The 72,089-nt window shown below is 40.8% G+C and overlaps 1 protein-coding gene across 2 annotated transcripts; it reads left to right on the top strand.

Annotated features, from left to right (window-relative positions):
• Positions 1–19,581: 19,581 nt before the first annotated feature.
• SOX9 (SRY-box transcription factor 9) lies at positions 19,582–47,613 on the top strand. Of its 2 annotated transcripts, XM_083351392.1 has the most exons (4): positions 19,582–19,785; positions 39,920–40,323; positions 42,120–42,373; positions 43,045–47,613. In XM_083351392.1, the coding sequence occupies exons 1-4, from the start codon at positions 19,687–19,689 to the stop codon at positions 43,860–43,862; spliced, it is 1,575 nt and encodes a 524-aa protein (XP_083207518.1). In that variant the 5' UTR covers positions 19,582–19,686; the 3' UTR covers positions 43,863–47,613. The 2 variants fall into 2 exon arrangements, with proteins under 2 accessions (XP_083207518.1, XP_083207519.1); XM_083351393.1 differs by lacking the exon at positions 19,582–19,785 and having other exon boundaries at positions 39,878–40,323; positions 43,045–46,096.
• Positions 47,614–72,089: the final 24,476 nt, after the last annotated feature.

Raw genomic sequence — 72,089 nt, 5'->3', positions numbered from 1 at the left:
CAGGGCTGACAATTTCACAAGGTTCCTCCTCCCATTAGCAGGCAACACATGGAGAGGATGGCTCTTCTATCTACTACAGATCTCTGCTCAAAGGACTGAAAAGCCGGTAAAAGCACCATTAGCTTTTTTTTTTTTAGGCAAAGTCAGTGAGAGGTATAGTTGCACCTGCTCATCCCTAGACAGTAAAGCCAAAGCCAACAGAGTCAGTTTGATGGGAAGTTTGACTCAGTCTGGTAAGGCAGCTTTTCAATAGGGAGAACTGACAGGTGATCCACCACTGGAATGAGAATCCCTTATATCTAAAGGAGCTTCCTGATGAAGAATTTTGTAACTAAAACGATGTATGCAAGTCTTCCTGGGAAAGGCTGAGATGCTAAGATTACTTTGAACAGACCTCTGCAAATTGTCTATATAAGGCAAAGCCCAAACTGCTTTGACTTATGGAAAGGGGTGCAGGGAAAGGGGTTGAGGGAGCAGGCAGATTATAATTCCATAACATTATTATTTCTACAATCCCAATCCCTTCACAATCCCTTCTCTGGATTTTGAGATGATTCCCCCCCCCCAAGAACATTACTGAATAATCGATCTGCCCTGAACTGTCAAGAAACAACCATGGTCACAATCCTACCCTATACAAAAGAGAAATATACTGTTTGCACCCAGAACATTCATGTTCTTAACTCATATTATCTGAATTTGTCAAGACATATGCAATAAATGTAAAAAGGAGACCTTCAAGAACATCAAGACCTCTTTTTCCATGTGAGAACTTGTACCGTGAATGTCCTTCCTTTCTTTCATGCTATACTGAAATGAATAAAGTATTCTGAAGTCTAAATAAGAGTTAGCCATATGTTTGTTTGTTTGTTTGTTTAAGTATGTCAGCTTCATAACAGGGCAGTCTGGGATAATTTGAAGTAGGAAAGCAGCCAGTATTTAAAAGTTTTAAGCTTTGTCATTTGTCTCTTCTCAAATCATCTTCCAAGCTGCTTTGTTTACTTAGAATATTAATTACTGCATGTACTGCTATTTCACTCATCTTCAATCAGACATGATTTTAATTAAAGTCTTAATCCTACTATGTCATCTAATTCAGCATTTCTACAATTCTGAATTTGGAGTAATTTTGATATTCATAAACTCAAAATGACAGTGATTTCATATACCATATGTGGAGCTACAAAAATATACACAATCACTAGATGGCAGCAACTTTGTTAACTTTATTGCCATCTAGTAGTCAACCAGTTTCTTGCAGCCAAGATATTGCATGCCTAACATAGCATGGAATATGAAGATAGCCTGTGAAATTCCAGAATTATTTTAATTCTTGTAAAAGGTTTACCAGTACAGAATTTCCCACAATAGTAAAGAAGCTATGCAACATGTGGTTAACATTTGTTATGTTCTGCAAACTAGTGTGCAATATTTAGTTATTGATAATCTCTTGCAATATATTATATGAAGAAATTGAGTTACAGCTCAAGAAATCTTTGGAAATATTATCTTTCACAGCCAAAGAGGCCTTAGGCAGGTTTTTCTTTGCTTGTAATTGTATGTCATACTTACTCAGGATTAATTTAAATATGGATTAATGAATTAAAAAAATGTTGTAGATTCACCTGACACAGTCAGACACAAACTATCTACATGGGCTGAGTTTGAGTTTATGAGGCTAAAATGATTGTAAATAAAATTATATTAAATAATCAATGATTTTGCAACAAGGAAAATAATAAACATTGCTTACTTTGTTGTTGTAAAGGATTGCAATACATGGAGAGCTTTGTACACTTGAAAGTGCTCTATAAATGCCAATGATTATTACAAATAATTAGATACCAGACACTGAATTACTTAGTAGGTAGAGTCCTTGAGAGTTCACTGTAATTTTCATGTTTGTTGCCTCTTTTCCGTGAAAAGGTTGACCAAGGCTAAAAATGTTCTTTACTCAGAAAACATGCCCTTTGCCATATCAAGCCCAAATGTAGCAGCTCTGAAAAGCAAACAACAATCTCCAGGCTTGACACACTAGAGAGGAATCTGATCTTGATAGGAGAAAATAACCCATTACATCCTCTTTACCTATAGAATGAAAGTCATGTTTTTCTTTCTGGCCTGAAATTATGCTTTAAAGTTTATTCCCTAAAACCCAGTTCATACTAAGCTACAGCGAAACAGAGACAGCTTCCTAAAATGGATCAACTTCAGAAAGGCAGGAGAAGCAAATGGGTCACTTCATATGAAAACAAGCCCTCATGTGGAGCATTTCTCCAAGGACTAGGTGGGCTTCAAATCTGGCCTTGCCTGAGGTCAGTCTGATTGTATGATCTACACATCTTGATCATTGCAATATCTACCCTTGACCAAAACTTCCACAGCAGTGTAAGAACCACAGAGGCATGTTAGGGAGGGGACAGTATGACTGATTCAAGACAGGATTTAAATGAAGAATAAACAGCCAAGGAATGAAAAAAACAATCCAATAAGATTATGAAATCAATACTTAGAGAATTAGAACAATAGGGAATTGGAGTAGAGCAGAGTAAAAACTGGAATAGAGCAGAGGAATAAAGTAGAGTAGAGCAAATGAAAGGAAAGAGAAACGTGATCAAGTAAGTTCACAATGAGGAATGCTAAAGACATCATTCTGGGCAGCTTACAACAATTAAATACTATATAAAAACAAAGACCAATATAAAATATTTTATTTTATAAAATATGCCATTTATTTACTTTATATACCAATAAAGTGTTGGTTTACACTTGATGCACCACTACAACTCATCTGGGCAGAGATAACTAACCACTATTAATTCTTGCTTTTTTTAAAGGAATTGATAACGATTTGTAGAAAATAGCAATCCAAAGAAGAAATATATACTTATTAATCACTCCATGGATTCCCCTAATGCAGCACTCATGATGCGCCCTTTGACATCTACCGAGATCTATTGGCTATCCCAGGTTCAGCTGAAGCCCAGATCATTCAGACTGTGGAGCAACCTCTACAGTCTGGAATGTTGTGCCAAGCTGACAGAATCTTATGGAACTAGACATGCATCTGAAAGACGCCAGATCATCTACTCCTGCCATCCAGAATTAGAGAAATGTAAGATATCAATTAAACATCTTACATCCCTCCATTGACTGTTTCTGAGGTGCCGTATGAAATCAAATGTGGCTTAGAAAATGGGAATATAATACAGCAGCTATTTCTACAGAAAATGGCCTGAGGTTATGAAATGGGATTTGATGCCAGGAGATCCACATCCAACAAATTATTTACTAAAACTCAGAATTCCTAGTAGCTTCATGATTTCTGAGGCATTATCCTCCTTTTCCTTTACAGCATTTAGATGGGAAGGTAAAAAAATAAATAACAATAATAATAAAACTCAATTTCCCATTAAGGGATATAAGAAAACCAAGCTAGTAGCAGTTTAGAAGAGGCAGTGAACCACACGCAAGCATCAAGATGTAAAGCCCTTAATCAGGGCAGAAACAATACACAGAATGTTCTGTATTTCTTGGCAAATCCTTTTCTTCCTTTAACTGGAACCTGAGAATACTTATCTTTCCCGATAACTATACTATGAAAAAAAAAATGCACACGTACTAGATAATTTAAGGACCTCCTCAAGCAAAACATCAAACACAACTACATGTTTTTCCGTCAGCACCAGGAGCCCATTGTTTTCCAAGAAAAATCAAATGCAGCCCCCTGTCAAAAAATGCCAGAAGCTCCTATAGACTGCAGGTACTCCTCAGCTTATGACCACAACTGAGCCCAAAATTTCCATTGCTAAGGGACCCCAGAAGCACTTATGCCTGCTCCCCACACCTCCTTAAAATGCTGCTACTTTCCAAGCTTTCTGTGGCAATAGTTGCCCCCATCAGCTGGGAAGCTTCAAAGCTATCCTGTGCTTCTAAGCTTTGGGAAGTCAGCCCTTGCATAAAGGCACCTTCAAGACATCTTTCTAAAACTTTCCCTTGCTTAAACAAACACCCTCCCTCTCTCCCCCAGAAAACTACATTTCTTCAATTAAAAAAAATGGGAGGGACGGAGATGTTCATCTTCTCTTTCCCCCCTCCCTCCCCAATTAGGTGCTAAAACTAAACCATCCTTCTCCTCTCCAATCTCTATCCCTTTTTTAAAAGAAAAAAGAAAAGAAACTTACCTTGACTCCAGACTGAAGAGTAGAGGAACCAACCAAATAAGGTGAGAAAATCTGCAACTTTTTCCCTATAACTGGTGGTAAAAAAAAATTCATCTCCAGAACTTAAAATAATTAGAAAAGAGGATGCTGTGTCTTGGCAAGCTTAGGCTGTTTGACAGACGGCCTGTAGGGGGCAGTCTACCATCTAGCCTTTAAGTCCTAGCTGGGGCTCCACAGGCAGTTAGATGGACAACTAAAGCTTGCAAAAACCTTTCATATTTACTTTATCCATATTTCCCTGGAAATTTGAGACTTCAGATGATGATGATGATGATGATGATGATGATGATGATGATGATATAAACCTGCCCATTTAAAAAAATCCATTAGTAATCTCAAGTGAAGCAGAACTGGGACCTCATGCAAGATCACCGACTCCTTAAGATTGCTTACACCAGCTGATAACTTAATATGCTCATGGCTTTTGATCTCTTTGGTTCTACTTTAGTTTAAAACACCCCAAAACCATATAATTTGTTAACTCCTGCATGGTTATCCACAAAACAAAGGAACTACATGGTGTATGATTCCTGGTCCCCCCTTTATACATTTTTATATTTTATGTTTTTAATCTAACCTATAACCAGCACTCTGATCATCACCTTAAGTTTTGTAGAGTTTTAGAGAAAAATTCTAGAATGAATAGACAGTGTGAGACACCCTTATAATAGGTTTCCTACTTCAGGAATCACCAGAGCAAATGATCATTGCCCTGAGATTTATTTCAGCATGTATTTTTTATGATTTAATATCCAAATTGTTTAGGAAGCATTGGCTGGAGAATGCATCCTTTGTTCGTAAAACTGAGATCAGTAGACTCTCAGTTCATTCAAGCTGAATTATTTTCAGTTTGTTTATTTCTCAATTGGAGCCCTTCAAATTTATTAGGGTGCTGTTTATAAAATGGAGAGACGCAAAGGAGGGAAATGAAGGAAGCAGAATTGGGTCTTGTCCAATCCCAATAAACCCGTTTTTCCCCTTATAGGAAAAAGATTCCTATGCCAATACTAATTTCCATACTGGTCTCCATATCAACAGCAGTCTCCTCTCTTATATATTTGTCAGTAACACCGATTCCCTCTTTGGATTGGCAATACAGAATATGCAAAGACGAAATAGACTGAATTTCTTAATCCCAGTCTCTAAATACCCATTTTAAGTGACTGGGAAAGGAATCTCGGCTTCTCCCTAGCATGGGGCATTAAAATGCGCAGTTTTGTCAGTTTACTTCCAATGTTTGTCTCAATTTTTTACAGCACAGTTAGAAGCCAAGCTGAGAAGTCTCCCATGCCCTTGTCTGAGATGAGAGTCCTGTGACACACAAACACCTACTTTGCAAACTTTCTCTTCTAATGAGGCAAAGAACTTCCCCAGGCTCCCTTTTCCTGCCTTCCTGTTTCTTCTGGTCAATGGCATGGAATGTAATTAACTCCAAGGGGAGTGTGTGTGTGTGTGTGTGTGTGTGTGTGTGTGTGTGTGTAGATGTCATCTATAGGCATGATAAAGCTTCCTTTAAGTCAAGCCTGACATCTTGGCAACAGAGCAGAACAGAAGCCATTTGCCCCTGCCTTCTTCCAGGATGGTTTTGATTTACCAGTCGTAGCTAGAGTCTGAGTATTCCCTGGAAGTCTTCTGTGTAACTTCTAATTATGCCGAACCCTGCTTAACTTTCAACCCAGGTTTAGCCAGGCACTACTTATTTGCATATTCATGTGTGTATGTAAAAACATGCCTCATCACCACGGTCAGAAAAAAGGTCCATTTATTTATTTATGTGTTTGATAGAGGTGTGCCTTGCATTTTCCTACTCCTGATTTATCCATCTTCTACAACGGGGTTCTTCAAAGGTGGCCCTTTTATGACTTGTGGACTTCAACTCCCAGAATTCCTCAACCAGGCATGCTGGCTGAGGAATTCTGGGAGTTGAAGTCCACAAGTCATATAAGGGCCACGTTTGAAGACCCCTGTTCTACAACAACACTGTGGAGTGTTTTGGGCTTAGAGACATGGCCTGACCCAATGCCAGCCAATGGTCTTCAATAGCTGTCAGAGGACTCAATCCTAGGTCTCCAGAGCATCACTCCAATGATTTAACTACTACGCTATCCTAGCTCTCTTTTACTGCAGACTATTTAAGCATCCATGTAGAACAAGGGTGTCCAACCTTGGCAACTTTAAGACTTGTGGACTTCAAGTCTTGTGGGTAGGGAATTCTGGGAGATGAAGTCTGCAAAACGTAACGTTGCCAAAGTTGGACTCCCCTGATCTAAAATATAGCCTGTTTCTTGGGGGGGGGGGAAATATTGTGTATGTCGCAACTAATTTAATCTGGAGACTAAATTCTCCAGGGAAAAAAGGTTAAAGAGTGAAATTAAAAATCAGGACATTTCTTAGGCAGGATCCTTAAATGGCAACACCTGAGTCCATGTTTTCCTTCAAGCTGTCTGAGCAATGAAGACATGGAACACAGTAGTAGACTTTTTTATGTGCTTGGCCTGACTACATGTACAACCTTACAAGAACCTTTTATTAGGATAACTTGCTCCAACTTCCAGAAGAGCTGGACTTCAGAAATGACTATGTAAACTAGGAACTATGGAAATCCAATACATCTCAAGACCACTAGAAAGAAAATTTAGAAAATTAATAAATTACTTCAGGTTGCTCACTATCTTTCTAATACACAAAATAAAGTGTTTGATTCTAAGTAATTCATTACATTATTTCAAGTACAATAAGCAACTAACACAAGAAATCCCCACTACGAAAGCATTTTAAACCATCAGGATTACAGTAAATGGATTATGACATAGACAAATCCATGGGAATTACTTGGATTAGAGATGATTCTGTTTGGCATATGGCAGAAATATTGAGCATCATTTAGATAGGAGGGTACAGCTGCAATAGCAAAAGTATTGAAATACAATGCAACATAAAGTGATCTTCCTTGTTTCACAAAGCAGTATGGTATATTTTTATTGCTGTGTGCCACCGGTGTAATAAAAGAAATAAAATTGTTCTGGCCATAAATCTCACAGGATGATGGCTTAGACCACTTGTCATCTTGGAGCCCAGCCCTACCTAAGCTGATAACCTCAAGATCCCTTTCAACTCTGTTACTATTACTATAATATGTTTTTTAAATGCAATTCCCAGGTAGTGGGCAAGGAATGTTTGACTTACAAAATTGCTGGGAGGAAGGGAGGGGGGAATTTCCTGTGAATTAATCAATTTCTTTAAGCAAATTTGATATAACAGAAAAGTGCTTCGTGATAATCACTAGTATGATAGGATAGAAATATATTGTGGATGGGCACACAAACTCACCTGTATCCCTCTGTGTTTGTACACAATAAATTATTAGACAGTTGAACATACACTTCTGTTTAACAGAGTCACTGTGTAATGTAAATGTTAAAAGAGTTCCCCCCCTACTGTTAGAGAAGTACCCCATATTCTACAAAAATGCACGGTAGTGTAGACTCCAGTTATACGTTTAGCTTGGCCAACAAATTGGCAGTCTGGCTTATGCTGATGGCCTTATTCTCCTGGCAGAGAAATCCACTAGGCTGCAAGAGAAACTTGATCATCTATCTGTTCAGTGCGTTCCACTCAGCCAAATTGCTTAACACTAAGAAGTCATTTAACCTTACCAGCATCAAAGGTGGGAAGCATAAATGCATGCCCCTTCTAACAACTTTCTATCAGTATGTGGGCAATTCTCTCCACACCCTACAGGCCAATGACTCAGTGAGATACTTAGATCTCTAGTTTAACTGGAAGGACCAAATCATCCCCAAACATACTGGCACAGTGGACAAGACGTCTCTAAGCCTAAGGCACCACTTAAGCTTCACCAATGGCTTGCACTTCTGAAAACATACTTGGTGTCCACATTCACCCATGAGCTTGTACTAGGTCATGCCCATTGTAACACCTTGAAGAAACTAGACTGTTTCATTTGCTCCAAAATCAGTCGTCTGGTTACGACTACCATAGGATACTTCCTTAGGTTACTTTTACTCCAATGTCAAAGACAGAGGCTTAGGAGTTTCCTGCTTCTCCATCTCCATCCTGCTTCTGCAAAAGGCCCAGCTGGAGAAGTTTGCAGAGAATCCTGCCATTCTGTTTGATATTCTTCAGTGACAAGATGTCTTTCGCTACCTGGGGCGACAGCTCAACAAGCCATCTAAGCTGAACTCCATAGTTATCACCAAAGCAGAAGGGTGGGCAGGCCACATGGAAGAATCTACTCTCACAATCCATCAACAGCTGAGAGCTGAGTATCCCTAACATCAACATAGCCAGTAACAAGGAGCTTTCCCTGGTGTTTCCTCACCTGTACTTATGGTACATCCAGTTGAGGGATAGAGTTCTCCCCACCAAGTCCAGGAGTCTGCAATGCACTTCTCGTCACTGACAAGTGCTGCAGAGGTGCCTGCCCAAAATGCTCAACCAGATCCTGCAATTCTGCGAGGTCACCCACAACCTGAGATGTGCACAATGTAATCATGTTCTTCAGCACCTTGAACAACTTTTGCACTGAGACAGTGTCCACTCCTGGGTCAAGCCCATCATTCCATACAGATCATCATTCATGAAATCAGATCGATCATGGAGAGAATGCATCAATTGTGGGTACTTGACATCTCTGTGGTTGTCAGCTACCGAATGAAAGAGGCATGGGACTTGAAAAAAACAAAGTATGGTCATACCAATCATGTTTGGAGAACTTCCCTGAGCCAATTCCTCAGTTCCAGTTCACCATCTGCCCATCACCATCTCCAGTTAGAGACTGTTCTACAATCCATTGAGTAATGGACTTTGGGCTTTGGGTTTGAGACACCAAGACATCATGGACCTTTGTTAACCTATCCTCAGAGGCTTCCTCAAATGCTACAACTTACATACCCGGGGAATTAAGCCTGGCTGTTTCTGAACTGTCCAAACACATTTATAATTTATGACCTGACTGGCGGTGACTACTCTTATGTAAGAATCCTCACCAGGTCTTATCTCGCTGCGATAAGGGTGGCAAAATCCAACTACTTTTCCACCCTCATCGCGTCCGCAGATAATCGCCCGGCTGCCTTGTTCAGGGTGACTCGCTCCCTACTGAACCAAGAGGTGAGGGAGGAACCCTTGCAGGGTCGAGCCGAGGAATTCGGTCAATATCTGCTGGATAAAATTGCTCGGATCCGAACCGGCCTGGACTCCAACTGGGCTGAGCTGGAAGAACAAGGCATGGACAGTCTTGTCGACGTCATCTGGGAGGAATTTGATCCTGTGACTCCTAAGGAAGTGGACAGGATTATGAGGAGGTTGAGCTCCTCCACATGCTTACTGGACCCGTGCCCTTCCTGGCTGGCATATGCAGCTCGAGAGGGGACACGAGGCTGGTTCCTGGCGGTCATCTCCGCTTCTCTGAGTGAGGGTCACTTCCCCACCGCCTTGAAGGAGGCGGTGGTGAGACCTCTCCTCAAGAAGCCCACCTTGGACCCATCCTCATTGAATAACTTTCGTCCAGTCTCCAATCTTCGCTTCCTTGCGAAGGTTGTTGAGAGCGTGGTGGCGCACCAACTCCCTCAGATCCTGGATGAAGCGGTTTATCTAGACCCGTACCAATCGGGCTTCAGGCCGGGCTACAGCACGGAGACGGCATTGGTCGCTCTGATAAATGATCTCTGGAGAGCCCGGGACAGGGGCCATTCCTCTGTCCTAGTCTTATTAGACCTCTCGTCGGCTTTCGATACCATTGACCATGGTATCTTGCTGCGACGCCTCAGGGGACTGGGAGTGGGAGGCATGGTTCTGCGTTGGTTCTCCTCCTTTCTCCAGGGTCGCTCGCAGTCGGTGTTGGCAGGGGGACAGAGGTCGACCCTGAGGCCTCTCGCTTGCGGAGTCCCTCAGGGGTCGGTCCTCTTGCCTCTCCTGTTCAACATCTACATGAAACCGCTGGGCGAGATCATTCGCAGCTTTGAAATAGGGTACCATCAGTATGCTGATGACACCCAGCTTTTCATCTCAACTCCAAACAACATCAGTGATGCCCTCGACGTGATGTCCCGCTGCCTGAAAGCGGTCCGGGAATGGATGGGGAGGAACAGGCTTCAACTGAACCCGGACAAGACTGAATGGCTGTACGTACTGGCAAGCCAGGATATTCAGAACATCCCATCCCTTAACATCGGGGACAAGTTACTACCCCCTGTTGATAGGGCCCGCAACCTGGGTGTCCTCCTTGACTCGCAGCTCTCCCTGGAAGATCACATAGGAGCTGTGACCAAGGGGGCCTTCTCCCGGGTTCGACTAGTTCGCCAATTACGGCCTTATCTGGACCTGGATGCCTTACGTACAGTCACCCATGCTCTTGTGACCTCTCGCCTAGACTACTGTAACGCTCTCTACATGGGGCTGCCCTTGAGATCCACTCGGAAGCTTCAACTGGTGCAAAGTGCAGCGGCACGGACACTCTTGGGAGCCTCCCGATACTCCCATATCACACCTCTCCTCCGTGCGCTGCACTGGCTTCCAGTTGCCTTCCGTGTGAAGTTCAAGGTGCTAACAATGACATACAAAGCCCTACATGGCATGGGTCCGGACTACCTACGGGAGCACCTTCTGCCAATGTCAGCACCCCACCGTCCTGTGCGCTCCCACAGAGAGGGCCTCCTCAGGGTGCCACCGCTCAAGGAATGTCGGCTGGTGGCCCCCAGGGGGAGGGCATTCTCAGTGGGTGCGCCAGCCCTCTGGAACAGCTTACCAACCGAAATCCGGATGGCCCCCGACCTCCGCACCTTCCGGCGCGACTTAAAAACTTACCTGTTCCAGCAGTCCGGCCTGGCCTGATAGCTCTAATTGGGGTCCCAGTTTGTATTTTACTATTGTTTTTTTTCACTATTGTTCATTCTGTATGCCTACCTTATTCTGTACACCGCCCCGAGTCCCTCAGGAGAAGGGCGGTTTATAAAAACAAACAAATAAATAAATAAATAAATAAATAAATAAATAAATAAATAAATAAATAAATAAATAAACAGTCTGTAAGTGATTCTATCACCTTAGAGAGTTGACTTATGGGGGTAGGAATTGTTCTGTTTGAGATTACCCTTTCTTTGCCTGTAAAGTTGATCCATCTAATAATAAATGCTACATAGCTGAACATATATCTGTAGTATTTACTATGCCATACCTTCTATTCATAGACTTCTTGTTATTGGACTGGTCAACCACAGGCTATATGTACTGAAGATTCTGACTGGGTTCTCCAATCACATTCCAAATGCGCTCTCATTTCCTGCTCCCCAGGTCATTTTGTCCCTTTGAATCATTGTTGTAGACCGATGATGCAAAACACTGAACAGAGCTCAGAGCCGCCAATGCTCAGGGCCATCAGGCTCAAGGAGTGGATAATTAATATTGAAAGGTGTGATTGCAGTCAAGTGGGATGGCTAATCAGCTACTGATTTCTCTCTAATGTCTTAGATTATTTAGAAATCTAATCTCTATGGGGAGGGAGGGAAGGGATCTGGGATAGTGGAATTGTAGTAGAAACATGCTATCTCGTTTCAAATATAAACATGGAGCAATTATGCCAGCAAGCTGGTCTCATTATTCATTAGGCTGTGTCCTCAAGCAAGGACAAACTTTTCCTTGGCTGTTTCTTTGACATTGCCAAAAACAGAGACAAAAATCACATTTCATATCATCAAAGTTGAAGACCTGCACCATAAGACAAACTATAATGGAACTAGACATTTAAACATATATTCTTCCTATACCTGTGTGGCCTGTCCTTCAGACACATAGATTTTATTTTGAAATGGGGAAGAATCCACAGTATTGTTTTAACCAGAGGTGGGAGGGGAGTGTTAATCATGATTTGTGGTAAGGGAACTGATATATGAATATGTAAAATATATTACAAAATAAGTAGGAAGCTCCATCAAGTAAGCTCCTTTTTTTCAATATGCAGGCGCATGTATCAGAACTGCAAGACAGAAGTTCCTGTACACCTATATTTAAACTATTACAGTACAACATTGTTGACTCACTGATGTCAGAGGAAGTATTTTGAGGAAATGATTTGTAGGTTGTGGGTCTTCCACCAGTGCAAACCGGAGGTTTCAAGAAAATGAGGGCATCCACGTTAACAATATTTGTTTTAAAAACAGTTAAGATTCCACCAAAACTTGAAGTACCTTCTAAGGACTTGGTGTGAAGAAGGCTCACTGGTTGTTTGCAGAAGACAAGTCCTTACATTGCAGCTTCCATCTCACTGCTAGCCGAATACTGAAGCGTTAGGTGTTCTGACATCAGAATAGGATTTTCCCAGCAATCACATAAGAAGGCTTCCTTTGCACACTTTTAGAGATTTCAGATTTCAGAAAATGTGAACAGAAGGCTCGCTTTGTCCAAGCAGTTACCAATCTTTCCATTTGGGAGCCAGTTTGGTCTAGTGGTTAAGGCACAAGGCTAGAAAGCTGGAGACTGTGAGTTCTAGTCCCATCTTAGGCATGAAAGCCAGCTGGGTGACTCTGGGCCAGTCCCTCTCTCTCAGTCCAATGGTTATTCGGGTTTTTCCCCGCGTAGAACTAAAGGTGTAGGGGCGACGTTTCGATGGAATCCCATCCGTCATCATCAGGCTGGTGGCTTCTGCTTCCTTCTTCTGGAAGAAGGAAGCAGAAGCCACCAGCCTGATGATGACGGATGGGATTCCATCGAAACGTCGCCCCTACACCTTTAGTTCTACGCGGGGAAAAACCCGAATAACCAAAGATGCATATATATATATATATATATATATATATATATATATATATATATATATATATATATATATGTATGTATGTATGTATGTGTATATATGTGTGTGTGTGTGTGTGTGTGTGTGTGTGTGTGTGTGTATATATATATATATATATATATATATATATATATATATATATATATATATATGGAAGAAGGAGCACTAGGCATGCTTGTCACCTTGAGTAATTTGTGAAAATAATAAAGGCATGATATTAAAAAAATAAATAAAATTCCAAGGCCTTTGTGCTGTGGCTGTGAGAAATATAGGACACTTTATTTACGCAGCTTTCTCTTTCACTCATGTTCATTCATATGTTCTCAGAGAAGGAAATACTGACCTTTTAAAAGACTGAATGCAGGGTTGCCAGGAGGTCAATATTCTCAAGAATAGTCTGCAAGAAAAAAAAAACTGGCCTCTGTCTTTGAGCTTCAGCATTAGTCAGATTCTTGAAAGGGTTTATTTCCCTCAAAGCACTGCTTTCATATGCTCCGTAACACATAATGGGACTTCTGAAAAATCAGTACAGGTAGTCCTTGACTTACAGCAGTTCATTTAGTGAACATTCAAAGTTATAACAGCATTATGATCATTTTTTACACTTACAACCGTTGCAGCATCCACATGGTCACATGATCAAAATTCGAACACTTGGCAACTAGTTCGTATTTATGATGGTTGCAGTGTCCCAGGGTCACGTGAGAATTCACTTAATAAATGTTTCACTCAGCAACAGAAATGTTGGGCTCAGTTGTGGTCATAAATTGAGAACTACCTGTGCCTGATTCTCAGTACGTGGAAGAAGAAACAAAATGGCTGTTTCAACAGCCCAGCCTCCCATTAAGGGCTGGCCACTGGGAGGAGCCACTCTGTACATAGAACTATCTAGTTTTTTCCCCTCTGCTGGGAATCCACCATTCATTCACCTGAAACTGTCATGTGATATTTATTTTATTTTATTTATTTTGATTTATATACCGCCCTTTCCCGAAGGACTCAGGGCGGTTTACAGGGTATTTAAAACAAGAAATACAAAAGTTAAAAACAATTTAAAAAATTACATCAATCCCTGAAAAAAGTAAAAACCCCAATTATATGGAGTGAGGGAAGCCACACCATCAGCCTCGCTTATTTATTTAAGAGTTTTACGTGGCCACCTGTCTTAAACTACTCTGGGCAGCTCAAAACAACAGTTAAAACCAGTAACTATAAAACATAAACCAATAAAACAGTAAAACACGATCAAAACAAAAACAAAAGCCAGATGCCTTAATCATCCCATTAGGATGATTGCCCTGCAATCCAGCTCCCACCAGTCGCCCTCATTTGGTAGTAGCACAGTGATTAGAATGCAGTATTGCAGGCTATAGTAACTCAGCTCATGGCCAGGAGTTTGATCATGACTGGCTCAAGGTTAACTCAGCCTTCCATCCTTTTGAGGTTGGTAAAATGAGGACCCAGATTGCTTGGGGGCAATTATGCTGACTACTTAGAGAGGGCTCCGTAAAGCACTGAGAAGTGGTATATAAGTCTAAGTGCCATTGCTATTTCTTTCTTTCTCTTTCTTTTCTATCTTTTTTTGTATCTAAGAACTTTTGTACATCTAATAACTGCAGTTGCAATGATGAATCAATGTATCAAACTCAACCACAGAATCTTTCAAACATGGATGGTGTTTGTTTTAAGGAAATCCTTTAAGAAGAACATTATGACTCTTAATACGACTTTAGAATGAAGAATAATTTTAACCTAAAAAGAATCACTTCCTAACAAAATATTATGTGTCATACTGCATTCTTATAAAATTTTATAAGGCATACAGCTGGAATACTGCAACCAATTTTGGTCACCATATCACAAAAAAGATGTTGAGAGTCTGGAAAACATTCAGAGAAGAGCAACTAAGATGATCAAAGGCCTGGAGACTAAAACATCCGAACAACGGCTGCAGGACTTGGGTTTGGCTAATCTAAAGAAAACAAAAAAATAGGGGAGACATGATAGCAGTACTCCAGTATTTGAGGGGCTGCCACAAAGAAAAGGGGGTCACGTTATTCACCAAAGCACCACGTTATTCACCAAAGAAACAATGGTTGGAAACTGATCAAAGAGAGAAGCAACCTGGAATTAAGGAGAAACTTCCTGACAGTGAGGACAGTTAATCAGTGGAACAGCTTGCCTCCAGAAATTGTGGGCTCTCCATCACTGGAGATTTTCAAGAAGAGACTAGACGTCATTTGTCTGAGATGGTATAGGTTCTCCTGCTTGAGGGGCTGGACTAGAAGCCCTCCAATGTTCTATTCTATTCTATTCTATTCTATTCTATTCTATTCTATTCTATTCTATTCTATTCTATTCTATTCTATTCTATTCTATTCTATTATTCTATTCTATTCTATTCTATTCTATTCTATTCTATTCTATTCTATAGAAGGACCATGGGGCAGAGCATTTGGTGTCTACTACAGACTTTGACATTTCCCCTTCAGGATGAAGAAAATGCTATGGTTTAAAGCAGTGTCCCTCAACCTTGGTGACTTTACTGTAAAGCTGTATGGAATTCAACTCCTGGAATTCCCCAGCTAACCAATAAGCCAGTTCCTTTATCCCTTCAACTCCGCCCAGCAAGCTTTGAACACAGTCCTCCACCACTGAAGCTTTACAAAGTTACAGCAGACCCATTTTTATTCTCCACGGCCTATTATGGCTCATAATTAAACTTTATTCCTCTTGATTTTAAGGCTTTTGGTTTTAGTTTCATTGTAGTTTTATCTGATTTATATGTTGTGAATTTATTATGTGGCGCTGATGTGATGTGATATAATGTGCATTTATTAGCACTGATAATGTTACCTAGTTAGGGTAATGAAAAGTTTGCAAGAAAACAAGCAAGCTCAGAGAGCACCAAAGACACCTAATTATGTGGCCCTTCTTAGGGCTACATAGTGAGATATAAATCCTCTAGAATATCTGAACTACAAGTCCCAGAATCCTTGCTATTCATCACAATGATTGGGATGATGGCAGTTGTAGTTGAAAAAAAAAGATTATTTACCCTGCTAAAGGGGGATAAATAAGCGTCCAGATATTTGGAACTACATTTCCCATCATTCCAACCATTGTGATAAATAATACAGATTTTCAGAGTTGTAGTTAAGACTGTTGCCCCAACTACACCCCAAACAGGGATTACAGGATCATAAAAAGGGAGATTTTTTGAAATTTTTTATCCCTGTTGAAGTCATTCAAACTGCTGTCCTGGGATAGCATGCTATAAGGATTTTACTGCCTCTGCTCATTCTAATGCTTAAGGTGGAAAGTGTAGACTGATGCTCTTAGCCTTACATTCATTCAAACCCCATAACTGTCTCTCCATGCACAACAGCACTGATGCCTTCAAGAATATGAGTGGAATCAGTAGCTCAATCTTCAGTTCAGTGGTGAACTCCCTGGCCATGCTATTTCAGCCAGTCCTTCCTTCTTCTAGCAAGCTGTCACATGAAAAGGCTACATTGGTGAATTTCAGTCATTATCCAATGCTCAAGAAATGATTTACGGTCATGATCCCTAAAAGTATAAATCACAGGTTCTTTCTCAAGATATATCAACTATATCTGATCTACACACATCCTTTCTCTCCACAAAGCAGATCATGACTCATTTTTTCGACTTAAGCAAACACCTGCATCCTTTTTGTCTGCACAACACTAAAATGACAGTCATTCTGTAAAAGCCCTGGGAATTTCTCTCTTCTGCTGATCCGTCTGGGCTGCCTCCCACCTGCTCTTTTGGGAAGGCCAACATTCCTTCAGAAACTCAGGAGGAGGGTGTTGGTGCATGTTGCTCAATGAGGATTAAAACCAACGTCTTTTGCCCCCAAATAAAAATGCTTTATTTGTCTCGGATCTCTGGAGGATTACTGTGTTACTCGCTTAATTAAGAAAAAAACGGTCTCTTGCAGTGTTCTTTTATTTTTCCATTTAGCCTTGTCTTCTGCTTTTCTCTTTGATCTTCTCTGCTCATGTACTCTCAATCACTACCTGTTTCCTAGAAAATCAGCTAATACAGATCACTTTGTTAGGCCCCATGATATCACTCTGCTGGAGAAATCACATTATATTTCAAAACCCCCCCTGCACTTTTTGCATGTGTGTGTTTGCACACTTTTTTTTGTTTCTATCTCTTTAATTCAGTCTCTTGCGACACAGGGCTCCCATTCTGGGAGGGTGCATCCTTTGCAATGTCTGTTTATTTTGGCTATGAAGCCTAATGCCTCTGGCCTGGATGTTAGTCAAACTGACCTTTCCTGTTTTCTGAGTCAATGATCTTAGATCCCTAAGTCAGGCACAAGATGTTGGGAATTAACCAGCATCTACGGACTGACAAGAAAGAATTTGGGCAGGGGCTAGGTAAAGACTAGTTCTTAATGGAAAGAAGGTTTCATGGTATTAAACTTGCTGATGTGACTCTCGATCACATATGCATTCAATGGGATCATCTAACCACAGCAAAACTGACATCCTGGCCACAGTCAGGGGCAACATTAAGCCAGTTAAATCAAAGCACTCAGATAGTACTGTGTCCTATGCCTACCAAAATGTGATGCAACATGCACACCAAAACATCTTTGCAGATTAGGCATATTTCCTTTTTCTCTCAGGGAATAGTTGCATGATATAATCGGATCAGGCCCCACCATCAGGCAAAGTGAGGCATTTGCCCAGTGGTAGATAGTAAAAGATGGGAAACAGCTGCAAGGTACTGGAAAAGGGAGCTGATTGTCATATAGCCTGGCCCAGTGGTGGGATTCAAATATGTGAACAACCGGTTCTCTGTGTGGATGCTGCTTCTGGAGGTGCATTCTGAGGCTGGGCAACAAAAAATTAGCTACCGGTTCTGCCGAAGTAGTGTGAACCAGCTGAATCCCACCACTGGCCCTGTTGCCTTTATATCCTTAACAAATCTGCTGTCCTCCACGCATGGGAAAATGCTACCTTCCTGCCATTTTAGCTGCCATTCTGTTCAGCAAGATGGAGATTCTGGCTTTTCACTTCTGGCAGAAGATCATCAGCCATCCTGCTTTCCATAACTGCTCTGCTTTTCCTTTTCTTAATACCAGGTTTCTAATGAATGCAGAGAAACTAAGAGAGAATTGCTTCCATTAGCCATTGTTTAAGGAATATCTTCCGTAACCTAATATTTTGATCCCATTTGCAGGCTCACTCCTAACTCCTTTCTCGTTGGAGGAGTCCTTTCCCACAGATGAGCTGCAGTGATTCTGTCTCTCTCTGTGTGTGTACACAGGGAGAGTAGACACACAAAACTATGATCTTGGATGATTACTTATTAAAAGCCTTGCTACAGACTTTCTTTTATCCAGATTTTTTTAGGAGATCTGAGGAGCCAACTGTAAAACCAGCCTTATATTTTTTTATTTGATTAGTGCCGAAGAGGTTTCTTTGCTTTGTGGAGGATTACAGGCCTCCTTGCCTAACAATCTTGGAAGCAGGGGTGGGACCTGGTAGAATCACGGGACACAGTATAACTGTAGTACAATATAAGGAAACATCATATTGAATGTTTTGGGTTCCTCTGCTCCTGAAACAGAGGCTGAGAATGTCCAAGGGTAATACGTTCGCTTAGTAAACATGTTTCATGTGTCAAGGAGAGGATGACATGAGACTTAACAACCCTGCAAATAAATATGACAAATAGTACAGATATATTTGATTCCTTGTAGCCCTCTGTCCCAAACACCTCTACAAATTTGCTTTGGAACTACATTTTGTATATATTCCCCTGAAAAACCTAATGCCAAAATGCCACAGCAGGTGGCAGCCTTTGGTTGACTTTGGCACAACTTTAAAAAAAACCTAATCAAAATCCTAGCAGATCTGCCCCTGAATGGGACACCATCAGGAGATCATGGTTTTTATACTGTTGACATGAAAGCTTTGTGGACATGCCCACCTCTGCTGTGAAATAAATTTCCATAATGAGGACCATCACCATCTCCTAACCCATGAAGGGGAGGTGCTTAGCTGCTGTCCCCATTCTTAAGTTATTACTCCACTGGACTTACAGAACACTGTTGCACTGATGTTTAGCCTTGAACCCCATCTCTAACATCAGCCCCCTAAAAGGTCATTCAATCTGCTCCCCATCCTTTACACCCTACCCACCACCCAACCTACTCCACTCTTTGCTGCTGCCAAATGCCATGCTATAATTATGGGCCACTTGCTGCTCAAATCCACCAGACACCAAAGGCATTATCCAAGACCCTGTTTTCCTTCAGGTCCATCCAAAGCAACGTTTGACACTGCCAGGCAATTTCTGAGGGCAAAATAATAAGCTGTTCTCAAGGAATGTCATCATGAACCTGTCATAGCAAGAAACGAGCCAAATTCTTCCTTTGTTTCCAATTTGTGCTCTTACAGCCCCCCCCTTTCCCCCCCTTTCTCTTCTAAAAAACAAAGGCAATACAATAGATCCTTTCAGGCTGTGCCAAGCTGCTTCTCAACTCGTCTCAGATAAGCACTGGCAGGAAAGGTGACTGTCATCAATATTTTGGTGAATGTTAACTACCTGGGGGACAGCTTTGTGAGGGAATAATCCCAAGTAGTTTTGAAGCATGTTTTAAAACACAGCATGCAGGAACGCCTCCATCAGACCCTTCTTGTCAGACAGGCATTTAGGCAGCCCAGCTTCCTAATTACAAGAGCAAAGCCGATAGTCTTCCTTGTCAAGGTAGGTTTCCCCATCCCGGGTGCAATTTCTATCCCTTTTTTCATTCCTTCGTTCAAAAAGATCTTTCATCTAAAAATGTCTTGAGGGTGGCAGCACATTTTTCCCCTTAATATGTTCCTCTGGGACCATGAGGTAAACATCTTGTTGGAAGATTTGTGTAGATCTAGAACGGTTTTGTGTTGGAGCTCTCAATATGAAAGCCGCAGTCCTTGAAATCCCAATTCAGCTCTCCAACCTACAAATTATATGGATGTTTCTAGTCAATCACCGCTCTTCTGCAGCGCAGGAATAACAATCTGGTAGTCACTGTACCATTTTGGTATTCAGATTGTTGGGGACAATTAAGCTGACTTTGTAATAATGCCGCTTGGGGGGGTGTATGAAAGCCCTAATAAACAGGCATATAGATAGAATGAAGGCTACTGCTAAGCTTGTAAGCCGCCCTGAGTCTTCGGAGAAGGGCGGGATATAAATGGAACTAAAATAAAATAAAATAAATAAATAATATATATATGTGAATTGTTTTGAACCCTCGTTAAGGTTTTATATTTTTTTTCTTTCTGAATCTATGCCCCCCTCTTTTAAATATTTCTATCCTCTGGTGTTATATAGCATCATATACCACATTTATATTTATAATTATCATGTTTTAAGCAACCTGCAATTTTCATAACAGATAAAATGAATTTATAATATAAGAATATTCCATCTCAGAATTATGTCTAGGACAAGTATCTGCAACATCTGACACAATAAAACCGGGTAGAAACCATGATCGTGCCAAAATATTATTTATCTGAACTTGACTGTGCAAACTTCTTAGGTAAACCCATGTTTGATTATCCTAGGATTTGGGATAGCCCCCAAGCCATAGGAATAAATGTGCATGTTTTTGCAAAAGAGACCTCCTTTGATCAAAGCTGCAATGATATCATTGCTGCTTATGTTCCCTGCCATTATTTGGAGATATTTGCTCCTTTTGTTTGAATAATATTCTCCACCTATTAAAACATCAGATGGCTTGAAGGACATAGCCGAGCAAATATATGTTGGTGAATATATATGCGCGTGTGAGCTCATGTATATCAGAGATATCTGCAGCTGCAATTGTAAATGTTATGAAATTCGAAAGAATAGAAATGCAACTCAAATTTAGTGTATGGTAAATAATGAATTAGAAGGCCATTATTAATTCTACATTCAGATCAATGCTGTCTCTACATCTTCTTCTAAAATACTGAGGGAATGTGTGACTTGGGCCCAGTCTAAGTCAAGAGAAGGAAAACTAGGGTGCTCCAGATGTTTTGAGCTTTCCAACAATAGCAGTCCATACGGCTAAGGGCAAGGGATTGTGACAGTCACAACTCAAATTTTTAGAGCACACCAGGTTGTCTGCCTGCAGCACTGCTGGGACTTATTCTCCACTACTGTACACCCATATACTGCTCAAAAAATAAAGGGAACACAAGATAAGACATCCTACTATTAAATACAGTACATTGTGTTGTTTAAGTGTTCCCTTTATTTTTTTGAGCAGTATATTTTTATTTCCCACTTATGGGCATAGATGTGTACACAAGCAGTCTGCAAGGGCTTTGGGTTTGTCATATATGCTCACAAACATCTACTGCTCTGAGGGACATGATCTATCCCAGCAGAGGCAGAATTAAAACACTTGCCATCTCACCACACAGGTGTACAGTGCACAACTGAGACTTGGTCTTTAACAAAATGAGTTCCTATATTCTCTATTGCAAACCATTCCAATCTGATTCTATATTCTGCCACAAAGAGATAAACCCAAGTCAGTATTAAAACTAGTCTTATGCAATATCAACATGTTTCTAAACATCACCAGAGAGTTTTGTGTATCTTTCAACCAAGACTGGTGTGGTTGCTGGGACATCAGCAAAGGGTCAAGTCTCCATTGACATCCTCACTCAAACCCCAAGTAAGGAATCTCAGCCAGTCTTGTTGTTGTTTTTTTTGTCTAGCCTACTCTACCACTTTGTTCTGACAATTAAATAGGGATGAGGGTTAAAAATTGTGTATGCCATTTGCAACTTTTTGGAGGAAGACCCCAGATAAACTAATCTGTAAAGCGAAAGACTCAGTTCCAGGCAGTTTATCAAACCACGGACTGGTTGATTGGTTTACCATGCTAAACTGCAATAGTAGCTTCTATTGGTATCTCATTTTCAGATATTTCTTTTAATTAGTGTTTTTGATTAGGCATATCCTAATTTTATTATGCTGCCTGTTATAGACTTTCCCTGGAGATTTTGATTAATTTCATCAGTCATCCAGGGAAAGGCAAGCATTTTTATCATGGACTGTATGGGTGCTATCATCTAGAATTAATGAATAAGTTATTGCATACAAACCGGTAGTACATTAATAGCAGTGGCATATAAATTTGTATCTCTGCTTACACTCGTACATAGCCATATACTTGACAATCTGTATATGTTATGGAGTAAAGCAAATCTGAGTTTTTAAAACAACTTTTCCACGTGTAAACAAACTCCCCACCTTGAGCAAACTTCAAGCAATCTCTGAACAGATTTTTCTATTTCTGAAATAAATCATTATTTCAAATGATTGTGGACCTGGCAGTTAAGATTATCCAAATGATTCGATATTTGGGGCACTATTTTGAAACAACTCAGGTGAACTATTTTACAAGTTTGAGAAGTAAATACTTTTTCTTTCTTTCTCTTTCTTTCTCTCTTTTTCTTTTTTCTCTCTATATTTTTTCTTTCTTTCTCTTTCTTTCTTTCTAATTTGAAGGGCTAGAAGGGGAGGGAAGGGGGGGTGCTCTTTGGCCCATAGGAAATCAATGACCCAGAGACATCTGCAAGCGATTAGGACACAGACTTCAGGTAGCTCATAGGAACACGTGCTGTCCATATTACACTCTGCAAGTATATTTCCACAACTTTACTTCTGCAAATAAACAGTCTGGCTTGTCCTGCATTAGCAAGAAACTACACAAACAGGTAGAGAGAATGGCTGTTCTATTCTCTCTTCCCGTTCTGATGGATTTCTCGCAAGCCATCACTTGGCCATGTAATTTGAACGGTTCCCTGGCAGTAATTTAACACGAGCCTGGTTTCTAAACAGAATATGGCTAGCTTTAACTTACTGTCATTTATTTATCTCTGCTATGAAACATCATATATAATTTTCACAGGATGTTAGCTTTGACGTACATGTCATAATTTAACAGCTGCTTGCAAAAGTATAAGAAAAATCAACACTGGGAGCAATAATAATAGTATAATGTAAAATAGACTGGTTTACAACATTGCTAACATAATTTAATTTTGAAACCACTGGTAATTGCTTGTGTTGAGAGATTGTAGTAATTTCTTGTACAGAGAGGAATCAGTGTACTTAAGACTTAAATCACTTATCTGCAATTTAAGTACCCCTGAATTCCATAAGATTCAGTAGATATACATAAAATTTGTCCTTACCTATTCAAGCATGAATATTGAAAAAGTCTATATGATAGACTCCAATAGAATTCTGAAAATAAACACAGTAAAGCTAAATAAAAAATTATACTATGACTGAACTAGTAAAAAAAAAAAGGAAAGTCAGGGAAGATAAATTATAGTTTCAGCTTTTCCAATATGCACTTACTATGTGAGACTATTAAGAGTTTATGCGATAATCAGCCATAACGGGAAAGTAATTAAATACTTTGAAAGTCAGGGACCTCCCCCCCTTCAAACCAATAAATTTTTTGTGAACATCATGTTGAAATCAACAAGGTTGAAGACTGTTGTAACAACCTCCCACCCACTCTTCTCCATTCTCCAGCAAGATTTAAACCTGATTAAGCTCTTTTGGGTGGAAAGGAACCAACAAGATTTAAACAGTAAAACTGAGTATCTTTCAACTCAGCAACTGCAATGAAATTATTCAGTCATGTAGCTGCAGAGGTATTGATTGCTTATAAATAAATTCTCCCTTTTGAATCAAGCAATCAAAATTCCTTAGAATTTTTTTTATTGTGAAAAAAATGCACTGGAATCAATAGGGCTTTGGAAAACGAAAGTTTTCCTGTTTGTTGTAAAGTCCAGTGCTGAGGACTCCGCCAGAACATAAGCTATTCAGATAATTTTGTGTCTAAAGGTCCTTGCTGGCTAAGGAAGCTCCTGCCCAGACTCTGTGTGCACATGTGAACACACTCACTGGACCTCCAATACACCTAAAACCAGGCAGAGCTTTATCAGATTGTTCCAAACACAAATGGCAATAGGAAATATAATCCAGTTTCAGTTGAATGCTTTGATAATCCATTGATTTTATCTAAATGAAAGGAAAATAAAAGTGTTCAACATGAGTTTGATTATCCTCCCTGAATGTTACACAGTCATCTTTGTTTAATAAATCTGCTATTTCATTGTCAGGCTATTTTGAATGTGATGAATTCACACATTCTTATCAGAATAATTTCAATATGCCTAAATGGAAAGTAAAATGGATTAGAAATAAGCCAATATTTTCCAGATGCTTTGCTGTTCAACTGCTGTTAGGCTAAGCCAACATTTCCAGTGCAGAGATAATGAAGGCTATAGTTCAAAGCATCTGCCTGCTTCTGCTCACAAACCTATCTTTTACTTTTTGTTTCCAAAACGTCCATGGGGAAGGAAGGAAGGAAGGAAGGAAGGAAGGAAGGAAGGAAGGAAGGAAGGAAGGAAGGAAGGCTTAGGCAAGTGGTTGTATGCATGTATTTCTTAAGCAAAAAAAATCCAATGTGATGAATATTAAGAAAAATATTGTACTTCTCCCTTTCTACAATGTGCTTTGGATTCACTACTCATTCAGGGTAGAAAGCATGGTCAAGATGTTTGCTTGGCATCGTAGTTTACATCTTAGAACACTGGCCAAAATGCCCTAAATGGGAATTGTGGGAAATAATAAGATCAACAAAGCGGGGAAAATATTTAAACAAACATTTTAAGCATGTTTTAACAGGGGGGAAAATTAAAGAGTTTGTATAGGGTGGGGGATTGACAGAATTTTGCACACCTATGTACTTGAACTTTTTTAAACATTCACTGAGGCACTGTTTGGCACCCTAAATTTTCATTGAAGAATTTTAACTGCATGGTAGCTTAAAGTCAACTTTTCATTCTAAAAAAAAATAAATTGTAGCAAACTGGATTAGAATGAATTTATTAGTTGGAAGGGATATTTAAAGTCAAAATCCAGTACTCCTGTTACAGGGCAGAAATCCATTAAAATGTCTCTGAAAAGTGGCCACCCAGTCCCCATTAAACTACTGTCAGCAGTGGGAAGTCAACGACTATTCCAGGAAGATGGCTCCACTATTTAATAGCTTACAAAAGTCCTTCAGCCTTAAGCTGCTTTCTTTTAATTTGGCCATTGGTCCATTACCTGCTTTCAGTTTCAACACAGAACACAACTTCTTGCCCATCACAGTGTTTCACATGGACCTCTACAGGAAAAGTGACCAAATGTTCATCATATTATAACGCAAACTCCTTTTGTGTGTAAGCCATGATGGTAGATTCAGACATATAAGAGGCAAAGCTTGTGTCACAACATCATGGCACACATTTCATCACTTTGACAGAATCTCAGTTTACTGGGACTCAGGGCTTTTTTTGTCATAGAACGCTCAGAACAGAGTTCCGGCACCTTTTTGGGATGGAACCTTGTAGGGTAGGCAAGGCGGGTTGTATGACATGTGTGAGTTCCGGCACCTTTTTCTTTTACAAAAAAAGCACTGCTGGGACTATTATATATTTGTAAATCTCTGTCACCCCATCCCATCCCACTCAGTCTTTATTGTTATAAAAAGCCAAACTCCTTTCATAATTCTTCATAGGAACGAGTTCCAGATCTTCTATCATCCTTGTAGCTTTTTTTTGAGTTCACTCCAGCTTCTCCATATCCATTGACATAGCACTCCAAAATACGGTCTAGCCAGCAGCAAGTATAATGGAATGATTGCCTCTGGTGAACCAAATGCAATGATTTGGTTAATGCAAGCCAGGAGTGCATTGTCCTTTCCAGCTGTTGCATCACAAGGATGGCTCATGTTCTGCTGGCAGTACACTGGTACTCTTAGCTTCTCTTCATTTGCAGTGCCCAAAAAACCAAATAATTATACTTTTCATGTTTCCTAACCTTAGGCTTGTCACAACTGAAAACCATCTTTGGACACTGTTTTGGGCCTGTTGAGACTACTATAAGACTGCCAAGGTCATTTTTAATTGTGATACTGTCCTTTAAATCATTAACTAATCCTTCTAGATTAATGGCTTAAGCAGATTTGATAAACATCCCTTCCATTTCATCCTCCATTCCATTTATAAAGGTGCTGAATAGCAGTGAGTCAAGGATGGGGATTTGGTGGGGATTTCACCAAATATTTCATTCCAAAATAATGCAGAACTATTTACTAGCACCCTTTGTGTCTGAGCTAGTAGTATTTAGCTGCATTTCTCTTTCTTGTCCCACAAGGATATCATGAGAGGGAAACACCACAGGTAGTCCTCGACTTATAACCATTCATTTAGTGACTGTTTGAAATTATAACAGTGACTTATGATTGATTTTTTTCACACTTACGACCATCGCAGCATCCCCATGGCCAGGTGATCAAAATTCAAGAGATGGCAACTGGCATGTATTTATGATGGTGGCACTGTCCCCAGGTAATCTGATCATTTGCAACCATCCTAGCCAGCTTTCAATAAGCAAAGTCAATGGGGGAAGAACCAGGTTCATTTAACAAATGATTCACTTAAAAACTGCAGGGATTTGCTTAGCAGGTCTTAAAATGGGGCACCTGCCTTGCTTAACAACAAAAATGTTGGGATCAACTGCGGTTGTTAACCCAGTACTTAGCTGTATAGTACCTTGGTTGACCGCACTAATTAGCTTGTCATTTGCTAAGAAATAAAGCAGGGGTCCTCCAACCTGGCCACTTTAAGACTTGTGGACTTCAATTCCCAGAATTCCTCAGCCAGATGGCTGGCTGGGGAATTCTTAGAGAGTTGAAGTCCACAAGTCTTAAAGTGGCCACGTTTGAGGACCCCTGAAATAAAGGAAGGCCAAGGTTCATCTGATATTGCCATATTTGTTCTTCAGAAATACATGCTAGTTCCTGGGAATGGCAAGTGTTTCCTCCTCCCCTCATATTGAGGGTTCCTTGGTTGTGCTCTCTGAGTTTGGTTGTGCACTATTCCCATCATCATAGTGCACTTAGTTTGGGTAATGAAATGTCTGCAAGAAAATAACCAAGCTCAGAGATCTCCAAGGACCCCTCGTTATAACCCTGAGCTACAAATATTCTCCTGTATTTTCTCATACTGCTTGATTATCTATTTTTGCACAGGACAGGCATCAGATTAATTAGTTTGAGCTCTTCTAGAGCCCCCCCCCACTAGCAGCCTTTTTCTCCTTTTTGAATATTAAAAGCACATGTGCTCTTCCCTTCATTTCTGCAGTTCCCAAGTTTTCCAAGGGTTTTCAGTGATTACAAGCAGCAGTTCTAAGATCACTTTTACCAGGTCTTTCATAAACCTGGAATATAATTCATCTGTTCCTCGATACACACATTTATATAAGATTGCGATGTGGGTTCTTTCCATATTTTAACAATTCTGAACTGTTTTTCTTTTTTTTTTCCTTTCCTGGATCATGTGAGGAAGAGCTTTATTTTATTTATTCATTTAAACCACTCATCTTTCAGCCTATAAAATAGTAAATAATGCATTGAATTAATGCTATGGATATTATAGCAAATTAAGACATGCACTTTAAAATCCAGATTTTGGATATGGTGCAATTCCAAGTATAAAATTACAGTCCAAGAATGGCTTCCAATTAAAATTAAATGCTATATTGGATTTACTTTTCAAATACAAAGTTATTCTATACATCAAAACATACTTCCACAATTTAATTAACCATTCTTCCAAAGACAGAATCAAAGGATTATTTTTTTTTTGGAAAAGTGTATAGAATTCCTGCAGCTGCTACAATGCCAATTCAGTATATTTTGAAGGGATATGTGTTTAGTGAAATTTAGTAAGAAAATCTGAGGTTGCAATGGGATTGTAACTTTCAGAATTTGTTCCATTCTTTAATAAATCATTTTCTGATATTAGGTTTTATAATGCTACTACATATGAAAAAAAGATACAACCTTCTTATATTTCCAAAGTTTTTTAAAAAAAGAATATTATTCATTTTAGCAATCCAATCTAGAGTGACAGACCAATTGTAAAATATCTTATAACCTCTCTAAGAAAAAAAAAAGTTCCTTCAGATTTATTTTATTAATATGCCCTATCCAAGCTTTTCTTCTTAAATTGCTTTCCTCTCCACATTAACCTCATTTAAAATTGTAGCCTTCCTAATTTCCATTTGTGTTCATCTAGTAAGCTCTTTATTCATCCACATAGACATCCTGAAGATTTTCTCATTTTTTTCCAGGATCTCTTCTCCTTTTAACATATGATTTAAGAAATTGTAACAATAGAATATCTACACTGCACCTGAAGTCAATAAATTCAGTCTTCCTGAAGGCTGAGATACTTGACTAACTAATCTCAGTTAGTGGCATCTTTAGTGCTCTCCGAACTTGGCGGTTTGTTTGAGGATGTTTTATTACCCAACTAGGTAACCTCATCAATTTCTTCTGACCTTGTTGTCTTGAAGTCCTCCATGAAGTTGTTGCTTTTCTCCAAGATGTCTATCTTCCAGTATTTCTTGTTCAGGATAAAATCCATAATTACTGACTTTTTATTTCTTCCACTTCTGCAAAATGAAGTTGATAGCAAGAGAGATCAGAATTTTTTTTAGCCTTCCATGCTTGGCTCAGTTAGTTTTCCATCAAGTTGGTTGAAGTCTCCCATTACTGCTGTACCTTGTGCTTTTAAGAACTTGACAATTGGTTTTAAAAGGCATTTATCGTCCTCGTGTTCTGCCTGGATAACTGTCTGTAGTAAGTTCTCACATTAATGTCCCTCTTGTTTCCTACTCATTTTAATCTTAAAGGAGGAGGTGAGAAGATATATATATTTCTTCAGGTATGGGGGTTTCTCAACCTGTCCCTTTTCGCTGGATCTATTTCTTTTGAATAGGTTGTATTCTTCAACTCTGCTTTCTAATCCTGACTCTCATCCCATTATCTTATGTGATAATTATCATTTTTGTACGATAACTAACACATTTTTTCCATATTTTTATTTTTTTATTTTATTTATTTTAATTCCATTTATATCCCGCCCTTCTCCAAAGACTCAGGGCAGCTTACAAGCTTAGCAGTAGCCTTCATTCTATGTATATGCCTGCTTATTAGGGCTTTCACACACACCCCAAGCGGCATTATTACAAAGTCAGCTTATTGCCCCCAACAATCTGGGTCCTCATTTTACCTACCTCGGAAGGATGGAAGGCTGAGTCAACCTTGAGCCTGGTGGGACCGAACCTGCACTAATTGCAGGCAGCTGGTGTTACTTAAGGAGGCATTAGCCCACTGCTCCACCAAGGCTCTTATTAGGACTTTTAGTCCCCCACTCCCACCCCATTTGTTCTCTGGGCATTTGTTTACAAACATTGGAGACTGGCAATGTTATTATTTTCACTATCACGTTTTGAGGATTTCTGATACCATTTCCTGTTTCATACTTCCTTATCACATGCAACCACATTCCTAAGATCCAGGACTTTTTTTTTTCTCCTGCGCAAGTTTAATTTAAATCCCTCCAGATGAGGTTTGCATGGCTCTTTCCAAAATATCTTCTTCCCTCTCCTTATGAGCTTCCTAAGAGTCTTTTCTATTTCTCTTTTAGGACTCTTTCAAGCATCCTATCATTTTTGGTGACATCTTTTTAACCTGTGGGTACCCTTTTCCCGTTTTCTCTGTTTCTAGATAACTTTTTGTTCCCCGTTCTTCTCACGAGGCTCATTATGCTGGGCTTCTGCACATGAATTGTGGGCTCTTCCACCTTTCTGGATGAGACATAAAGAAGAAAGGCCTCCTTCCTTTCTTCTCCTCCTCCAGTAAGGAATCAAACCTGCATTGCAACAGGTACATTTGGTTTAGTGTATTCTTCTGGTAAGAAAACAATCATGCCTAGCAACTAGCAAGTTCTTGCTGTTATCGCCTTAATATTGCCTTTTGACTTGTTCCTCCCTTCACTAAATTCCTTCATAAAATCCCCAGTCTCTTCTGCTCATCAAGAAGTCCCCAAGAGTCCTGGCTGAGACTACTATAGCTAAAGACAATTATGATAGGGTACACTATAATCCCTTGTTTCAAGAAACATAGTTCCAGATCCAGCAAAGACACTCATAAAAAATGAGTGATTTCCTTTTACTTCAGTTTTAGTACAATATATAAAGAATCAATGTTGTCTATTTGTTCTATCCAATTCATCATTTTATGGCACAAATTCAGTTAAGTCATATTTATAAGCAGGAAAGCTTCAGAAAATAGGATAAACCAATACACAAATTTTACTAAACCTCTATAAGTTAGCTATTCAGTTTCACAGTGCATATTGCCATCGCATGTAAAAACAAGAAATGCTAGAGAAAGCATGTTGCTTTATCTCAATGTCTGATCATTTTCCTGTTCTAGATATCCTTTAAACCATTCAGATAATGTACAGCTCCTATACACTCCGACAAAAAGGCATTAGAACTGTTCAAAAATCCTCAATAAGAAAGTTTTATGATAGAATCAGTGTGATGTTATAACTCTTACACATCAGCCTTACGGGAGTTCTCATTTGCTTACAAGAAGTTGATTAAAAATCCCTCACTAGCTCTTTATTTACCATTCTACTGGCTATGTCTGTTTCATGCTGAGATCCCTCCTCACAGAAAGAACTTAACTCACAAGTAAATTCCTTCAGAGATCAAGGGAGATTTCTCCCAGGTAAGCGAGTACAGGATTATTTCATAATTTTTCCAAGAAAAAACATTTAAATGTAATGCAGTCCTTTACCAGTAAATGGTGAAGTTGTTTCTTTTGAATTAACTAATGTTGTGCTTTTTTCAATATCTCAAAAATCATACTTTTGCAGAAGTGCAAACAAATTGGTAGCCATACTGTGGTATTGTGGAAGAGATATTATAATAAATATGTAACTATATCCTGTTATTAAATTTTATCTTTAATTTTAAAAGAGAGGTTTTAAAAATATATTCTTATTTAATATAATACAAAAACATTTATTGAATATAACGAAAAAAGTAGTACAATGATTTTGGGGATTGATATTATGCATAGAAAGCACACTTCCCAACATGGCTGGGAATTTTGGAGATTAACAAATTGGGGGATTGCAATACAAAGTAGTGTTTTTTAAAGAATAAATCAAGAATTGTGACTCTTTTCTCTAAATGTATAAAATCAAGAAACATAAAACTTATTGTTTTATTTGTATATGTCCACAGAAATGCAACATTTATATTTCTTAAAAATAAATATAGAAAAAGGTAATAAGAGGATAAGGCTTTTAGAAGCATAATATTAATGGGATTACAAGTGGTTGGAAATTGTAATTATACTCCAATGAAACTTAAATATCTTTCAGTGCAACAGTAGTAAAATGTTTAGCATGCGATTCATCATCTTAGTGAAATTATTAAAGTAAAAGTCTTTCTTAATCTTTTTTAAGCTAATCATATCTTAAACTGCCAAAATGGCGAAGAAAATGCATCAAAGAAATAATTTCCACAAGTAGACTTTTATAGGTGTTAACTGTTGCATACTAGAATTTCTTATAGAATAATTTACTTCTGTAAGTAAATTCAAAATCCTAAATTATTCCACTTTGCTAATTTTCTTACATTCAGAATCTGCCTCCTTGGGCAGCTTTTGAGAACACCTAAACATAGTATGTATTGCATAGATAGGCACACATGCATATATGTATATGTGCATGTACATGAACAAATTGGGTAACCATAAATCATTACTCCCTAATTTCTACACCAAAATGTAAACTAAACAAAAAAAATCACTTTTGCTATATTGTCAAACTTGTGGTAATGAATATTATGACTGAGCTAGACTTTCAGGCCTTGCAGGACAAGTAGCCACAATGGATGGGAAACAAATACTTCACATAGTGGAACTTGCAACTTTAAATCAGAAGTGGACAAAGTTGCACAGGCTAGTTGCACTAGCCCATTAATCAAAACCAGGTAGAAACTTCAAGTTAAACTCCAAGTAAAGTTAAATGGAACAACAACAGAAGGCAGATGAGTCAATGGCTCACCCTACTCTACTATTATAGAGATGGTGGTCAAAGAAATCATTGCTCTTGATTCAGAATTTGAACACTAATCTCTCGAAATAGCTATTAAAGCCAGGCCTGGTCAAAGACAACCTTTAAAACAGGGGGGAGGGGAAAATCAGGAATAGGGGGATGACAGTGAACATAAAGCACTGCAACGTTGTTGTTTTTTAAATATCAATTTTAAAATTATTCCTTCAATTAAATTCCTATTAACTATTAAATGTTAAACTATGGGTAGTCAAAAACTGTTGGCAGCTTGCTGCCCCTCATCCAGAGGTCAGTTGATTTCTGATGTCTCTTTGATCACCCTTTGATTTCTCCCACAATTAGATAGATAATCTTCATTGTCATTTTTTACTGTGGGCACAATGGCACACATTAAAAATGAAATTTAGTTGCTTGCTCTCAAAGTGTACACATGCATAACACACACTTAAGCATACTATACACAACATATCAGTCACCAGATGTAAAAGGTGTCTTTACCCTTTTGATTAGCTAGAGCTGAACTTAAGGAAGGAACTCTACCTGAAGCTCAGCCAAACAAAGGTCTTGCTTTTTATGAGATCTTGCTCAAAGAAATAATTTCCACAAGTAGACTTTTATAGGTGTTAACTGTTGCATACTAGAATTTCTTATAGAATAATTATAAAAAGCAAGATAAAAAGCAAGATCTCATAAAAAGAAATCATTCTATATAATAGGTAATTTCTATAAGTCTATCAACACCAGGCAGCCAAATTTTCTTCACTCTAGCAAAGCACAAAGAGCACTTGCTCACTCACTGTCTATCTCTCTGATGGCTGGCAAGATATAAGGCTGACCTTCTTGCCACTGCCTACTAAAACTGGAGTCAGTTCGGTTTATAATGGTGTCAACTGTGAAAAGCCTAACAGTAGTTCCTCAGTTTCAAGAAAGGTTTTAGCTCTTGCTCCTTTTTTCAGAGAAACTGGAGCAAATATCTGCCCTTCTTCTTCTTCTTCTTCTTAAGAAACAGGGGAACGAGGGAGATTAGGTTGTACAACATATTTCCTCTTCTGTAACCTTCTTAATTTGGAACTATTAAAAGTATCTAATAGAAATAGTATCCCCTTCTTGGAAACACTTGCACAAGTCAATCACAGCCTTTGAATCTCTCTCCAGTATTTCTAGGGATCTTCCCTGGGGTAGGTGGGTGGAATAATAAATAAAACATTATAAAAGGGTAAAATGACATGGGTAAAATGCCTTTGATAAAAAAAAGCGATTTAACGGATTAAAGGTGAGCTTTTCCAATAAACAAACAAACAAACAAAAAACATCCCTATCATATATTTTATTTAAAAGTGGATTTACACGGTTTGGAAAACACCAGAGGAAATAAAAGGATATTATTTCATCTCCGGCGTGTTGTCGGGGGTTGGCGGCCGGTGAAATTCATCAGTTAGGCGAGATGGGCTTAAAGCAAAATCCAGGGTCCTCTCCCCATTGTGCGCCCTGCGTGTGTGCCTGCGTTTCGAAAAGGCTTCCAGCGCGCCTCTAAAATAGAGGGGAGTGGTGGTGGTGTGTGTGTGTGGGGGGGGTGTCTCTTGCCTTTGATGGCTCGAGAGCAGTTGGCTACTACAGTCTTTAGAAAAATCAGGTTTCCTTCCGCGGCGGCTCAGAGAGACCCCAGCTTCCCCACCGGCATCGCCCCACCAAAAACTTTCCTCGCGCCTCTCTTCGCGGCTGTGTTCCCCCCCCCCTGCACCTGCACACACACACACACACACACCTCCTTTCGCCAGCGCCGGCCGGCAGGCTGGCTCTCTTTGGCTTCAAACCTTCTCGCCGCTTCGTCACCGCAGGTTTGCGGGTGACATCACGCTTTGCAAACAGCAGCTCGGGGGCCCGAACGCTGCTGTTTTAAGAAGATTTTTGGGAATCGCGGGGGAGGGAAGGAGGCGGCGGAGGCGGGGGGGGGCGGTGAGGGAGGAGGCTGCTGGACTTTGCAAATCCTGCAAGTAGCTCCAGAAACGAGCTCGTAACGTAGCCCGGGATGCGAACTTGTAGCACTTCGCAGGGACCCCCACCCCACACACACCCCACACCACACCAAGACGGTGTCGGGGTTTGCCTCTAGCGACAGCGACCCGCTTGGACCTTGGTTCGCCTGATCTGCACCCGGAGGGGGGGGTCCTAACCATCCCTCTCGACCCCCGGTAGCTCGGCAGAGAAGCGCTCCGAAAACTTTAGGGTAGCAACGCGGTCGAGGGTAAAGCCGCCCGCCCCCCCCCCTCCTTCCCCCGCGCCGCTTTTTTTGAAAATGCAACTTCTCAGAAAACTCTTTTGATACTTGTCCCTTATTTCCAAAGTGGCTTTAAAAAAACATGGGAATAAAAGTGGGAGAATCCAAAGAGAACAGCCGTTGCGATCAATCTCCACACCCATGGGGAAATCCAAATATAAAGCACTGATAATGGGCACGGTCTACAGGTCCTCTCTCTTTCTATCGAATTGGTATATAGGGTATGGTTCCAACACCCATTTTTACTGTTAGTATTATCCCTCAATCTTATTGAAATGAAGTTTATGGGTGGGTACAAATATAGATCCATAGACAGGGATGGAGATGTGACCACGATAATATCGTTTCTGCTTTGGGGCAATTGATATTTTAGAACGAAGAATGTTAGCTTTACTTAGTTGATTGCTTCTCATAACGTCATCCAACTAAACGTTTTGTTTTGTTTTGTTTATTCCTGCCTATTCGACATAAACGTGCAAAGCCACCTGGTTTTCCCGATCTCTTAATTTTCGGCAAAGTCTGATTTTTTTCCCCCGTTTTGTTTTCTGGAGGATGGGGAAAAGACGAAAGAAATGTTTTTAGTTTGACAAAAGTGAAGCTTTTTGCCCCGCCGAAGAAGCCCTGAACAATAATTGTTGCTTCCAGTCTCACAACCATCTTCTCCGTTAAAGGAAAGTGTTTGTGCCCCAGACTCATAACAAAGCAAGAGAGTTAGTCCTAAATGCCATTGGGAACTAAGAGAGGCTAAGATTTAAACCGAATGCAATAATTAATCGCTGGCAAATATGGTGCCAAAGAGATCATTTATTTCCCACTGAACTAAGGAGTGAAATGTTGCAAAAAATATACAAAGCGATAGATTCATTTCATGGGTGTTTCCCCCCCCTTGTGAAAGCTTCCCCCTTTCCTCGGCTAACCCCTTATTGATCGGTTAACTCTCCCTACCCGCTAATTATTGTTAAATATATTTGGGGCGGGGAGACACTACTATATTGGCGTGATGGTTAAAGAAACAGCTCTCACAATTTATATTCTGTACCTCAATCCTTTTAAAACATTTTTTCCCATCTAGAATACCCAATCGGGTATTAGGATCATTCAGTCCGTGGTGAGATAAAAACACAAGATTCTCCTAAATATAAGTGGCCTTTGGGAACGACCTAGCAGCACAAAAGCTACAGGGGGGGTGGAGGGAAAAGGAGAAACCGAGTTATGGTGCAGACAACTGGGAGTTGGAACTGCGCGCGGATTCATCAGAAAGGCCGCGGAGTCAATGCTTTGCAAGGAGCAGCCCCCTTTTACGGAGATTTTTTCCCCCCTTTAAACTCGGAACTTACGTAAACTCTCGCCCCAGTTTGGACATCGAGCGAAGAGCTGAGCGCAGATCAAAAAGCGGGCAGGACGCTCAAACAGGGCAATCTCATATTTCCCTGTTTTGATGTTAATGACGATCATATTACAATGGTAACTGTGATACTCTAATCATACGATCGTTGAAACGACTTTTACTTTTTTTTAAAAAAAATGCACCTAAGAAACCGACCTCTGCAGTCTGTGAAACGGATTAGCTAACCAGGACAATCTCAATTTAAGTGCCGCGTCTCGAAACGGAGCATTCCTCTTGAGGAAAGTCCGGTTGAAACGTCCCCCCGGTTGATTCAGGCTGGGAGAAACTTAAGATCAAATTGCGGACAGACAAGTTGCTCACCCGTTCCTTCGCCCTCTTCTCTCCCCATTAGGGGGAATGGCTGCGCGTATTCTTTTCACCCTCGCCTCACTTTGCGCACTGAGATAGGGAGAATGCATAAGCATCTTTTGGCAACCGATAGGGATTGGATTTTAAAAATGTCTTTCTTTTAAATAATTCGGGGAGACACACACACACATAAATAATAATAATAATAATAATAATAATAATAAGAAGAAGAAGAAGAAGAAGAAGAAGAAGAAGAAGAAGAAGAAGAAGAAGAAGAAGAAGAAGAAGAAGAAGAAGAAGAAGAAGAAGAAGAAGAAGAAGAAGAAGAAGAAGAAGAAGAAGAAGAAGATGGAAGGGACCTTGGAGGTCATCTAGTCCAACACCCTGCTCAGACAGGAACCCCTATATCATTTCGGACAAATGGCTGTCCAGTCTCTTCTTAAAAAACTTCCAATGTTGGAGCATTCACAGCTTCTGGAGGCAGGTTGTTCCACTGGTTAATTGTTCTGTCTGTCAGGAAGTTTCTCCTTAGTTCTAGGTTGCTTCCCTCCTTGATTAGTTTCCATCCGTTGCTTCTTGTCCTGCCTTCAGGTATTTTGGAGAATAGCTTGACTCCCTCTTCTTTGTGGCAGCCCCTGAGATATTAGAATACTGCTATCATGTCCCCCCTCGTCCTTCTCTTCATTAAACTATGTGACACTTCACCATCTAATCTGGCAAATGAGACCCACCGAGGTCAGCCAAACATTTTCCACCTTATTATTGCGCTGCGTTTCGTTAAAATCATTTCCCGTTTCTTCACTGAGATTTACTCCGAGGTTAAGTACGGCCGTCTTCACCGGGGACCCTGCGTGTCTCCCATGTTTCCTACTGATGCGCGATTGTGCATCAATATTGCGCATACCTACGTTGTAGCCTTAATTGTAAGGCGGGTGCATGGTAATTGGATGATAATGCAAAAGAAGCAGTTGTTACACACCTGGAAAAAATTCTGGGAGGTGGAAGCGGAGAAATGATTTGAAGTAGTATAACGAGGGGGAAGGTCCGCTCTCCGCATAAGCGCCACTGCCACCTTTGTAGATCTCTTTGGAAACACTGCCCTGTTATTCTAAAGTCCTTTGATAGGTTTATCATTTGCATTGACTTTAATGAGATTTCATCAGCATATTTCATTAATTTCATCCTTGAATCACAAACGAGGCAAAGGAAAATACTGACTGATGAAACCGCCAGACTTAATCCGAGTTTTAGTGTTCGCGGGAGGGGGGGCGTGCTCTGCATGCGTACGAGTGTGCGTGTGCGCGCTTTTTAAACAACCTTCAAGAAAGATCTTTTAACTTTAAAAGCATAAAGGCGGTTAGTTTCTGAGCCTATGGCGCCCCCTCTGGATGGAAGCGGGAATTACACTTTATCTGCCGCAAAGGTGATTTGTTTACTGTATAGAAATAACTGTTAAATGCCAAGAAGAAGAAGAAAAAAAAACGAGACTGAAGGGAGAGTGGAAAAAGCGCAAGCCAAGCCAAGGGAAGGCGCCTGTCCTCCCAGGCAACATGACAGCTAATGATTTAAAGAACTGACAATGCGGGAAGCGCCCGTCGCCGACGGGCTCCCCTAAAAGACCTTGCCTTTGCGGAGGATGCCCACGTTGTCTTTCGATGAAGGGGCGATTATATCAAGAGGCCAATACATCACTCAGTGCACCCGGTTTCTTTCTAGCCATCTTGACTGCTTGGTTTTTACTCTTGCGCCTCACTTTCCCCGGACGCTGCACTGACAACTTAATCGTCTGTTCATTGGCATACTTTTCCTCCTCTGCCTCAATTAATTTTAGAAGAAAAAGGAACGGAAAGCACTGTTCCCCTCCTCCCCCCCCCCCGCAAACATTAAAAATGACTCGAGATTCCGGGAATTAAACCTTAATTTTAAAAGCTCACAAATTCACGCACTACTGATACGCATTCAGTAAGGAACCTCTGAAATCAGCGACGGCTATGGACGCTTTTAAAACTAATTTAGTAAAAATTTCGCCTCTCTTAGGGAAGGAGGTGAGTGGGAAGAGTAGGAGAGAGATATACATAGGTCTGAAGTTTGTCAAGACGTTCAACAAGCAAACTCAGATCTTCAATAGAAAAGACTTAGCTTAAAGAAGAAATAACTGCATCCCCCTTTGCAAGCGTATTCTGTTCCCATTTCATAATGAGTTAAACGGCTCTGTGCCGTTTAACTCAGTCCTACTGCATCCAAAAGGAAGGTTAATTCCCACGTTAAATCAGAAGTCTAACCTTAGATATACCTGCTATTTTTTTTTACTTTACAAATGCTTCGTCAACACAGTCTGAAAGGGAAGTCTTGTCATATAAGAGAACGTTTTTGATAACATCATTTAGGGAAGATTGAGCTGTCATTTAAACAGTTTTTTTTTAAAAGAAAAGAAAAGAAAAGGGGCCATTAACCTTAAATGCACAAAGCGGGATAGGCGGCTTTAAATGCTAACCGCTTGATTAAAAGGTTATGCTAAATGACTAGAAAAAACGTCGCTTTACTTAAGAAGCACCTAGCTCGATTTTCTTCCTCTCACGCCCCCCACCCCCCCCTACCACCAACCACCACAGCCCCTCCTGTCCCGCGAAGGGCAGCTTAGCGCGTCGGCTCCTTCTTCGCCTTGAACCTTTTCAGCACGAGCGAAGCATTAAGACGAGCAAAATCAAAACAAAACCCTCCCATAGGAGAAGTGAATCACAACACACTGGCGGGGGGGGGAAGGAGGAGGAGGAGGAGGAAGAGGAAGAGAAGGGTGAGAGACAGACAGAACGAACTAAGTTCTTGCTCCGAGCAAACGGGAGAGTGGGTTTTGCCGCTCCGTTTTATGGTGAAGCGATGCGCGTGCTAGGGATGTCAAGCCCTTCCTTTCGCCCCCCCCCCCCCGCAAGCAACCCCAGAGATCTACTTCAATCGGTGGAAAAAGGCAAGGAGAGATTTACTCGGAGGTCTCGCAACAGTTGGAAGTACAAAGACCCAACGGCAGCGTGCGACCAACTTTTCCTTTCCTCCCTCCCTCCCTCCCTCCGCCTCGGCGCCCCCCCTCCCTCTCCAGAGGGAGGAAAAAAACTTTTTCAGCCAATCAACGGCGTGCCAGCCCTTCTCAGCCAGGGCTGCCATTGGCGTTTCTACGGCGAAATAGCAGAGGCAGAAGTATTTATTACAGAGAGTCGCAGGGAGCGCTAGCAGAGCCGAAGTTGAGTCTTAGCGGGCGATCCGGGGAGCCTTACGACTTTTCGCGCGCCGCGCCACCCCCCGCGCGCGCGCCTCTTTGCTTTACTCCCCCCCCTCCCTCCAGCGAGCTGAGGAATTCGTCTCCCTTCTTTTCCGAAAGAGGTGGAAAACAAAACAACAACAACAAAAATTTTTTCCCCCTCCGACTCTTTTCAACTTCGCCCGCCGGTCTCAGCCGGCTCCGCTTCCAAGCTTCCGCGGACGGGAGCGGCAGCTCGTCCACATGTCCGTTTCTTGAGCTCCGTTTTCCTCAAGCGACGACTTCGGAGCAGCGCGCCCGGCAGCCGAGTTTCTGCAAAAGGACGCGGCTTTTTCGCGCGCGGGCGGGCGGCCGCGAGCGAGCGAGCGAGCGAAACAGACGCTCGGCCTGGGCGCGTGCGGGGGGTTTTTCCTCGCCTCCTTCCCAGCTGTTCTATAAAGAGGCGCCGCTCTTGCCGCTTGCTTAAGCCCCCTTCCCCGTTCTCCTCCCCACCCCTCTCTCCCCTCCGCCTCGATATATATATTTTTATTATTATTATTTTCCCCCCCGCGTCCGCTCATATTTTGGCTTCCCCCCCCTTTTCTCGCATGAATCTCCTCGACCCCTTCGTGAAGATGACCGAAGAGCAGGAAAAGTGTCTGTCCGGCGCTCCCAGCCCGACCATGTCGGAGGATTCCGCGGGGTCTCCCTGCCCTTCGGGCTCCGGCTCGGACACCGAGAACACGAGACCCCAAGAGAACACCTTCCCCAAGAGCGACCCGGAGCTGAAGAAAGAGAGCGACGAGGACAAGTTCCCGGTGTGCATCCGAGAAGCCGTCAGCCAGGTCCTCAAGGGCTACGACTGGACCCTGGTGCCCATGCCCGTCCGGGTGAACGGATCCAGTAAGAACAAGCCCCACGTCAAGCGCCCCATGAACGCCTTTATGGTGTGGGCTCAAGCGGCTCGCAGGAAGCTGGCGGACCAGTATCCCCACCTGCACAACGCCGAGCTGAGCAAGACGCTGGGGAAACTCTGGAGGTAAAAGGGGCGGCGGCGGGGGGGGAAAAAGAAAATTAGTGCAATTAGTGCAGGTTCGCATCCCACCAGGCTCAAGGTTGACTCAGCCTTCCATCCTTCCGAGGTAGGTAAAATGAGGACCCAGATTGTTGGGGGCAATTAAGCTGACTTTGTAATAATGCCGCTTATTAGGGCTAATAAGCAGGCATATACATAGAATGAAGGCTATTGCTAAGCTTGTAAGCCGCCCTGAGTCTTCGGAGAAGGGCGGGGGATATAAATGGGATTTAAAAAACAAAAAGCCAGGCTGGGGCGCCCGGGTGGGCGAGGGCAGCCGAGGAGAAGGAAGCGGCTCGGGGCTGCTCCCAGAAGAAAAGGGCGCGAAGGCTTGCAGACTCGCCCGGCCGAGCGCGGGAGGGGCGGAGAAGAGCGAGGGCGAAGGGAAGGAGCAGCGTTACGGCGGCTGGCTGGCTGGGCACGGCTTGGGATCCACGAGGGAAATGCCTGGCAAGGAGCAAGGGCCGAAATCGCGCGTGGCTTGAAGCGCAGCAGGCCAGCTTTTTTAGTGCGGCGGCAGGAGACTGGACCTGGGCAGGAAGGCGGCGAGCACTTGGGCGCACAGATGGAGTTCGCTGGGCTTTGCCCGGAGACTCGCTTTTTTTTTTTTCCCCGAAAAGGGGATCTGGGGTGAAAAACCTTGCCTTCTCCTCCTCCTCCTCCAGTCGAGTTTGAGTTTAGGGGCCGGAGCGGAGGGACAAAGATGGAATGAGAGAGCCCTGCCTTAGAAGAGAAACCACTGAGGGAAAAAGATGGGAATGCTTTAGACGAGAACATTGTGGAATCTCATTAGAAAGACGACAAGATCAAGGCTTTCACCAAAGCCTGGCTTTTTATATCCCTGAACGGGTATAAGAAATATTCCTTAAGAGATAGGAAGAATATTCGGAAAAGCTCCTTGTGTGCGTCCAGCAAGTCGTCTCTGTTTAGATATTTGGCCTACCTGTTGACAAACAAAATGACAAAAGTTAAGCCCTTGACATAACTTGAGCCCTTCTCTGGAGAAAAACAGGAGCAGCACATCTTGGGTGTAATGATGATTGGCACGAATTAGCAAGTGCCAACCAATAAGAAGTTGGCACAGAAGGATGACTAGCAAGAGAGACGTGGGGTGGGGAGGCAGGAGAGAAGAGAAAGTGAGTCAGCTGGCTGAAGCATAAGCTAACGACTTGCAAAAAAAGGGGGGGCTAAGGGAGCCACTTTTGTGGCCGCAGAAAGTTTGGGGTGAGTTTAGATGGTAATTTCCCCAAATGCCTAGAGGAATCCTGGTATCTGAGCTGTGGCTGAAGGTGCTTATGTGCATGTGTCTACACAGCGTTTGAGTGCTGTCTTGGGTCTTCTTTCTTATGGGAAAGAGAGTAGGGCCCCAGAGTGATGGAAAGAATTGCTGAGAAAAAATGAAAGGAGTGGTCCGAATCTTTTTTTTTCCTTCAAGAGGTTTTGGAGAAGTTTTGCAGTGTGTTTCTACCCAGAGGGTTATGCGGGAATAACAGAATGCTAAAGGTTGCCTTTCCTGATGCCTGCCATTTTGTGGTGGATTTTATACACCTTATGTTTTGTCCTCTGCATTATCAGAAGTTCATTTTACCCAAGTTTGGGGCTTCTGACAGCTGCCTGCAGGGATGCTGTCCTAGGGGTGCAGCAGCAGAATCTAGAGTAAATTTCTAGCAAAGCAAAGGTGCTCTAAGTAGTAAAATCAGGAAGCTTAAGCTTTGGGTAGAACTTAATCAGCCAATGCATGGCTTTGCTTAATTGCTTAGGTTATTGAATGAGAGCGAGAAACGCCCATTTGTGGAGGAGGCTGAACGCTTGAGAGTGCAACATAAAAAAGACCATCCAGACTACAAGTACCAGCCACGAAGGAGAAAGTCAGTGAAGAACGGACAGGCTGAGCAAGAAGAAGGATCGGAGCAGACCCACATCTCTCCAAATGCTATCTTCAAGGCCCTGCAGGCAGATTCGCCCCAGTCTTCATCCAGCATGAGTGAAGTACATTCACCTGGAGAGCATTCTGGTGAGTGTGCCATCTTCCCCTCCTTGTAGAAGATGAGGAAGATCATCCCATGTAGACAAGTCTTCTGAAGAAGACTATCAGATAAGTTAACAGTTTGTTGCTTTTCTGGAGCAGTTGGTCAAGGAAACACAAAAGAGCTAGATGGCTATTGGGAAAAAGCAATAGCTTTTGTGTACCTACAAGCAAGGTCTTCAAATAATATTACACATCAAACCCATGGGAATTAGATAGCTGTAGGTCGTCCTCAAATATTTCAATATCAAATTCATTGCTTTTGCTAAGCCATTCCACCAGTAGTACTGGTCTTAGTTTTCATCTTGGTGTATTACCACCCCTCATAAACTATAAACATCTATTATTGTGGCCTTATAAAGCAGCCAGTTTTCAACTACATGCAACAATCTGGATTGGTACTTCATTCTTATTGGCAAGCTCTCAATTGTCTCCTTTGCATCCAGCCATAGTTAATCTTTAGCTAAGTTATCACTGCCATGCAACACCTTCTGCTCATTAAAAGTGGCCGCTGGTGGGAGCTTTATGGCTCTCTGGCTGTGCCTGTTATCAGAAAGGAAAGAGCCCCAGGTGTGGCTTGCTTGCCATGTGACTTCAAAGGCATCAAAGAGAACCTGTTCCCTTTGTAACAGCTACTATCTCCTTTGTATTCTTTACAGGGCAGTCTCAAGGGCCACCTACTCCTCCTACCACTCCTAAAACAGATGTCCAGCCTGGTAAGCAGGACCTGAAGCGGGAAGGTCGCCCACTGCAAGAAGGAGGAAGACAGCCACCCCATATTGACTTCCGAGACGTGGACATTGGGGAACTCAGCAGTGATGTCATCTCTAACATTGAGACTTTTGATGTTAATGAGTTTGACCAGTATCTCCCACCCAATGGCCACCCAGGAGTTCCAGTCACCCATGGCCAGCCTGGCCAAGTCACCTACACAGGCAGCTACGGGATCAGTAGCACCACAGCTACCCCAGCAGGCACTGGGCATGTCTGGATGTCCAAGCAGCAGCAGCAGCCACCACCGCCTTCTCAGCAGCCACCCTCCCAAGCTCAGCCACAACCACCACCCCCACCGCCGCAGCAGCACACACTCACCACCCTGAGTAGTGAACCAGGTCAGCCTCAACAGAGGACACATATTAAGACCGAGCAGCTCAGTCCCAGCCATTACACTGACCAACAGCAGCATTCACCTCAGCAGATCAGCTACAGTTCCTTCAATCTCCAGCACTATGGCTCTTCTTACCCGACCATCACTCGCTCCCAGTATGACTACACAGACCATCAGAGCTCCAATACTTACTACAGCCATGCTGCCAGCCAGAGTTCCAGCCTCTATTCTACATTCACTTACATGAACCCCACCCAGAGGCCCATGTACACCCCAATTGCAGATACTACGGGTGTACCTTCCATTCCTCAGACCCATAGCCCACAACACTGGGAACAGCCAGTCTATACACAGCTCACCAGACCATAAAGCTCTGAAGGATGGTGTCAATTCCCCAGACTTATAAAAATATTTTTAAGGTAAAAGTGAATGGAAGAGAGGAAAAAAAATATCTCAGAATGCATTATGCACTACAACACCCTTTCAAAACTGACCAGATTATTCTCAGTCAAGAAACATTCCATGATGGACTAAATCTTTTGATTTGAAGGCAGTTTTTTATTTTCTTCAAACAGCCAGCTTAGCTTGCATAGGTATGAACTTGTTAATTATTTTTTAACAATAACTAAAAACAAAAAAATGAAAAAAATATAAACTCAAAAGTATTCCTCTGTGAGGAATATTCTCTATTTTAAATATTTTTAGTATGTATTGTTTATGATTTGTTACCAATATGATGGGATTTATACGTACTTGTTTTTAGAGAAACTTAAAAACTCCTTTTTCCTTTTTTTTTTTTTTTTTGGACAGTTGAACCACACTTAGCAAAAGATTATGCCTTAGCTTTTTTCCCTGTTGTCAGAGGTATTTTTCTATAGCTAACTGATACTTTTAGAAACTAAAATGTGTGCATTAAAAATCAAGGAAAAAAATTGGGGGGGAAGGAAATACCGTAAGTGCTCATTAATATGATTGTGGGAATTTGGAAAGAGACTTTTATTTTTCTAGCATGGAAATAAAATATGTTGAGAAAAAAAGAATTAAAGAAAAAGCAAAAATACCTTGAGCCTTAAAAGTAACACTATCAGACGCCTTAAAGAAAAATCCTGTGAAATCTTCCAAAAGACTTGCACAATTATTTTTCCCCCTGCCAGGGGAAAATATGGAATTCCCAAGAAGAGAGCTCAGTTTTAAAGGTCTGAAACTTTTTAATTATTATTTTATTTGCAACTACAAGCACCAAGTTTGAAAGCCAGAACCAGCATTCCCTACCTTGACCCCTTTTCTTCAGCTTCCAACACCAGGCCAACATTTGTGAGACAAATGAGGTCACTCAAAACCAGGAGACTCCCCTGTAAATTGCATGAAAAACTAGAATTCTTTATTCCACGAAGACAGCTTACAAGAGAAGGAGATGGGAATGACACAGGGACACCAGCTTTAGCAAGGTTCATGGATGACAGTAGTAGGTGGTTTTTCTTCTTTTAAAATTATATATATTTATTTTGTGAAAAAGATGTTTTTAATCGAGGTTTTTTTTTTCAATTCCCCCCTTCCATATTAGAAATCTTTGTAATGTAAACAGAAATACCAGCATCTTACTCAGAGGGTATATGGTGCCTAATTGTTAAATTATGGTCTAAATCAATAACCCTTTATTTTATTTATCTCTCAGTCTTTTTGTATTTTATTATTCCTTCAGAATGTGTCTTAGGTTTGTACAAATACCTGGCTCCTATTTGTCTTTCTATCTTTTCTATTTCTTTGGTAAGAATAAACTGGAAAGCTTTTTCTGTTGTTTTTCTCATTGTACAAACAAAGCATGGCTAATTAATTAGTGTATCACTGAGTTATTTCTGCCTGAATACTTTTGGACTCGTGATTTGGATCGGACTAAATTAATGCAACAGTGTGGTGAGCACAGAAGGTAAGAGTGGACTGAACCACTCTTTCTTTCGTGAAAAATTCCCCAAGTTACAGCCAATCAGCAAACCTTCCTTTACATGCGGATGTCTGACTTCTGGGGATTTCATTTTGCATGGAGGAACATTTAACAGATTCCCTAAATTGCTATCCAAAATGGTCCAATCCACCATATTGCCTTAAGGTTCCACCTCTTTATTCTTTTGTCTGGATAGGCCTAGGCTTATTCTGCCCAAGTGAAGCAAAGCAACAGTGAATGTAAACCAACAAGGCAGGAAGTGGCACATTTCCATTATTTTTCTGTCTCTTGAAGGGGCCAGAGAAATGAATGGGTGCTGCTGGAACCACCAGACAGCCTTTCACTTCATTTGGGAGGAAAATTAGAGAAAGCGACACTGGTGAACTTGTGGCCAAACAGTTAAAATACTGCTTTTGGAAAAAAGTTAGCTAACTTTTTTTATTTTAAAATGTTATATTTGTTAATTATTTTATAGGGAATTCAGTAGAAGAAAAGCTTAAAGCACTCTTATAATATGGTATCTTTTCTACTATATTTAAAAAAGCAGATCTCTTGAAAGTATTTCTGTAACTTAAGTAATGTCCTTTCAAAAAGATTAGTTTTAGATAAAAACAGTTTTTCAGTCATTTTGTTTGCAAATCCTTTGGGTCTCTGTAAAACTTATCCTTTTGTATATTATTGTTTGCAATAAATACACATTGTATTAAACTTGGAATGAAAGAGCTATTTTAGCTGCAATTCTGGAAGTGATCTAAATGATCTTAGCATTATTTTTGTTTGATGCAATTACATCTACTGGTGACCTAATCTATATACGGTATACTGAAAAATGTAGTGCATACTGTTCTAACCAAAGTCGACTTTGGAGTGTACAGCACCACCTATCTACAACTCTTTAAAGCAACTGCATCTTTTCCTGGGAACACATGGTTTGGAAAAGTCACAACTGGTTTAAAGAGTAGAAACAGGTGTTACATTCTTCATAGCAGTTTTGGAACGGTCTAGAGTATTTGTATAACCCTATTCTATAATAACATACCTATGAGACTCAAATCAGTTTACAAATTATCACAAATATAGCTAACCAACTTTTCTGGAGGGATGGTCTGTTTAGATGTGTTGCTTGCTAATTCTCTTGCCAAATAAATGGAAGGAATCATAGTTGTTCCAGGACTTAAAACTACTGGAGATTTTATTTTCCCTGTTTAAATATTACAGCATATTGTTTCTTACACAACCTGAAAATACCATTTTCTTTTCCATACATGATTTTTCTTACAATAGATTAACTTAAGTTGTGTTGTCTTCAGAATGCACAGAAATAAATACCTGACCAGTTCCAACATCTTTGACCAAAGAGTATTGTTCTAAAGGAATTACCAAAAAAAGAAAAAAGAAAACGCTGAATGCTTCAAGATTCAACTGAATTTGAAAACTATGTAATACAAAATTTGGAACATTTGCTGGGCCTTATTTAAAAGGGCTAAGGAAATATGAGTCGGAAACAAAACAAGTTAAAAATTGAAAGATTAAATGGATTTAGCACTGAAAACAATATGCACAACAATGGGAATTTCAGTGGAATAAAAAAAATAGTAGTAAATAACACACTTAGTGAAAACTGGTATGAAGCATTTGCAAATAATATACCACTCCAGTGTGGATTGTTAAAAAGGGTAATACATTTTCTAAAAAAAGCCTGGGAAGTGTAATAAGGTTGGATCTTGCCCTCGTATTAATGGCAATGTAGAAATTTACAAAAAGATCTATAACAGAATGAAACATTCTAAAAGTTGAATTTCCTTTCTAACTTGCAATCTTTCTATTAAATATTACTAAAACTTATTTTTACAGCGCATACTGAATTATCTTTGTACATGCCAACAGCATGTAGGGTACCTTACAGTTCTCATTAGAAAATGCATACAGTTCCTATAGCAGATAAAGAGCAAATAACAGCATGCTTCATTGTCTAAAATAGCTTCACATTTTAAAAATACATCTGACCCAGAATTTAATTTAATATGAAAACTATCTTTGGACTATAATTCTACCCATGGACTTGTAGCATATTTGAAGTCTAGGTTTGTCTTATTTAAGATGGTTTTGTAAATCGAAATAGATTTTTTACAGGATAAGACTAATTTTTCACTTTACCTTCATTAATCAGTTTTAATAATATTTTCAAAATGATGTAGGATATTTAAATAATCATTTTAATAATGATATTTTCAAAATGATGTAGGATATTTAAATCTCCAAGGGAGATGGGCAGTTTAGAATAGGAAATATAAATATTTAGATCTAAACTTTATTCTCAGGATGTGTACTTAATTTACTTACTCGTGTGATGCTTGTAAATCTCTTGTTTATTCACTTTGTGTTTTTCTTTTCTCCTTGCTTCTGTTTCTTTCTGCCTTTCTTTTTTTCCTTTAAAATTTTCAATTAAAAATATCATTTAAAAATGGGTCAAGGCAACCAATTTATGAGCAAAAGATGCTAAAGTGCATGTACTGGCTCCTGTTTCCACCTGAAATTCATAGACACCACTGGCCACACCCGCTGGGCAAGTCTCCTTCTACCACCCTTCATTCAGAAATAAAATGATGAGATATGGATGGTGCCGATGGCTGAGACAGAATAAAGTAGCAGGGTGCCATTCAGATGCTTTTGGAGTTCGACCTTCATAACATCTGTCTTTGGCTTTTCTGCCTGGAGCTTATGGGAATCTGTCCTTCCTTTGCCTAGTTCTCTGCTTAATGCTGCATGAGCCCACATTTGGCCTCACAATCTCAAAAAGTAACTTGCATTTGCCAGCTTTAGGCTGGGTGGCTGCCTGGAACAGAACTCTGGCTAAGTAACACATTGCCTTGTTGAAGGTAATGACGAAGGAAGGATACAAGGTAGACTGCTTGCTTTGGCATGAATCACCTAGGGAGTTCACAGGATCATACGGGCTTGCAAATCCTCTCCAGCAAAACAAACATATGAGGTCATTCCTTGAACTTCTGGGTTTTAATCTAAACTGCTGCTGCTGTTCTTAGTGATTTTCTTGCTCTCAAAGCATTGGTGAAATTTCTGCCCACACAGATCTTGGTAATGGCATGAACAACAGAGAAAGTTAGCTGTCCATGAAAAGCAAGATACAATTCCAAGAACAGTAGTAAAGTCATCCCAATGGTGGCCTTTTCCAGTCAGAGATGTCAATAAACAGTTTAAGGGGAAAACAACAACAACAATAAAATCTGTGTTATCAAGTCAACTAATCACTGACCAAGGTTTAGTGCCAACTTTTGAGGATTTTTAACCACACTACTTAGTTTTGCTTCTATTGTTAAGGGATAAATTAATATTTTTTTGTGTTTTGGAGGGGTCTGATGTTCGGCTGCCTAAATTTCATTTTAAAGATGAGGACAAGTGAGTTTTATCAAGCAAACATTGAGGGAAACAACGTGTCTTGAAGAAGCTACCAATCTTGGTAAGAAAGAATGCAAAAATAATCCTTTGCAGCAGCAGCATCTGTAGCAAACTGGTTAGGCCAAAATGACAACATGCTCATGATGCCATCAGACGAGTTCCAGCATTGTGTATTTATGTCCTGTCTTTTGTCACAGGTAAGTTGTACCGGTAGCATGATGATGACATGCATCTATTGTCATTTGCTCCTCTTCCAAACCCCTCTTACAAAATGCCCAGGAACTATTCTCACATAAGCTGCTATTCCATTATTTTACTTTCTCTTACTAGAAAACATTGGAAAGAAATTCCAGCTCCCTTTAATTTGGCCAATGTATCTGGAAAGAAAGCAATCAGACTTTAATTATTTAAATTCTTAAGCCCAGAGAGAGAGGGAGTCAAATATATCCTAGCTGTTTCCATGCCTATGGAGAAAGAGACCATCCAAGTAAAATGACAAAAACTTACTTTAACCCAAAAAATAATAATCCAAGAACTTGATGAAATCCTCCCACTATCAGTTGTAGTCCTTTAACTTTGTACCATCCATGACTCCAATTTAAGAACAGACAACTTCTGACACCTTTTTCATTTTACATTTTGCTTCCAACTTTGCCTTCTCTTTTGTAACTCCTTGTTTTTGATTCCCTATTCAAGACTCCTAAAGTCTATTGTAAGTTCCAACTCAGCCAGAAAAAGATAGAAAAGATGCTGTATTTTACAACCCTGACTGCTCTAAACAATGCAAAGAAATAAGTAAGGATTGTTAATTGCAATGAAGGAAGCTGTCTCGTAAATCGGGTGACTGGTACATTCTTGGTCCCACTAAGTCCAAAGTTTCATAAAGAATACTTTTCTTTTCTTTTTTCCCCTCTTGTAGAATTGAATTATTATTACACGGTTACTTACATCTAGAAAAGCAGTTATATTATTATTAAACTTGTACTTTGTGTATGCACACACATACTGTTATTAAACACATTTAAATATTTTTAAATGACTTTCTTCCACATAGTAAAATACATATTCTTTGCTGCTCTGGTTGAAAAGAAGAAATACTTGCTGTTATTAGAAAACCAAGTTAGTGGTCTGAAATTTAACAGCATCTATTCAAGGACCAGATGCATCCAGATTGCACCCTTTATGTTCCCATGCACACAAAAATGTCTGGCCATCCATATTTGTCTCTTTTCTTCACTGCCAGCTCATTACTGTACTCTGAAAGGGCCAGGCTTTAGGGAATGTGTTGTCAACTGAGGTCTTAATAGGGAGGCCTAATCAGCCAAATTCAGTTAATTGGTCAAGTCCAGCCCTTTCCTGCTTAAAAAATTTCCTTATACTGTATTCATACAATCAGACTTTCAACTAAACCCACCAGCAGGAATTTGTTTTGGTGTGCTCAGAATTATTTTTGAAACCTTCTGGTCCAAATAATATGCCAGTGGTTCAAACTGGAACCCATGATTGTTGTGCTGCCTGTTGTGTCTAATCCGGTTTTGCAAACAACACTTAAGGGCCAAGCCAGAAACACAAATGGTTCTTTTCATCCTAGCTCTTTTCTAAAGACTATTTTGGGAGTTTGAATGATGTAATCCTGACAGATGTTCTCTTGAGAAATGTATACTGTATTCTGGATTACAGAAAAAGAGTGCTTTTACAGTAAACTTCTCTTTCAAAATGATGTTTTGAACTCATATTTGTTGGTAAGCTAAAACACATGTACACAATATCCTTACACAATTTCAGTATAGTTTGAGAAACCTAAATCAGTTCAAAGGTGTGAACCAAGACAGATTTCAACTATCATAAATTCCGAAATAAACGTCTGTCCCATAATATCCCTCACCTACATATTTTTCTGCTGATGCAGTGACCTCTATATCACTCCTTGCTTTTAAAGGCTAATAGTTCCATTGCAGATATACCTTTTTTTAAAAAAATAGCTTCCACATATATAGTCAGCAAAATTCTAAGGGGAAGATTACCCATATGAACGCATGAAATGAAAGTGAAGTTTAAAAGGCAGAGCTGGTTCAACTATTATAAATCTTCAGTGACATCTGCAATATGAAGACTCTTAAGTATTCCCAAATCCAAATCTCCTGTGCAAAATACAACAGACTTATGATTGTGTGAACCAGTGATGTTGCTGTTACATTTCTTGAAGGAATCAGCTTCCAAATATCACCAATAGCAAACACTATAATTTTCAGACTATTTCCATACCCCAATTTCTTTCTGTGAAAGAAAGCAATCTTTAAAACAAAAACAAAAATGATCACAGGCTTATTAGAGATGCAGGTGTGTGTGTGTGAATTAACATGCTATGGAGTCAGACAAGGATTTGCAAATTATTTTAAATGAAGAATCAAGTGCATCACTGTGGGATTCACTTGCTTCCTATGTACTTATTCATATCACTAAATCAGGGGTCTTCAGACTTGGCCCTTTTATGACTTGTGGACTTCAACTACCAGAATTCCTCAGCCAGACACGCTGGCTGAGGAATTCTCGGAGTTGAAGTCCACAAGTCATAAAAGGGCCAGGTTTGAAGACCCCTGCTCTAAATGGTCCTCAGAGAGCCTATCCTCTGCCCTGTCTTTAAGTTAATCTTAAACTAACAAGGCACAGGCCTCTCATGTAATGACCACAATTATGACAGTGACAACTTCATAAAGTTCCTTTCTTACAGCTTTTGAGCACATCCTTCAGATGGAATGGGACAATTTGCCACAGCCAATTCACTGCAGCCAACTCGCCACAGCCAACTTACTACAGGACAATTTAACAATTCTATTTAATTATTTAAAATAAATAATTATTTTAATTTTTGCCATTCACATTTCATTCTGTCCTTCCTCTTACATCCTTTCTTTAATGATTCTATTCCACCATTTCTTTGATATTCCTGCAGCGAGTTGTCCTGGCCATGGCGAATTGTCATAGACCCTACTCAGAACCTGTTTGACCGAGATTTTTATTGCTTTGATAGTCTGTGAGCTCATTGATCTTAATTTGCAACTCATGTCAGGGATTCCATACAAAGATTTTGTTTTTTAAAGAAAATCATTTAGGGAAGCTTATTCTAAAAGAGGGGATATATTGAAAAAAAATGAAAGAGGAGAAGGGGGGAAGTATGTAGCATCCAGGTTTGCCCAGTAGCATGACAGAATCCTAGAGTTGGGTGGGGCCATTTAGGCTAACAATTTCAACTGCTTGCTCAGTGCAGGAATCCAACTTAAAATATCCCAGGCTGCTTTCATTGCAACTTATGTAGGGAAGGAAGTTCACCACCTGTCTGGACAATTGGTTCCACTGTTGAGCTGTTCTTATTGTTAGCAAGTTTCTATTAACATTCATTCAGAACCTGCCATCCTGAAATTTAAATCCATTATTCCATAACTTGCACTCTGCAACTAGTGGGAGCAGACTTTACCTTCTTCTATCTACCGTCCTTTCAGGGACAGTAAATCCTCGGTTTATCAGCCCTTGATACCAAAGAGTGCAATGATGTACTGTATAGTATACTGCCACACTGTTGTACTATTATATTGAATGGACATTCATCAAAAATATTAAGCATCAAGTTAGTTTGCTAAAATGAGGTTTCACTGTATTTGAAGAAGGCTACCCTATATGCCCTTTGTCTTCTTTTATCAAGAGCAGACTTACCCAGATATTTCAGTCTATCAAATGCAGTTTCTAGCCCCTTAATCATCCCATTTGCTCTTCTCTGAATCTCTAGAGCAGAGGTCTTCAAACTTGGCCCTTTTATGACTCATGGACTTCAACTGCCAGAATTCCTCAGCCAGCATGCCTGGCTGAGAAATTCTGGGAGTTGAAGTCCATGAGTCATAAAAGGGCTGAGTTTGAAGACCTCTGCTCTAGAGGTAATTCAAGAAGCCCACAATAGGTGTTGAACCACAATTTGCACATCTATGCATTATTTCCTTGATCCTATTTCTGCACTTTCCCAAGTCTATCTTATTTTTTACTTATATTTTTGAATTGGTCTCTATTAATATTTTTTTTTAAAAAAAACACCTCAAGGTGGGTTGCACTAACAAGAATTATACACAATGATAAAATTCCATCAGTGAACTTGTAAGTGTTATGATATTGTCCTACATTTCTTTTCCCAAAGATACCACCATAGAAAGACCTTTTCTACAGCTGTTGCGCACAGCTATCCACAATTTCTCCCAAATCCTTTTTCTTAATCAATTACTATAACTTGTGACAGAGACTCTCTCTCAAACATATGCCTCAATTGCTCAAATAGAATTGCAATCTTCATGCTTCTACTGTAAGAACAACCCATTTATGAATTAGTTAGGTACATTGAGTTGGACCAGAAACTGTATGAACAAATAACAATTATTTCAAATTACCCCTGCACATATACAGAGCATCCAGTTCTCACAAGTGCTTATTACGGTACTACCTTTGTTGTCATAGACACATCATTGTTGTTCATGATCTTGTATATATTTACCAACGCCTTCCTCCTTAGAATTGATATCTTTATTCTCCAAGTACACTATTTTTAATCTATTTTTAAGCTCCCAAAACAACTATCTACCACTTTCATATCTTTGCTGTCAACTGTAAATTCACTAAGCAGGCTGACTGGCATTTCGTTTGTATTTAACATTAAAATTAATTTACTTTCATGATTACTTCTAAGACACCTTTATTTTCCAGTAGCCAAGTGGTTTCATCTACATATCTCATTTTTTTATATCTCCAGCTTTCATTCCTAATAAAATAAAAATAAATAAAAAATAAAAATAAAATTAATAAAAATAAAATTAATTAATTAATTAATTAATTCCGGCTGTCATTTCTTCCAATCCTGCTATTTTTATTACCTATTTGTTCAAGTTAAACAGCTATGGGAACAATATGTCTCACTCTCTCACTTTCTTTCCTAGTTTGTACCCATTTGATTTTTCAAATTCAATAATTACAACATCACTAAGTTTATTTTAAAGGCTTCTAAAAAAATTAAACAGATAATCTAACATACCCTTTAATGCCATTTTACTGCAGCGGTTAAAGGCATCAAGCTAGATGGAAACCAGTAGACCTAGTTCTAGTCTTTCTTAGGCCTGAAGCCAGCTGGGAGACTTTGGGCAAGTCACTTTGTCACAGCTCTAAGAAGAAAGCAGTAGCAAGCACTTCTGAAAATGTTGCCAAGAAAACTTGGAGTCACTGGAAAATAATGATGACTTGAAAACGCACACACATAGCTCAATTATTAGGCCTAGTATGCTTCACATTCTGACATGATCTACAGAATCATAAGTTTCTTTCTAGTCTTGGAATAAACAGATAAAGATGATATGAAGTCAAGCTCAACTCCTGGCGAGAATAGCTATATCTATTCAGTTTTCTAGATGAAAATACATAATTGGTTGTTAGTGACTTTTGCCAAGATATTTCTTGACTTCTTGATCTAAAGCTTTGGAGCTCTCTGGTGATCTGCCACCTGGTCCTAAATAAGCCACTCTTTACTTAGCTTCCTATCACAGACAAGGTTAGCCAGGTGTAACCAAAGCTGGTCTTGACTCCCCTGCCAATCTATAAAATGACATCTCTTATTCAATTTCAGAAGATTGAAGGTTTTTTTTGAAGAAGGGGTATGTGAGAGCCTTCAGAGACAGACAAGCAGCCCAAAAGAGGAAGTGACAAACAGGAAGAAGAAACAGCCCCAGTCCCAACTTAGTTCTGAGTATTTTGATTTGGTTTATTCTTCTGAATAATAGTGTAGTCGGATTCCATTTGATACCACTTTCAGACTCAACTGGGAGGGAACTCTGATGAGATATAAAGAGTGTAATGCATTCAGAAGGGCAAAACCAGAGTGAAATGAGTGCTGTGCTAATGCTCATGTTGTAAGCATGCATGTAGGCATGCTCCAAAGACTGTTCTAGTACACAGCTGCATCTGAATGACACCAGAGTAGACCTGCATACAAGGCTATCATTACCACTAAATAATACATTCATTGCAGATATAGCCTTCCTATGACTGTCCTACTTTTTATATTCACTTTCTGGTTTTCAGCAGCACTCCAAAACAACTTTAAACTACCAACCCAGCATCCTTGTTCCTGCTGATGAAATCACTTTATACAGACCTTCAAGTCTCTATATATTGTTTTAAGGCCCAATTCAAAGGGGTAATGGCGGCTTGTTATTAAATAGCTGCAGGCTTATCTCTGGGATACCTGCTTTCTTTCTCTCACAGTCTTCCACAGCCCGTTTCCATTTTTTAAATAATAGGAACTTACTCTAGGCATCTTCCATGAACATGTAGTTGGTCACAGAAGGATTTTGATACTGGGTCTCCCCAATATATTCTACTCAATATAATTTAGTTTCCTGCACTCCTTAATATTTCATAGCAGATCTAGGACTGTGCTCATTCTGGATACAGGGAAAATGTTAAGAAACAGATGGCGTAAGTGTGAAATTGGGCTTTGTTCCCTAGATATGGGGACTAATTACACCAGGTTGCTTGACCATCAAACTGCTATCAACACACAAAGTCTCACTTCATAAATTTTAAGCTACTAATAACAGGACTGGACAGAAGTTTTAAAGCTTCAGTGGGCAGTTTAAAATTAACTTACTCCCTTTTAGTGGAAAAATCAACCAATATGATTCCAGCTCTGCTTCTTAAATCGCTTAGATTCCCATGGCACTCCTTGAAAAGGGCATGGCAGAATCTCCATGAAGTGATCCATATTATGAGCTCAACTCAGTGACCAAAAGTCCCTAAGACAGGGAGCCAAAGTCCATGTTATGCTGGGAGATCATGAGAGATTTCTCAATCGGTGCAGTCGTGGGAAGTAGGATAGCTGATTTGATGAAGAAAACAGCAAGAGGGGTTGGCTAAATTTAAATTTTGCTTGGTGCTATTTTCCTGATCTCAGCTCCTGTCTTCAATGCTCATGGCCTTATATGTTAATGGGAGTGAGGAATATAGTTGATTGCATGATGCTTTTTTTTTCTTGTATGAAGCAAATAACATTACCTTCTTGGCTGAGAAGGTAATGTTGAAAGTTGACCACTCTCAGCTGCCATACTGCTTCTTAACTCAATCAACAATACTCCAACATTCTTGGATCATATTAGTTCATAATTGCACTGAACTGTCATTTGTTAAATGATGTATAATGTATAATGATGTATAATGACTTATTTCACACATAAGGCAAAGTTATAATCCTGATGCACAACGTTGTTTATCACGGTTGGCTTTTGAGTGGTATGCCATGTGCCAAAATCCCCAAAGTAGGAGACTTAAGCAAAAAAAAATATCCTTTTTTTACATAAAAATGAAATTAAAATTACATGTTATAGAAGGATGACTCTCAATAATCTAACACACTATGTTTTGGAGATTTCTAAGACCATAGTGAAAACTACAGTGACCTCAGGTTATAAACTATAGTTTAAACCATAATGCATGAGTTCAGACATCACACTAAGCCCAAGCCAAACAAATCATATTATTGCCCATTGTTTAAACCCAGCAATGGTGGCTGCTACTGGAAAAATTGGTTACAGATGTTGCAGTGCATTGTGTAACCTGACTCAAATTCCTTGCCTCCTAATATGACTGCTATGGAAATGTTTGAATTCTTACAGTTCTGGTCAGAACTATGGATTCCCTTACCACTTGCCATTTACATTACTGGAAGAGCCAGTTTTTAAAGGAAGGGGAAGTTACGTGCCTTCATGTTTTAGGCATATGCTAGTGAGCAGATTCCCCATTCACTAAAATATTACACCAAATGGGGAAATGGGGAAAGCAGAGGACAGAAATGGCTTCCCCTTTACTTTCAAAACTTCCCTGTAACACCAGCCCATTCCCTGATTTTTTGGGATAGTATTTGGTGGGACCAGAAGCCATCTGCTTCTTCAAATACAGTTGCCATTTACTGAAGTCACGCACCAAGACTAGACCAGGGGCCTTTGTCCTATAACTTTCTTGAGGCATTGGAATCAACTTGTAGGTTCCATTTTCTGGGGGGAAAACATTTTAACGTATGTATGTGATTTGTCAAAATGATTTTTTTAGATATTAAAAGAGCAAAATGAATAAAAGTGCATCTTGAAATTAAAGTGTCAAAAGAGATAAGTAATTTCAAACAATAAGGAAATGCATTCACATAGCTATTTGGTATCTGTGGCTTTAAGGGTTCTAAAACATATGCAGAATCTTCAACTATAATAGAACTATTATAAATAATTGCTTCCTAACATGTGGGAGACTAGGCAAGGGACAGAATTAGTGTGCTTGTCCTACTTCTGCTCCTTGTTCAAGGGAGAAGTTTTCAACTTGTCCCAATTTTCTCTTTTTACTTTTCCTAATAAATAGACGGGGTATCCACCATATTTGATGTAGTGGTTAAGGTGTTGGCCTAGTCCTGCCTGAGACATGAAAGCCAGCTGGATGACTTTGGGCCAGTCACTCTTTCTCAGCCCAATCCACCTTGCAGGGTTATTGTTGTGGGGAAAATAGGAGGAGGAAGGAGTTATAGTATGTTTGCCACTTTCGGTTGCTTATAAAAGTAATAAAGGATGAATAAAAAACCTAATACATACTCTTGCCAGACTCTCTGCTTTTCCATTTGAGCGACCATGTTTAATATCCAGCCTAGGAAAGGTTTAGCAAAGGCTTCTGATTCTGTTAAGTTGTACTTATCCTGACAAATGTATGAAGCAACTATTACTGTTAGTGATATCTAGGCACAAATGGGTCTCATTCGTTCATTCCATTGATGCGCTAGGTAAATTTTAGAATTTATATCTAATAGTTTAACTTAATTTGCTGGGGAGGTTTCTCTTTGGTTCGTAATATTGTGTCCCTTTGCTGCAGAAAAGAGCAATCTATTTTTAAAGTAAACACAGTAAAACTAGTATTTTGATAGTGTATATGTCCAGATGTGTCTCCATAATTATAAAATATTTTTTAAAACTCTTTTTCTCTCTCTCTTGTATGAAAATATGCTACAGTTAGTGTCACTGGCCCTGATGTTCCATTCATTCCACCAACTGCCCTGGTCTTTTTAGTTGCTATCTGTTGTGATTCAGGGTCAGCCTGTGGGTTCGGCAGTTGGGTCGGACGAATCAGAGGAGGAGGGGGTTGAAGATCTTGCTGATGATAGCCCTCAGGCAGGCCCCTCCCACTTGGTCACCATGGAGACCCAGCTGTGTGAGCCTGACAGTGTGGATGAAGATGACCCACAGCTGGCCCTGTTCAAGGACGCCCGACGCAGGAGACAGTCAAGTAGGAGTAAACAGAGGAAGGCTGTGGGGCTTCTCGGAAGGAGGCAGAGAGAGGCCACGCCCTGAACTCTTTATAAAGGGAATGTTTGGGGAGGGCTGGTTTGCTGAAAGCAACCGCTCAGATAGTGTTTCAAAGCTCCTGTATCTTGGTACATGTCTTGTTTGTTTTTTGTAGTAATAAATTTGGCAGACGTCATTCCAGCCTCTTGCCGTTTATAAAGGGGTTGCCTTTTCTGCAGGGCCGGTAGCAGGCTGGTACAGAACACTATCCTCATGACCTGCCAATCTCCCAATAGTCGTTTTAGACTCTATGGTTATTGAGGAAGACCCTGAACTTTAGTCTCAGATCCAAGCTTAGAAGTATATGAAATATTCAATGTGGGAGTTCTTCTCCAAGGTTGCAGATTTCCACTTCCCCATACTGACCCACATTTCCATAGAGTTCTGCAGGTCAGTATCAAATGACATGAAAATGCAATCATGTTTTATTTTCATTATTGTTTAAAAATGATATAAAACTTATTGTGATGTTTTTTCTTCTACAGGAAACTGCTAGATCAAGTGCCATCATCATATCAGGCAGAGAAAATTATTTCTCTCAGAATTCCTTTCGTCTCTGAAGATGAAAATAATTAATCAAGGACAGATTTAATAAAAGGCAAAACTGAGAAAGGAAGAATGGAAGGTATGTTGAAAAAAACCTCAAAACCTCTAAAATTAATGCACATTAAAAAACAACAACAACAATGCCCTGCGATTTTCTAAGATGAGGAGGGAAATTTCTTTCTTCAAAATACTTGGAACAAAATGTGGTGTTGTCATGGTTTCACCCTCACTGGCTGGAAATGACAATATTAGCGGCAGTGACCTGGCAATTAGAAACTCTGTTCCCAGGTCAGACTACAGGGAAAATAAAGAGCGATTACTGAGCTTAGAGAAGGCAGAATAATGGCTTGGGCTCCTGGGCTCCCTACCTTTTATAACTGGCCCATTTAAATGCAGATTTTGATGACTTTCTACCTGGGGCCTCTAATCTGTCTCCCAGTCCAATCAAACAATAAGCATCTTTTGGCAGAGGAGGCAGGAAGGGATAGAGAGTCGGTCAGTTGTTTTTCCAAGAAGAAAAAAGTCAGCATCCCCACATTCAACCGTTTCTCAAATCCTCACCGTTGGCTTTTCTTTTCTTCCTTCTTCCCATACCAGACTTCAAGTGCTACGGTTTCACCACAGCCTTTGTTATCCTTTGGAGGCTACCAAGCAGAGAGAGCCAATCGTATTATTAAGCAGTCAAAGATGATGAAATCCTTTCACTGGCCTAAAGAAATGGCCTATGTTGATAATTGCTGGGCTGCCAAATTTTAATCACTAGATTAATCACAGAATGGCTTTGTGTAAAAATTGGCTTATCTGAGAGAAGAGAGGTTTCCAAGCACTCATGGGTTGAAGCACAATTGATTCTGTTGCATAACTGTAGTGGGGGAGTGACACTTTAATGTACATGGGTCTGCTTAGGATGGGAATACAACACAGAATTGCTTACATTGATCCCTTGTTGCTCTAGATCAGTGGTGCCCAACCCCTGGTCCATGGACTGGCACCGGGTCGCAGCATGTGGGAAACCGCACTGCACAAACAAGCGAAGACCCTTCTGTGGGATGCAGGCAGCATGAGAAACCATGCCCCCTCTGGTCTGTGGAAAAACCTTTCTCCACAGAATCTGTCCCTGGTACCCATAAGGGTGGGAGACACTACACTAGATCACTTTCAACTTTGGATACTTTAGGAAATGTGGACTTCAACTCCCAGAGTTCCTGGCTAGGGAATTTGGGGAAGTCCACATTTGAACTCCACATCTTGTATATTAAAGTTGCTGAGATTGGGAAATACTCCGCTAGGTGAAACTCAGCATTATGCACTGTGTGTGGCTTCAGCCTCAACAAATAGCAGCCTCTGTCACCTGATCTGGATTCAGAATCCAGGTAGGGTTGGGTGTGGTTAGCATCTAGCTGGGAGATCCAGGGAATCCCACAGCCATAGGCTAAAAATCTAAGAACATCATGGAAGAAGATCATGCCAAACCATTTCCAGATTGCTGCCAAGTGAATTACATGAAGTAACCAGGAGTTGAGCTCAGTCTGAAGGATCGTATTGTAGTTAATACAATCTTACCACCAAAACCAGTTAGTGCCATATCTCCCTTGCTGTCTGAATTCCTGCTCATCTCTTACTAAAAATACCATTTCCTCAATCTTGTTCCATAATGGATTCTTTTTTATAGAGGCAATTCAGATGATACAGGGTGGTGAAAGGAGGAGTTTGAGGGGTCTGATGATGAGAGGAGCCATAGACTACTATAATGGTACCTTATCATACTGGCCACATAGACTTCGATAGTCTGTAAATAATAATAATGTGTTAACATTTATAGCATATAGCACTCTGTCTCAATAGGTAGATTCCCTCCCTCCCTCCCTTCCTTCCTTCCTCTTTCTTTCTTTCTTTTTCTTTCTTTCTCTTTCTTTCTTTCTTTCTTTCTTTCTTTCTTTCTTTCTTTTCTTTCTTTCTTTCTTTCTTTCTTTCTTTCTTTCTTTCTTTCTTCCCCTCTCCCTCCCTCAAGAAACTTTTCCCAGGGTGCTCCAACATGCCTGGGGCCCATTAGCATCCCTTGTGCATAATTAGAGCTCGATGCACTGTTATGCAAAGCAGCCTCAGATGACAAAACTGCATCCTGGACAACTACAGAAATCTGGGAGACACTTTCTCACACAGTTTTAGCCAATGCAAACTGGCACTCTGCATAGTTTCAAAATTAATTAATTGGGGACAGTTGGATCCTCTTGCACCCACTCGTGGCACGCTTCCGATCCCAGCTGCTGAAAAGGACTCTCTTTACAGATCAGTGTGTATTTGTGCTACTGCGTATCTCTGCGTGTGAAGGAAAGGGGGAAGAATAATTTTTTTTAAAGTCCTTTTTTTAAAAAGTCCTTAGTTTTTTTAATCCCATCTTCTGTCTCAAATGAATAAAAGATCTCGCAAGAAAAAAGAATAGTTCTCTTTGCCCCTTAAAACAAAAATCATAAGAGGCTGCCTTATGCAGATTAAGCTATTTGTCCATCAACTCCAGAATAAAGGAAGCACCATGTGGGAGGAAAAGCCAGGCTTCTGAAGGTTTGAAGGCTCTTCCAGATAGCCACATTTGAGTACAGTATTATCCACCAGTTCTTAAGCCAGGAAAAAACTTTGCTGGCATAAACAGTGTTGCCCTAATGGCTGGGTCCTCCCCACTCTGCCACAGTAAGGAAGCCAACAAAGCATTACTTGTCCTTACTGATTTATAGTAGGCCAGTGACTGGACCATACCCTTAACTTTGTTTTCCCCAGGGTCATCTGTGGAAGAGAGGGAGTGGCCATAGCTGCAATTGAAGCTGCATACATGCAGCATAGGACCATTGCATAAATATAGTTGGCAGGAAAAAGTGAGAAAGACCCTCTATGAAGCACTCACAAAGCTTCAATCTTTTGTGAGTTCCTGGTCTGAGAACTGGCCAAACTTCGAAGGAATCTGCCCGCTTTTGCCTTCAGTCTGATTGGTCCCAATGTTAGCAGTGAGTTTTGGCAAGAATTTAAACATGGTTATCCCCAGTTCTAACTCACAAAGTTCAGTTTGACATTTGGGGAAGAGGAAAAAAGAGAAGAATACTAATCTGAACCACCTAAATCCCCTTCAGGTAAAGGGGGATTTTCTCCAATGGAAAGCACCTTCTCTGTGGAGTTTGGGATCCAGGAAAATTATGATTTTAATTGGCATAGAGAGCTTCCAAGCCACAGACAGGTTTGCTTTCTTTTCATTACAGACTTCAACTCAGATTTTTTTTCCTGCAGCAGAAAGAGTCATGTCAGTCATTTTATTACAGCCATTGACCAGCAAAACAAAATAAGAGTCACCTTTAACTTACTATGAATACAGCCTATACAGCATAGAAATTGACTAGAGTAAAACAAGCTATACAATTATATAATACAAAGTAAAATTGTAAATTTAACTTTAAGAATTTTGGGCATAACATTAATATTCCTAAGGTACTTCACATTTTATATAAGGTGATTAAATAATTATTTAGAACAAAAGAATAGTTAAGTTACGGATCTAAAATATAGAACTATTATAATACCAAAAATCATGGTGAATAACAGGCATTTTATTTCTATTCACACCATAAGGCTTTTATTTCTTATCATCCATTTTAGACAACACATTCATTCACAGCTGAGTTTTACCAATATTAGCAGGATTCTAGAATCCACCCACATATAATGTAGCAAACTGCAACCAACAAAAAAAACTGCACCCCAAATCCAATCCATACTAGTCAGAAGGTCAAAATCTAACACCATAAATGAATAGCCACTTGTCCAAATTAATGTTCCGTCCATCAATGTTGCATCAGAATTCATGGGAAGATTCCTCCATGAATGAAGCTTGACTCCTATTGACTTCATGTTATTTTATTGACAAAGTGGTTTTCCATTGATTTCTTTTGGAACTGGTTTTGGTCTCCCATCTAAGCATCAGTGAGATTTGGCTTTTACTTATGGTTTCTGAGTTACAATTCATAACTCCTCCTGAAATCCAGATACAGTGGAAATAGCAAAATTTTCCCCAACCTTGATTAAGTTGTTCCTTCGTAGTGCTCTGTGTGATCTAATGTTGTATTAACCCAGCTTTCTTTTTTTCCAGTGTCACTCTCCATATTTGGTAAAATGAGAGGCTTGGTCTCTGTGCAGTTGAAACGTCTTGTTTCTGGATCCTAATCAGTGAGTTCAGAGAAGAAAGCTTTATGGAGAAGGTAGCAGAGAGGACAGAAAGTCATATACTGTAGGAGGAAGAGCAGGGAGAAGAAGAAAGTAGCAGAAATGGGGTGCGAGGAAAAGAGAAGCAGACAAGTGGCCACAGTGGTGCCCATAAAAACATCTTATCTGTCATCTCTTCAAACCTGATGGAAGACCAGAGCAAATCCAAATTTGTTTGACCCAGTTTTGTAGGAAAGTGCAGTGCTACTGAACAGAATATTTTGGGGATTTGTGCTTAAATATTCACAATCACAGAGGTGGCATTCTAATCTAATACATCTTCTACAAAGTGTTTAACAAAAGAAAATTGTAGTTCAAAGATACAGCCAAAGTTACTCTGATGAAAACATGACACTGTTTCACTGCTGAATATCAAGAGCTCTATGTGTTGCCTCTGCTGCCAAAACCATAGGGGTGAGAGAGGTTTGCCTCAAAAACCTCTTGGTAATTTCTGATGGATGATGAATCATGAGGTTTAGAGGAGTTGCCTTCAGGTCAGGACAATGCAAATATCTATGATTCTAACTTCGAGCTGAGTTGAATGAAATCTGGTTGAAATGCAGTTGCTACTGGCTTTTGTATTAGAGAGAACCTCAGGCAGGCAATGTTGAATTTCAATGTTCTGCTTAGAGGAACAGCAAACACTTGAGAGGGGATACATTATGAGACAACAATTTCTTGGCTTCCATAATCCCTTTACTCTCCAAGGCACTCAAAACCATAATCAAACACACGGGTGGTACCTTAATATGCAAGCTAAGTAGAGCAAAGGTCCCTGAACTGATTCTATTCAAATGCAGTAAGAATGTATGGCCTTCGGGATGCTGTGGGACCAAGCTGGAGAAATATTCATGGTCTACCCACCTATAAATGCACACAAAGACATGTATATGCATGTGCTCAAAATTTCTCCTTACTAACATCTCCCCCATCTCAGCTGCATGGTGATCAGAGCAGATGGGAAATTAAAGTACTCCATTCCATCCAACAATGTCAATGTCCAGGAGCCTCAGCCTCTATCCACAAGTTAAAGAATAGAAGTTAAAGCTACCTTTGCTACGAACAATGGTTCACTAATGTGCCACTGCCACTGCTTTTGCTATAAGTCCTTGCTCTTTCTCCAAACATCTATTGCCATTTTTTTTTCATTCCTTCCATTCAGCACCCAGAAATACCACAAAGAGAAATGAAAGCATGGATGTCCGATGGAAACCATGATGACAGCATCAAACAAATGTCACAGATGATGTAAATCTGCACCAGTCATATCTCGATGCAAACAAAATACAGGATATAATTCACATAATTTGTGTGATAAATTCATGGTGCACATGACATCTCTGCCCTTGGCTTTTCCCTACATGAGTAGCTAGAAAAAGTCAGCCTTATCATGATTATACATATTCTGCTCACATCAAGGCTGGATTAATGGAATGGATCTACATGAGTTGTGGCTCAAGACATTTTAAAATACAAAAATCCACAATAGTCCAGATGCTTTTGGCGGTCAAGCACCTAAACATAATTGTACTTACTACTAAATCAACTCCTAGCACTTCCCAGTCTTAATATCCAGTGCTGATGCTTACTTTTAAAGGCCTAGCACTTTGGACCATTTGCACCCATACCACAAATTCTGAAGTGGTCCTATCCTTAAAATATATTAACTTAGTGGATGTTCTAGACAGATCATTTTGTGTTGCCAGGCCCTCCCAACAAATGCCATTTCCTCTAGGCTACCCAATTAAACAAACCTTGAAAAATATTCTATTCCCAGATGACATCAATGGATGTTCTATATATAGCTCTATATTAAGCTATTACTTTTTGAAGTCTTCATTTAGCCACTCTGATTTCATATTTGTCCTTTGTGTAGCTTATAGTGTTGCACTGTTGCTAGAACAACTGTTCATTGCCTTAAGGTCATTATGGACTAAACTTTACAGACCATATCTGTTTAACACATTACAAAACTATAATGAAGGAAGCAAGTAATGTCCTTAACTCAGGGCTTTTCAACCAGTGGTACGGGTACCACCTGTGGTAGATTGGCACTTGGCAAGTGGTATGCAACCATCCTAGAAAAGTGGTAGCCAGGGAGGGGAATGAGCTGAACCAGTGGCAGCATGGCACAAGCCTGAGCGAGAGACGGCTGGAGCTGCAGGGCTGTCAGGGCTCAGTGGAAACAGCAGGTTCAGCGCCAGGCTCCAGCTGGAGCTCAGCGCTGATCCCGGCACTTCTGAGCCCAGAGGAAGCGCCAATCAGCTGGAATGTTGCAGCATCTCCAGGGTTTTGTGATTTACATTCAGATTCTTGGCAACTGATTCATATTTATGACGGTCAGGGCTTTTTTTCTCATAGAACGCTCAGAACAGAGTTCCGGCACCTTTTTTGGATGGAACCTTGTAGGATGGGGCTGCCCTTGAGGACCACTCGGAGGCTTCAGCTGGTGCAGAATGCGGCCGCACGAGTTGTGATGGGGGTTTCCCGATACTCCCATGTAACACCTCTACTCCGCGAGCTGCATTGGCTTCCGGTTGCCCTCCGGGTGAGATTCAAGGTGCTGGTGATGACCTATAAAGCCCTAAATGGCTTGGGTCCGGGATATCTGAGGGAACACCTGCTGCCGGCATCAAGTTCCCTTCGTCCAGTGCACTCCCACAGGGAGGGTCTTCTCAGGGTGCCACCGGTAAGAGATTGCCGGTGGATGACACCCAGGGATAGGGCCTTCTCAGTGGGTGCGCCGGCCCTTTGGAACCAGCTGCCAGTGGAGCTGAGGACTGCCCCCGACCTCCGTTCATTCCGCCGGGACCTGAAGACCTGGCTCTTCGAGCTCTCTGGCCCAGGCTGAGAATTAATCTTAATTTTAACTGGGGTTTTTATTTATGCAGGGACGAATATAATTTTTTTTAATTTGTTTTTAACTTTTGTATCTTTGTTTTTTAATCACCCTGTAAACCGCCCTGAGTCCTTCGGGAAAGGGCGGTATATAAATGTAAATAAATAAATAAATAAATAAATAAATAAATAAATAAATAAATAAATAGCTACATCCATGGAGATCTGCATTTCTATATACAATACATGAAAGAATTGGATGTAAGGTATTTTCTGAAAAGCCTGCATTTTCTTTGTAAAGGCTATCTGCAACAGAGATGGGTGCTCTGAAGATCCTTATCAGTAGGAGAGTGACAGGCCAGTTTCCTCCATCTGTCTATTAGTCAGTCAACTGTTAAAGTGATGAGAAAGGCAAATTGGGAATAGAACCCCTCCCCCTGCCATATTCCCGCCCTACTGAGGAATATGGGCCACCAACTATGAAGACTGAGTTCAGAGGTAAACAGGTGCAGTCAACTAAGGCTGCAAACCAGGAAGAAGGCACATCAGGAAGCCTGCTTACTTCCTCTCTCCAGTCATCCATCCTGTGGAACAACAGAAAAAGGACATCAGGGGCTAGTGCAGAGAGGAAAGAAAGCTTTGATGGTGACCTTTAGGAGTATCCCTGCCTTTGATTCTTCCCCAGGGCACACATTCTGTATTGCAACACTTGCCAATCAGCCCAGCATGAGGCTACATATTATTTGAACCTATAGCTTCTAGTACTCCCATTTAATCTGCTTGAGAGACTGCATTGAAAGGCTGATTAGTACACAACCTAAAGTTGATGCAGATAGCAGGGAATGAATCAGTCTGCTTCTCCTTATTCTCTTATCATCAGGCTAGACCCATATCCAATTCCTTTTCCCCTTTGGGCTATTTTAGACACTTGCAGTCTTAAATATGCAGATAGAAACCAAGGACTGCTGCTTGGGAACGTCCTATGTGGCCCACCTACAAAGAGGAAGAAAGTTCACCCATGGGACTATTCCAGATGGGAAGGCCACCCAAAGGTCTCTCTTTCAATCAAGATTATGTGAAGTGTTAATACCACTTTATAATGCCTTGGTGAAGCCACACTTGGAATACTGCATCCAGTTTTGGTCGCCACAATGAAAAAAAGATATTGAGAATCTAGAAAGAGTACAGAGAAGAGCAACAAAGATTATCAGAGGACTGGAAGCTAAAACATATAGAGAACGGTTGCTGGAATTGGGTATGTCTAGTTTAATGAAGAGAAGGGTGAGGGGTGACATGATAGCAGTGTTCCAATATCTCAGGGGTTGCCACAGAGAAGAGGGAATCAAGCTATTCTCCAAAGCACCTGAGGGCAGGACAAGAAGCAATGGATGGAAACTAACCAAAGAGAGAAGCAACCTAAAACTAAGGAGAAATTTCCTGACAGTTAGAACAACTACTCAGTGAAGCAACTTGCCTCCAGACGTTGTGAATGCTCCAACACTGGAATTTTTAAAGAAGAGATTGGACAACCATTTGTCTGAAATGATATAGGGTTTCCTGCCTCAGCAGAGGGTTGGACTAGAGTTGGTCCCTTCCAACTCTGTTATTCTGTTCTGTTCTGTTCTTGTGAATGCTTTGACTGGGGTAGATTAGCACATTATTAGTGTCTTATCATGGAATAGAGGAGACTTGTGGACCTGAAGCTCATTTAATTATTGACTACACTGCCTATAAGTAACTTTCAAAAGAATCTTTCAAAAACTTCCTTAAATATTATGAAGACTAAACCTGGGACTTTCACCATGCAAACATATTCTATATCAGCAGACAAAAGTTATCGCCCATTCAGATTTTTTTAAGCAGTCACTAATGAAAACAAAAATATCAGAAACTCTGACTAAGTGAGGAAGATAGGGAAATTCACAAACAAAGGAGCATTTTACCAATTATCATATTTTGCCTCCCCCCTCCACTTAGGAAGGGCGGACAGCTTCACAGCAGCCAGTTGGTGTTATGGTTGTTATTGTTATTTGACATAAGTTGATACAGACAGGAAACGGCCTTATTGGAAGGGATGAATTGGAACTTTCAACCTGTTTTTGGTACCCTGTGCTTCCCCATCGACTCTCTTCCCTTATCCAGATGCACTAAACATCTGCAAGAAAAACCCCATCCATTGAGTCTTTTGCTTTGCTCTGTTTCCAAGCCAAGACTGGACTGCCATTTTTTCAACTACTTGCCATCAGATTGTGTTGACCCAAACACAATGGGCTGCACTGTTGCATCAAGACCATAGGCTCTCCCTCCCACTTCTGTAGCAATGCCTTTGAAATCGTCCACATGTGGCCCTCTCCTGAGATTTGTGGGATCCAAACTTCCAGATCTTTAAAAAAAAACATTTCCAAAAATTAGGATTCTACCATTTATCCCCTTTTGGATTTTTTCCTCTTCAGTCTTGTGCCACCATGCTCTTTTAATAGGATGTGCCCTTATTTTAACTCGCATGTTATTGATTTGTTAAATTCTTGTACTTGTAAGCGTGGTAATCTAATACAGGTAGTCCTCAGCTTACAACAATTCATTTAGTGACTGTTCGGAGTTACAACAGCACCCTAAAAAAGTTATGACCATTTTTCACACTTATCACTATTACATTATCCCCATGATCACGTGATCAAAATTTGGATGGTTGGCAACTGCCATGTCCTTCTGACGGTTGCAGGGTCCTGGGGTCATGTGATCTCCTTTTGTGTCCTTCTGACAAGCAAAGTCAATGGGGAAGCCAGATTCACTTAACAACCAGGTTACTAACTTAACCACTGTGGCAAGAAAGGTTGTAAAATGGGGCAAAGTCCACTTTACAACTGTCTCACTTAGCAATGGAAATTTTGTTCAATTGTGGTCATAAGTCAAGGACTACCAGTACTGGTTTGCTGAGCAACATGTTCTACCAGGTTGGATAGGACTGGATTTCTGTCCTAAATAAATATGCAGGATGGGAAACTTGCTGGCTTGTATGTGAAAACCCACCCATATTTATGCGCCCCCTTCAGAATACACTATTGAAATTTTGTAGCAAAAGCATAATTATCATCATGGATGTTTTCCCAAAGGGCAAAGTGGTGCATTACAGCCACCTATTTTATTTACTTATTTATTGATTTAATGTGTGCAGCCACCATCTCACATGAGCGACCGAATGGCTCACAGAATTAACAACCACAGCAAAATAAAATACAAAGTACAAATAGTTATATTAGAGCAAGATTAAAGATCATATTTCAAAGGGTGGGCACCAAGGCAGAAAAGGCTTTCTGCCTGTGCCCTGTTCAAATGACACTTCTTATAGACAGGATAGGGACACGGTGGCTCAGTGCGTTAGGATGCTGAGCTTGTCGATCAGAAGGTCGGCAGTTTGGCGGGTCGAATCCCGAGTGCCGCGTAGCAGAGTGAGCGCCTGTTACTCGTCCCAGCTTCTGCCAACCTAGCAGTTCGAAAGCATGTAAAAATGCAAGGAGAAAAATAGGGACCACTACGGTGGGAAGGTAACAGCGTTCCGTGCACCTTTGGCGTCTAGTCATGCCGGCCACATGACCACGGAGACGTCCTCGGACAAGCGCTGGCTCTTCGGCTTTGAAACGGAGATGAGCACCGGCCCCTAGAGTCGGAAATGACTAGCACGCATGTGCGGGGGAACCTTTACCTTTACCTTATAGACAGGATCCATAGCATGCCTCTCCTGCTAAACCTGATGGGGTGAGAAGATGCCATTGGGTGAAGCAGTCCCCCAGATAACTTGGTTCTATATCATGTAGGCTTTGTAGGTCATCACCAGCACCTTGAAATGGACTTGGGAGCAAACTGGCAATCAATGCTACTCACGGCCCAGAGGTGTCATATTTTATCTTTTAAATCCCCCAAGAGCCGGGGTGGTTAAATCTAAAATAATTTTAAAAGGACTAGCATTACAGTCTCAAATATTTAAGTGTCAAATGCCAAAAAAAAATGAGAACAAAGTCAAGTGTGATTTTTCTATCTGCAAAAAAGAGTACCGGAGCCAATGAATAGGAAAAAAAACCCTTCAATCGCAAGGCAAATGAAATATTGATATGATAACTTGGCTGCATCTGAATTTTCTATTCTGTGATTTAGCAACATTTCCTATTGAACCTCAGCATCCTCCAAATCAGACATGTCAAACACAAGGCCCACGGGCCGGATGCAGCCTGAGATGGCCCTGGAACAGCCACTTGGCGGGCACACATGTGATCCGGCCCACTGGACATGCCTGCTCCATCCCACTTTGTCTTTGCGTGGCCACCACACCACCAGCAGGCCAGATCGCAGGCTTCTCCCCAGGGCTCTCCCTCCTCCTGCTGTCAGTGCCACCACTGCGCCTGCTGTTTTGAAGGCCAACCTGGTGGTCTCAGCAGGCTATGGAGCTCCAGAGTGCACCGGTTGAGGGGCTGGCGGGCTGTGGCTGCTGCCAGAAACCATCGCGCCCCCCCATGTGCTTGCCACCTCCTGTGTGTGTACTAGGGGAGTGGCCGGCTGGGGTGGGCTGGGGTGGGGTCAGTCCCTCACCGTCTCCAAGGTAGCCCTATTCAGGCAATGGGAGGCAGATGGTAGGGCGGGCAGGGTGCCATGTCACAGCCCCTATGCTCTTGGCCCCCACCATCCAAACTTGTCTTCCAGCAAGTACCCTGGGAGCTCAAGGGCCGGGCTGGGTGCCTGCTATCCAGAGTTCCAGACAGCCTATGATGCCATCCCATCCCCCCACCACCGCCACACAGTCCAAGAGGGTTGGCAAGGCTCATCCAGTGGATCAGGCCCCAGCACCTATCCTGGTCATCCCCCCCTCTGTGGGAGACCCCTGGATCCCCCCTGCCCCCCCGCCCCCCCACAGACACCCAACATGAGTGACGTCAAACTGGCCATGCCCACCCAGTCAGCCATGACTGCCCAACTACACCCAACCTGGCCGCAAGCACCCCAGCCCCCCAAGGGCAACCACAATTGAAATCGAGTTTGACACCCCTGTCCAAATCATCATCAATTTATATGATGTGGCAACATCTTTTATCAAAAATTAGCTCCAGAAAGTTTAACCACGGAGTTCAATAATGTCAAACGCTGCTGGTAAAATTGCGTCTCCAGGCATTTATACATCCTGTGCAAATTGGAGATGTATGCAGTGCAATCAACTGTACAGGATTGCACAATCTAGTTTAACTAGGCATCCTCCAGATGTATTGGACTTCAACCCCATAACTTCCCAGTCAATGTACCAGACTACCAGCCAGCCCTAGTGTATTACAGTCCCATTCCATTTCAGTAGAAATAAAAGATACTGAGATGTATGTGACAAGTTGGTAAAATTCTGTGAATATAAGAATGTCATCTATGGTAAAAATTGAATTATATACCTGAAAGTTATTCACATTTGCAGTCTTCTTGGATCTGAAAAAAGTAAACAGAGTCAAAACTGAACAGCATTTGGATGGATGGATACTGATCAGAAATAACACAGCTATAAAAAAAAACAAAATTGGGGGCGGGGGGGGGGGTAATCCAGAAAAACACCACAATCACAATCCACTTTCAAACTGTTGCCATGAAAATAACCTGAGGGGTCTACGAGGTCCCCAGGAGTCAAGCTCAAATCAAAGCGCCTTTTCCTTTAACTCTGTAAATAACTGTGGCTTCAACTCCAGTTTAAAGAAGAATATGCTACAGAAGAATTGCGACCAAAGTACTTGGCTTTTTAGAGCACCGATGGGTTTTAAACATTTAATTAAATGGACTGACTGATTGGTTCCGGGAAGGAACAGAGTTCTTCTGGAAAACCGAGGCATTCTGGAAGTGTCATATTAAGTGTCTGAACTCCACAGGATTTCATTAAAATGCTTATGTCACCCAGAAGGTTGCAATCAGGAGCTTCAATGAGCCAGTTCTGGGTCACTAGAAAGGTCAGCGCCTGAGTTTCCCTCGGTCAGAAGGTCCATGGGGCAGGCAAAGCAAACACACTGGGGAACTCCAGCCAGAATTGGGTTTTGACCTTTTTCGGCCTTGGATGTCCATGGTGATCACAACTTCCTGTGTTTTGCCTAGGGATACGGACTTCAGAAAGCCGGGAGGAGGGCAATAGGACATAGGAAGTGCTTGTTCCTATGCAGGCAGCTGGGAGAAGGAAACACTTGTGCATCA

This window comes from Vipera ursinii, assembly GCF_947247035.1.
Source record: "Vipera ursinii genome assembly, chromosome: 2".
Lineage (NCBI taxonomy): Eukaryota > Metazoa > Chordata > Lepidosauria > Squamata > Viperidae > Vipera > Vipera ursinii.
This window is presented reverse-complemented; position numbering and strand designations above follow the sequence as displayed.

Excerpts from the sequence above, each read along its gene's own strand:
- SOX9 (XM_083351392.1), top strand. The coding sequence starts at position 19,687 with ATGCAGGAACGCCTCCATCAGACCCTTCTTGTCAGACAGGCATTTAGG. Across the intron at positions 40,324-42,119 it reads ACGCTGGGGAAACTCTGGAG|GTTATTGAATGAGAGCGAGA; the intron begins GTAAAAGGGGCG and ends TTAATTGCTTAG. Across the intron at positions 42,374-43,044 it reads TTCACCTGGAGAGCATTCTG|GGCAGTCTCAAGGGCCACCT; the intron begins GTGAGTGTGCCA and ends TATTCTTTACAG.